The sequence below is a fragment of the Triticum urartu genome, chromosome 1 (assembly GCF_003073215.2).
Source record: "Triticum urartu cultivar G1812 chromosome 1, Tu2.1, whole genome shotgun sequence".
Lineage (NCBI taxonomy): Eukaryota > Viridiplantae > Streptophyta > Magnoliopsida > Poales > Poaceae > Triticum > Triticum urartu.
Window position 1 is genome coordinate 18,182,401 of NC_053022.1, and position 72,089 is coordinate 18,254,489.

Here is a 72,089-nt window from a genome sequence, read left to right on the forward strand (position 1 = left end):
CAATGGCTGCTCTCTCTGTTGCGATTCAACGCTGATGCGTGGCCCAGATTGATCCCCTAAACCTCGGCCACTTCCTATTTATGTGGACATTGACGACTAAAGTAGCTATCACAAACTCCTCATCGTCCGAATCACAATGAAATTGTTTAAAAAGAACTCATATCCGCTTTCCATTTGTACCTTTCGGCGAAAGTTGAACACCTTGTGCGCGTGGTGTTGGAGATATGCCCTAGAGGCAGTCATGTATGATGATATTTCCTATGTGTTTATGAATAAAGATAGTCCTTGGACATTATCAATGATGTGTATCAGCAAGCATGTGACTTGTTTGTGGGACTATGCATTGTATGATGACTGTCCTAAAAGGTCCCTAGTCGAAAGGGCTGTGTGGACGCGCAGCCAACTAGACTAGCATATAACACGGTCGATGACTTGGTCTCACTAGCCATGGAGCATTGGATACTAACCGGATAATATGGATTTGGAAGGATCTGGTCGGATTCGACGTAGTTGGATCCGAGTCGAGATAAGGTCCGAGTCGGACAGACCCAACTATGAGACGCGGCGATATGTCATCTGTGAGTCTCTAGTACAACATACGTTCTATGTACTAAGACCTGAGCTGGCGCATGTACTCGGGATGGTGACAGACTTGCTTTGGGCCAACCAAACGCTACTCCATGACTGGGTAGTTACAAAGGTATATTTCGGGCTTGTCCAGACCCATGTTGCGAGACATGGTCGAGCAAGATGGGATTTGCCCCTCGATCAGGAGAGATATACTCTGGGCCCCTCGTGTGATCCGACTAGGATAAGCATGGACATGCGACAAGGATTATGAGATAATCTGGTTTATGGTCGGCATCACTAGAACGAGAAAGAGGTCGGGCTAGCACAAGGATGACAGACTCGCCTTGAGCCCGACAACATATATGGTGTGGCAAAAGGAATGGAAGTATGATGTACAGGTTCGCCTAACCAGCTTCATAGTATGCTTGGTGTTCGGCATGCGTTGCTAGGGGCCGCTACCAACCATGCAGTTCAGAGGTGATCCGAACTGCGACCAAGCCGGCTTGAACCTAAGGGGTCGCGCTCTTAAGGGAAGGAACCTACGAGGTCGGATCCGAGGACACTGGTCGGATGTGATCCAAGCTGTATTCGGATTGTGACCGAGTATACTTATGAGCTTTAGGGTCCGTGCGAGGCCCAAGTTTTGAGCCCACGACGGACGCCTATATAAAGTGGCGGTGCCGCACACTCATGTGATTGATCGCTTCGGGGCTATCACTAGGGTTTGCATGTGTTGGGAATAGACATCTCCACTCACCGCCGGTTGTGTGATCGGACCTAGCAGTCCGCCGCACGACGTTCCTCCTTCACGCGCGGATATCGTTAGAGGCGGTGCACTTGCGCTGCTCCGACGAACCTGTACGTGAGAACTGACGACCGGCTGTTCGAGGGAGATAGGACGAGGAGGAGACGATCCACGCGGACGCGCTACCCCAACTCTTCTTCCGCTGCACGGCACTGCGCGTCTAGTGGTAATGATCCGTGATCCATCTCCCGTAGCATGTTCTGCGCGTAAAAATTTTAATTTGTAGTCGACACACCCTATCGTAGAACCCCACATGTGGTGGAAGTAGCTGGCCGGTGAAGTGCCCTGCGCCTCCCCCTAGCCTGGCAGCAGGCCTATCGATGTGAAGGCGACCATGGAGTGAGGCCGCGGGGCTAGGAGTGATGCCGACCGTGGTAGAGGCCAGGGGGTGGCATGGCAGGTCACCAACACCAGCAATAGCGGCCATTAGGTGCCGCGTGCAACAAGGAGAGGTGTGTGGGTGCGGGCATCGGCCTGGCAATGTTCAAACGACTGGAAGTGATCGACGGCGATAAGGGTGTGGTGGTCAGGGTGTGTCGTCTGTTGATGGCGAGAGAGAAAATGGTCGATGTGGCACTGTGTGACGGGAAGGACACGAGCTTAGGCCAACTCCACGGTGCGACCCCATCATGTCCGGGTGCGTCCGTTTGGGGTAGAACGGACAAATAGCACGGCCCACCGTGCGGCCCCAAACGGACAAATGTCCGGATTCCGTCCGTTTTCGACCCATCCCCGGCCCAAACTTGTGTCGAGTTTGGGGTGAAACAGACATCGCGCGGACGGGTTCGCCACACGCCCTTGTCCCCTCATGTCCCGCCTGTCGGGGACACTAGCGGTCCCTTCGCTTTCAACGCCACCACCCCCTCTCCCCGCCCCACCCCACCGCCGGCACCGCCACTATTCTCCGGCCGCCTCCGAGCTTCGCACCCCCGGGCCGTCCATACCAAACCACGTCTCGACATGGCCGCCACCACGCCCGCGCTTTTGCCGTAGTTTTGGCCGTCGTTTGGAGGAGATTTGGCCGTCGCCATCGTAGCCGGTGGCAGAGGGGATACGACCGCCGGCGACGTACCACGGCGGCCACATCAGCTTCCGACGAGTGCTTCAGAGCGGCCAGTAGCCGGCCACCAACCACCCCTGCTGCATCGAGGTGATCATCACGGCCTCTTTGCCACCATGACCGTAAGGTGTTCGACACTTTGCCCATAAAGGTATGGGCAGTGGAGATGGATTTTTCTTCCACTACTTCATTTATTCATCGGAGGATTCGTCGTCGGAGGATGACGATCTTGTGGTGGCTGCACTGGTCGTTCACGGCCACATTGAGTGGCAGCTTCCTCGGTACAGGGGGTCACTCCCTGGTCGTGCTCCAAACCTGAACCGCATCAGGGAGAGAGGCCATGCCCTGCTCTATGCCGATTACTTTGCGAACACCCCGCTCTTCAAGCCGGATAAATTCCGTCACCGTTTTTGTATGGCAAGGCATCTGTTCAATCGTATCCGAGAGGGAGTGGTTGCTCATGACCCATACTTCGAGTGCAAGACTGATGCCCTTGTCAAGCTTGGATTCTCCTCTTACCAGAAATGCACCGCGGCCATCCGCATGCTTGCATATGGAATTCCAGGTGATCTGGTGGATGAGTATGTGCGTATGAGTGAGACCACATGTCTGATGTCAATGTACAAGTTCTGCCAGCTCGTGGTGGAGTGTTTGGCCCTGAGTACTTGAGGCAGCCAACTGCCACTGATACAGAGAGATTGTTGGCGACCAACGTAGCTAGAGGCTTTTCAGGCATGCTTGGCAGTATAGATTGTATGCACTAGGAGTGGAAGAACTATCCATTTGCTTGGCAGGGCCAGTACAATGGGCATGTCAAAGCGTGCACTGTCATATTAGAAGTGGTGGCTTCGTAGGATCTTTGGATATGTCATTCTTTCTTAGGCATGGCAGGTTCTCACAATGATATCAATGTGCTGCAACGCTCTCCAGTCTTCACAAGGCTTGCAGAAGGCCACACCCCACCTGTCAACTTTGAGATCAACGGCCACCAGTACAACAAGGGATACTATCTAGCTGATGGTATATATCCTCAGTGGTCAACTTTTGTGAAGACAATCTCGAACCACCCAAAGTGAGAAGAGAAAGAGATTTGCCCAAATGCAAGAGAGTGCTAGACAGGATGTGGAACGTGCTTTTGGTGTGCTTCAATCCCGATGGGGTATCGTTCGAAACCATGCACTGTTATGGGTTGAAGGGAAGCTTTCGAAGGTGATGACTGCTTGTGTGATTATGCACAACATGATCGTCGATGACGAGCGTGATGACCGGATCTTCGACCAAGGATTTAATTATCAAGGTGAAAATGCTGAGCCCCTGCACCAAGAACCGGCCAAATTTGAACAGTTTGTCCAATTCCATCGTGAGCTGCATGATTGGCACACTCATTTGGATCTTCAAAATAACTTGGTTGAGCACGTGTGGGATCACATTGACAACCAATAGATGTATTGGTTCATTATGTTCATTCAAAACAATTTCGATTTGGTTGTAGAACTATTTTATTAGAGACAATTTCGATTGGGTTGTAAAATTATTTTTATTTTTAAATAATTAATATTTAGACGTGCAAACTTGATTTGATATGAAAATATGGGCATTTTTGGCCCTGACGGACAGGATGAGGCCAACGGATGGGACCGTGCGCTGGGCGCACGGCCACCACATCCAGATCAGGCTCGGGCACGACCTTATTGGCCTATACAAATAGATCAAATCCGGACAAAGTAGACGTTTGTTTAAAGTCGCGCGGTGAAGTTGGTCTTACGTTCGTGTTGTGTCCATGACGATGCAAACCCGGCCTGTCCACACGTTTGGCCGCGCTTTTGTCCGTTTTTAATTCGCCAGATGTTCTCATCCTGGAAATGGCTGAACGAATCCAATCTGATCTTGCAACTTTGAGTTGTCGCTTTCCGGATTTCGTGTCAATGACCATGTCGTGCACGTGGACTCGAGGAGCACGCGCGATTACTACGATGCCTGCCCGTATATAGCTCTCTCACTCCCGCCAAACGAAAGCGACGCACCACACCACGCCGAGCCATGGAGTCATCGCCTTGTGCGGTGCAGCTCCAGCTGCTGCTGGTTCTTCTCGGCGTCGCCGTCGTCTCGGCCTCGGCTGATGCGGCGTTTCCAAGAGAGGCGCTCCCGACCAGCTCCGGCTACCTCCCCGTCGACACCTCCACCAACGCCTCGCTCTTCTTCGCTTTCTACGAGGCCAGTGCCCCGCTCACCGCGCCGGCCGACACGCCGTTGCTCCTCTGGCTCGAGGGTGGCCCAGGCTGCTCCGGCCTGCTCAGCAACTTCCTCCAGCTCGGTCCCTATTCTCTCAGCCGTCGCTCCGGCAACGGCGCATCCCTCTCGCGCAACCCCTTCGCCTGGAACCGCCGCTTCGGGCTGCTCTTCCTGGACAGCCCGCTAGGCACCGGCTTCAGCGCCGCGCCGTCCACCGCAGACATCCCGCGCAGCCAGCCTGCCATCGCCGAGCACGTCCTCGCCGCGCTCCAGTCCTTCTTCGACGCCAGTCCGGCCCACTTCCGCGCGCGGCCCTTCTTCCTCGCCGGCGAGAGCTACGCCGGCAAGTACGTCCCCGCGGCGGCATCGCGCATCCTCGCCGCGAACACAGCGCTGCCGATGCACAAGAGGATCGGACTCCGTGGCGTCGCCATCGGCAACGGGCTGGTGCACCCGGTCGCGCAGGTCGCCACGTACGCCGACACGGCCTACTTCATGGGGCTCATCAACGGGCGGCAGCGGCAGGAGCTGGAGGTTATGCAGGCCGAGACGGCGGCGATAGCAAGGGCTGGGCGGTGGGGTGAGGCGACGGACGCGCGCGCGCGGTTGCTGGGGCGGCTGCAGGAGTCCACCGGCCTCGCCACGCTCTTCGACGTGGTCACCCAGGGGTGGCTGGACGCCGACGTGCTGGGCGAGTTCGTGAACCGGGCCGGCGTCAAGGTGGCGCTGGGCGCCAGGGGCGACGTCGCCTGGGAGGCCTGCGCGGCCGAGGTGGTGGCGGCGTTGCGGGAGGACGGGATGAAGAGCGCCAAGCCGGAGGTGGAGGCGCTGCTGCCGCGGGAGGGGATGCGGGTGCTGCTGTACGAGGGTGTCCGGGACCTGCGCGACGGCGTGGCGTCGGCGGAGGCGTGGCTGGAGGAGGTGGATTGGGATGGTATGGCGGAGTTCCGAGAAGCCAAGCGCGCCGTGTGGCGGACCACCGACGAGGGGGAGCTCGCCGGGTACGTGCAGAGGCACGGCGCGCTGGCACACGTGGTGGTGTACGGTGCCGGGCACTTCGTGCCGGCGGGTAACGGCCGCGCGGCGCAGGAGATGATTGAGGGTTGGGTGTTCCAGACGGGAGTGTTTGGTGGCGGCAACACCGGCCACCGTGTACTCGAGACCGGCGGCGGCGTCGGGCACGCCGTGATATGATTAAGCTGGTGAAGACCACGAGTCTGACAGTTTTGAACAGTCATCAACGATATAATATCTCTTCTATTTTACATATATATGCTCACGAAAATTAGCGGCGAAATTCAGTTACTCGTGAAATTTTTGTGCAAAATTCAGAACTTGCTCTAGTAACGCTAGTCTCAAACAGCGGGTTAGATGCTCACAGTTTTCTTACTTTTACGGCACCTAGCCGAAGTCCAAAAAACATTATCAGAGTAAAATTTTTACTCCATACTCCAAGCGAAGCGTGACCTTATGTTTACTCGACCTCGCGGCCGCGGAGTAAAATTCAACTCACCTCTCTGCCTCTCGTCCCCGCATCCCCGCCGCTCAATCTCCACCGACGAGCCCTCCACCTCACCCGCACCCACTCCCACGTCGGCCCGTTGTCAATAATGGCCAGATCCCACCGCCGTCCATCTACAGCACAGATCTGTGCCGCCACAAGCGGTCTCGGGCCCATGGCCGTGTCGAAACTTGTTCCTCCCGCGCTCGCCTGCCCGGCTTCCCCGAACTCCCGCCACCGTCGCCCCCACCACAGAGGCAATACATTTGTGTGCAGCAGCAGGATTGGGGAACGTGGGTGGCCAATATAACCGACCAAAACACCCACACGAAAATATGGATCGACTCATTCCTACCTACCAAGCAGGCGGCGAGCGGGTACGACATCATGTCGGTCCACCTGCACGGCGCTGACGGCCACAACTTTGCTTTTGGGCAACTACCATGGTTGGAGCCCTTCAACCAGCGGGTGGCCTCCGCAGTTGCTGGTCCCAATATCTTTGTTTGCCGATCGCAGCTCATTTGTGCGTCGATCGCAACACCGCACAACGCCTGATCTTGTTGGTCACATCATCGGGGTCGCTGGTTGCAGCTTCGTCTGTTGTCGGTTGCAGCTCTGGGCTCGCCCCCTCATGAACCGTCATAGCATGGGACATCGGGGCTTGTGGGTCGTAGCATCGGTCATCGCTGGTCCCAACCCCGTGATTTATCGTTCGCGCGGCCATGGCACCCTGCTCTGGTCATTGTGCTTGACCCCCCCTCTATCTGGATACCATGACGTAATGTTGCGGGGAAAGGAGAAATTGCCGCACGAATGAGCTCGCCCCGTGCGAACCGTGGCGGATTTCTACTTGTTGCCATGGAGGAAGAAGCCAAGGGGAAGGGGTTGGGTGTGCTGGAGGTAGGAAATGGAGATGTGTGTGAGAGAATCACTGGGAGGTGGGAAGAGACGATGCGGTCTGGGCACCGAGTGGCCCAGATCGTTTTAGGTGGAGATAATATAGAGGCCGTGGAGCGGTGGTGGGACCTGTAGGAGAAACGCGCGTCTGCGTGCGGTGACGGGTGGAACGGCAAATCGGTATGCCGATTTAAAAAAAATTCCCAAGTATAAAAAATTCCTAGCTAAATAGGTAACTTCATAGGTTCTACTAGAACCACGCATGGACAGCCTGGCCCGGACAGCCAGCTCGAAAGCCCGACATCCGAGCCGGGCTCGGGCTCGGGCTCAGCTTTTATGCCCAAAGCCTAGTTTGAAAGCCCAAAAAAAGCCCGAACATTGCATATATCATTATTTTATTAGAAATATAGGTATAATATATATTTTAAATATCCCAAAGAAACATTAGTTTAGTAAAAAGGGGCATTGCTCATGTGCTTCGGGCCAGACTTGGGCTTGAGATTTTGAGGTCGGGCTTTACAAAGCCCAGCCCAAACCTAGCCCGACCTAGAAAATGCCCAGATTTAGGTTATAGTCACTCATTTGAACCAAAATGTTACTTTCGTCTCTGTAAACATTGTGACATTTTAAATAAAGGCTTCGCAAGATTGTCTCAAAAGAAAATTTGAACCAAAATGCTTGATCTCTTTGAAATCAAAACCTCAGTGCTTAGACAATAGTTAACCATGCATTATTTTGACTTGTTAGATAAAAAATGCACTAACATTATATTCGCAATGAAAGATGGTTCCATATTGTAGTTTATGTAATTATTACTCACTACATATTACATATTTGCCAAAAAAATAATCAAATTAAATTATTCAGCCCCTTCATCTATTTTGGAAGACAGAGTTTAGACACTAAATAGTTAACATCTTTAGTATGGTGCAAGAAATCTCTAAGCACCGAGATACAAACTGCTCTTAGCAAGTGGTGGTACAAAGAGATTGTCCAACTGCTACATCATAAATCAAACTTTTATAATAAAAATTTAAACTGCAAAAATCTCTTATATTGGTGTACATGAAGGAAATATGCCCTAAAGGCAATAATAAAGTTATTATTTATTTCCTTATATCATGATAAATGTTTATTATTCATGCTAGAATTGTATTAACCGGAAACATAATACATGTGTGAATACATAGACAAACAGAGTGTCACTAGTATGCCTCTACTTGACTAGCTCGTTAATCAAAGATGGTTATATTTCCTAACCATGGACAAAAGAGTTGTTATTTGATTAACGAGGTCACATCATTAGTTGAATGATCTGATTGACATGACCAATTCCATTAGCTTAGCACACGATCGTTTAGTATGTTGCTATTGCTTTCTTCATGACTTATACATGTTCCTATGACTATGAGATTATGCAACTCCCGTTTGCCGGAGAAACACTTTGGGTGCTACCAAACGTCACAACGTAACTGGGTGATTATAAAAGAGCATTACAGGTGTCTCCAAAGGTAGATGTTGGGTTGGCGTATTTCGAGATTAGGATTTGTCACTCCGATTGTCGGAGAGGTATCTCTGGGCCCTCTCGGTAATGCACATCACATAAGCCTTGCAAGCACTGCAACTAATATGTTAGTTGTGAGATGATGTATTACGGAACGAGTAAAGAGACTTGCCAGTAACGAGATTGAACTAGGTATTGGATACCGACGATCGAATCTCGGGCAAGTAACATACCGATGACAAAGGGAACAACGTATGTTGTTATGCGGTCTGACCGATAAAGATCTTCGTAGAATATGTAGGAGCCAATATGGGCATCCAGGTCCCGCTATTGGTTATTGACCGGAGACGTGTCTCGGTCATGTTTACATTGTTCTCGAACCGTAGGGTCCGCACGCTTAAGGTTTCGATGACAGTTATATTATGAGTTTATGAGTTTTGATGTACCGAAGGAGTTCGAAGTCCCGGATGAGATCGGGGACATGACAAGGAGTCTCGAAATGGTCGAGACGTAAAGATCGATATATTGGACGACTATATTCGAACATCGGAAAGGTTCTGAGTGATTCGGGTATTTTTCGGAGTACCGGGTAGTTACGGGAGAAGTAATGGGCCTTGATGGGCTTTAGTGGGAAGAGGAAAAGGCTGCTGCGCCCCCCTCCCCTTTGGTCCGAATTGGACTAGGGAAAAGGGGGCCGGCCACCTCTCCTTCTCCTCCCATTCCTTCTCCCTTCCTCCCCTTTTGGTGGACTCCTACTAGGACTTGGAGTCCTAGTAGGACTCCCTATCCTGGCCGCACCTTTGCCTTGGCCGGCCTCCTCCTCCTCCATCCTTTATATACAGGGGCAGGGGGCACCCCATAGACACACAAGTTGATAATTGTTGATCGTTCCTTAGCCGTGTGCGGTGCCCCCTGCCACCAAATTCCACCTCGGTCATATCGTTGTAGAGCTTAGGCGAAGCCCTGCGTCGGTAGAACATCAAGATCGTCACCACGCCGTCGTGCTGACGGAACTCTTCCTCGACGCTTTGCTGGATCGAAGCCCGAGGATCGTCATCGAGCTGAACGTGTGCTAAGAACTCGGAGGTGCCGGAGTAACGGTGCTTGGATCGATCGGATCGGGAAGAAGACGTACGACTACTTCCTCTACGTTGTGTGATCGCTTCCGCAGTCGGTCTGCGTTGGTACGTAGACACCACTCTCCCCTCTCGTTGCTATGCATCACCATGATCTTGCGTGTGCGTTGGAAAATTTTGAAATTACTACGTTCCCCAACAGTGGCATCCGAGCCTAGGTTTTATGGTTTGATGTTATATGCACGAGTAGAACACAAGTGAGTTGTGGGCGATATAAGTCATACTGCCTACCAGCATGTCATACTTTGGTTCGGCGGTATTGTTGGATGAAGCGGCCCGGACCGACATTACGCGTACGCTTACGCGAGACCGGTTTCCCCGACGTGCTTTGCACATAGGTGACTTGCGGGTGACTGTTTCTCCAACTTTAGTTGAACCGAGTGTGGCTATGTCCGGTCCTTGCGAAGGTTAAAACGGAGTCTATTTGACAAACTATCGTTGTGGTTTTGATGCGTAGGTGAGATTGGTTCTTGCTTAAGCCCGTAGCAGCCACGTAAAACTTGCAACAACAAAGTAGAGGACGTCTAACTTGTTTTTGCAGGGCATGTTGTGATGTGATATGGTCAAAACGTGATGAGATATAAGTTGTTGTATGAGATGATCATGTTTTGTTGAAGTTATCGGCAACTGACAAAAGCCTTATGGTTGTCTCTCTATTGCATAAGATGCAAGCATCCAATAATTGCTTTACTTTATCGCTATGCGATAGCAATAGTTGCAAGAGCAATTGTTGGCGAGACGACCACGTGACGACACATTGATATAGATCAAGATGATGGAGATCATGGTGTCATGTCGGTGATGATATAGATCATGACAGTACTTTGGAGATGGAGATCAAAGAAGCAAGATGATGATGGTCATATCATGTCACATATATTGTTTGCATGTGATGTTTATCTTTTATACATCTTATCTTGCTTTGATTGACGGTAGCATTATAAGATGATCTCTCACTAAATTATCAAGAAGTGTTCTCCCTGAGTATGCACCGTTGCGAAAGTTCTTCGTGCTGAGACACCACGTGATGATCGGGTGTGATAGGTTCTACGTTCAAATACAACGGGTGCAAAACAGTTGCACACGCGGAATACTCAGGTTATACTTGATGAGCCAAGCATATACAGATATGGCCTCGGAACACGGAGACCGAAAGGTCGAGCGTGAATCATATAGTAGATATGATCAACATAACGATGTTCACCATTGAAAACTACTCCATCTCACGTGATGATCGGTTATGGTTTAGTTGATTTGGATCACGTGATCACTTAGAGGATTAGAGGGATGTCTATCTAAGTGGAAGTTCTTAAGTAATATGATTAATTGAACTTTAATTTATCATGAACTTAGTCCTGGTAGTATTAGCATATCTATGTTGTAGATCAATAGCTCGCGTTGTTACTTCCCTGTGTTTATTTTGATATGTTCCTAGAGAAAATTGTGTTGAAAGATGTTAGTAGCAATGATGCGGATTGGATCCGTGATCTGAGGTTTATCCTCATTGCTGCACAGAAGAATTATGTCCTTGATGCACCGCTAGGTGACAGACCTATTGCAGGAGCAGATGCAGACGTTATGAACGTTTGGCTAGCTCAATATGATGACTACTTGATAGTTTAGTGCACCATGCTTAATGGCTTAGAATCGGGACTTCAAAGACGTTTTGAACGTCATGGACCATATGAGATGTTCCAGGAGTTGAAGTTAATATTTCAAGCAAATACCCGAGTTGAGAGATATGAAGTCTCCAACAAGTTCTATAGCTAAAAGATGGAGGAGAATCGCTCAACAAGTGAGCATGTGCTCAGATTGTCTGGGTACTACAATTGCTTGAATCAAGTGGGAGTTAATCTTCCAGATAAGATAGTGATTGACAGAATTCTCTAGTCACCATCACCAAGTTAGTAGAACTTCGTGATGAACTATAATATGCAAGGGATGACAAAAGTAATTCCCAAGCTCTTCGTGATGCTGAAATCAACGAAGGTAGAAATCAAGAAAAACATCAAGTGTTGATGGTTGACAAGACCACTAGTTTCAAGAAAAGGGCAAAGGGAAGAAGGGAAACTTCAAGAAGAACGGCAAGCAAGTTGCTGCTCAAGTGAAGAAGCCCAAGTCTGATCCTAAGCCTGAGACTAAGTGCTTATACTGCAAAGGGACTGATCACTGGAAGCGGAACTACCCCAAGTGATTGGCGGATAAGAAGGATGGCAAAGTGAACATAAGTATATTTGATATACATGTTATTGATGTGTACTTTACTAGTGTTTATAGCAACCCCTTAGTATTTGATGCTAGTTCAGTTGCTAAGAGTAGTAACTCGAAACGGGAGTTGCAGAATAAACAGAGACTAGTTAAGGGTGAAGTGACGATGTGTGTTGGAAGTAGTTCCAAGATTGATATGATCATCATCACACACTCCCCTATACTTTCGGGATTAGTGTTGAACCTAAATAAGTGTTATTTGGTGTTTGTGTTGAGCATGAATATGATTTGATCATGTTTATTGTAATACGGTTATTCATTTAAGTAAAATAATAAATTGTTGTTCTGTTTACATGAATAAAACCTTATATGGTTACACACCCAATGAAAATAGTTCATTGGATCTCGATCTTAATAATACACATATTCATAATATTGAAACCAAAAGATGCAGAGTTGATAATGAAAGTGCGACTTATTTGTGGCACTGTCGTTTAGGTCATATCGGTGTAAAGCGCATGAAGAAACTCCATACTGATGGACTTTTGGAACCACTTGATTATGAATCACTTGGTACTTGCGAACCGTGCCTCATGGGCAAGATGACTAAAACACCGTTCTCCGATACTATGGAGAGAGCAACAGATTTATTGGAAATCATACACACCGATGTATGTGGTCCGATGAAAATTGAGGCTCGCGACGGATATCGTTATTTTCTCACCTTCACAGATGACTTAAGCAGATATGGGTATATCTACTTAATGAAACACAAGTCTGAAACATTTGAAAAGTTCAAAGAATTTCAGAGTGAAGTTGAAAATCATCGTAACAAGAAAATAAAGTTTCTACGATCTGATCGTGGAGAAGAATATTTGAGTTACGAGTTTGGTGTACATTTGAAAAATTATGGAATAGTTTCGCAACTCACGCCACCCGGAACACCACAACGTAATGGTGTGTCCGAACGTCGTAATCGTACTTTACTAGATATGGTGCGATCTATGATGTCTCTTACTGATTTACCGCTATCGTTTTGGGGATACGCTCTAGAGACGGCCGCATTCACGTTAAATAGGGCACCATCAAAATCCGTTAAGACGACGCCTTATGAACTATGGTTTGGCAAGAAACCAAAGTTGTCGTTTTTTAAAGTTTGGGGTTGCGATGCTTATATGAAAAAGTTTCATCCTGATAAGCTCAAAACTCAAATCGGAGAAGTGCGTCTTCATAGGATATCCAAAGGAAACTATTGGATACACCTTCTATCACAGATCCGAAGGCAAGGCTTTTGTTGCTAAATTCGGAAACTTTCTGGAGAAGGAGTTTCTCTTGAAAGAAGTGAGTGGGAGGAAAGTAGAACTTGACGAGGTAACTGTACCTGCTCCCTTATTGGAAAGTAGTACATCACAGAAAAATGTTTCTGTGACACCTACACCAGTTAGTGAGGAAGCTAATGATGATGATCATGGAACTTCAGAACAAGACACTACTGAACCTCGTAGATCAACCAGAGTAAGATCCGCGCCAGAGTGGTACGGTAATCCTGTTCTGGAAGTCATGCTACTAGATCATGATGAACCTACGAACTATGAAGAAGCGATGGTGAGCCCAGATTCCGTAAAGTGGCTTGAAGCCATGAAATCTGAGATATGATCCATGTATGAGAACAAAGTATGGACTTTGGTTGACTTGCCCGATGATCGGCAAGCCATAGAAAATAAATGGATCTTCAAGAGGAAGACGGACGCTGATAGTAGTGTTACTATCTACAAAGCTAGAATTGTCGCAAAAAGGTTTTCGACAAGTTCAAGGTGTTGACTACGATGAGATTTTCTCACTCGTATCTATGCTTAAGTCTGTCCGAATCATGTTAGCAATTGCCGCATTTTATGAAATCTGGCAAATGGATAAACAAAACTGCATTCTTTAATGAATTTGCTAAAGAAGAGTTGTATACGATGCAACTAGAAGGTTTTGTCGATCCTAAAGGTGTTAACTAAATATGCAAGCTCCAGCGATCTATCTGTGGACTGGTGCAAACATCTCGGAGTTGGAATATACGCTTTGATGAGTTGATCAAAGCATATAGTTTTATACAGATTTGCGGTGAAGCCTGTATTTACGAGAAAGTGAGTGGGAGCACTACAGCATTTCTGATAAGTATATGTGAATGACATATTGTTGATCGGAAATAATGTAGAATTATTCTGCAAAGCATAAAAGGAGTGTTTGAAAGGAGTTTTTCAAAGAAAGACTTCGGTAAAGCTGCTTACATATTGAGCTTCAAGATCTATAAAGATAGATCAAGACGCTTGATAAGTTTTTCAATAAGTACATACCTTGACAAGATTTTGAAGTAGTTCAAAATGGAACAGTCAAAGAAAAAGTTTCTTGCCTGTGTTACAAGGTGTGAAGTTGAGTAAGACTCAAAGCCCGACCACGGCAGAAGATAGAAAGAGAATGAAAGTCATTCCCTATGCCTCATTCATAGGTTCTATAAAGTATGCCATGCTGTGTACCAGATCTATTGTATACCCTGCACTGATTTGGCAAGGGAGTACAATAGTGATCTAGGAGTAGATCACTGGACAGCGGTCAGAATTATCCTTAGTGAAATAAGGATATGTTTCTCGATTATGAACGTGACAAAAAGGTTCGTCGTAAAGGGTTACGTCGATGCAAGTTTTTTGACACTGATCCAGATGAATCTAAAGTCTCAATCTGGATACATATTGAAAGTGGGAGCAATTAGCTAGAGTAGCTCCGTGCAGAGCATTATAGACATAGAATTTTGCAAAATACTTACGGATCTGAATGTGACAGACCCGTTGACTAAAATTATCTCACAAGCAAAACATGATCACACCTTAGTACTCTTTGGGTGTTAATCACACAGATATGTGAACTAGATTACTGACTCTAGTAAACCCTTTGAGTGTTGGTCACATGACGATGTGAACTATGGGTGTTAATCACATGGTGATGTGAACTATTGCTGCTAAATCACATGGCGATGTGAACTAGATTATTGACTCTAGTGCAAGTGGGAGACTGAAGGAAATATGCCCTAGAGGCAATAATAAAGTTATTATTTATTTCCTTATATCATGATAAATGTTTATTATTCATGCTAGAATTGTATTAACCGGAAACATAATACATGTGTGAATACATAGACAAACAGAGTGTCACTAGTATGCCTCTACTTGACTAGCTCGTTAATCAAAGATGGTTATGTTTCCTAACCATGGACAAAAGAGTTGTTATTTGATTAACGAGGTCACATCATTAGTTGAATGATCTGATTGACATGACCCATTCCATTAGCTTAGCACACAATCGTTTAGTATGTTGCTATTGCTTTCTTCATGACTTATACATGTTCCTATGACTATGAGATTATGCAACTCCCGTTTGTCGGAGGAACACTTTGGGTGCTACCAAACGTCACAATGTAACTGGGTGATTATAAAGGAGCATTACAGGTGTCTCCAAAGATAGATGTTGGGTTGGCGTATTTCGAGATTAGGATTTGTCACTCCGATTGTCGGAGAGGTATCTCTGGGCCCTCTCGGTAATGCACATCACATAAGCCTTGCAAGCACTGCAACTAATATGTTAGTTGTGAGATGATGTATTACGGAACGAGTAAAGAGACTTGCCAGTAACGAGATTGAACTAGTTATTGGATACCGACGATCGAATCTCGGGCAAGTAACATACCGATGACAAAGGGAACAATGTATGTTGTTATGCGGTCTGACCGATAAAGATCTTCGTAGAATATGTAGGAGCCAATATGGGCATCCAGGTCCCGCTATTGGTTATTGACCGGAGACGTGTCTCGGTCATGTTTACATTGTTCTCGAACCGTAGGGTCCGCACGCTTAAGGTTTCGATGACAGTTATATTATGAGTTTATGAGTTTTGATGTACCGAAGGAGTTCGGAGTCCCGGATGAGATCGGGGACATGACAGGAGTCTCGAAATGGTCGAGACGTAAAGATCGATATATTGGACGACTATATTCGGACTTCGGAAAGGTTCCGAGTGATTCGGGTATTTTTCGGAGTACCGGGTAGTTACGGGAGAAGTAATGGGCCTTGATGGGCTTTAGTGGGAAGAGGAAAAGGCTGATGCGCCCCCCCTCCCCTTTGGTCCGAATTGGACTAGGGAAAAGGGGGCCGGCCACCTCTCCTTCTCCTCCTATTCCTTCTCCCTTCCTCCCCTTTTGGTGGACTCCTACTAGGACTTGGAGTCCTAGTAGGACTCCCTATCCTGGCCGCACCTTTGCCTTGGCCGGCCTCCTCCTCCTCCATCCTTTATATACAGGGGCAGGGGGCACCCCATAGACACACAAGTTGATCATTGTTGATCATTCCTTAGCCGTGTGCGGTGCCCCCTGCCACCAAATTCCACCTCGGTCATATCGTTGTAGAGCTTAGGCGAAGCCCTGCGTCGGTAGAACATCAAGATCGTCACCACGCCGTCGTGCTGACGGAACTCTTCCTCGACGCTTTGCTGGATCGAAGCCCGAGGATCGTCATCGAGCTGAACGTGTGCTAAGAACTCGGAGGTGCCGGAGTAACGGTGCTTGGATCGGTCGGATCGGGAAGAAGACGTACGGCTACTTCCTCTACGTTGTGTGATCGCTTCCGCAGTCGGTCTGCGTTGGTACGTAGACAACACTCTCCCCTCTCATTGCTATGCATCACCATGATCTTGCGTGTGCGTAGGCAAAATTTTGAAATTACTACGTTCCCCAACAGTACAGAGGTAGTAGATGTTAAACATTCCTGGCTCAAGCATCTTAATTATTTTGTCCTACCTACATGGAAGAAAAAGGACTGTATTTTCTTCACTAAACACATGTATATCAAGCACAAGTCGCTGGATAGTAGTATATCCAACATGCCAATTAAACCCCCTCTAATTAGTTGACAAACATGGGGAGTTTCTACGACACGATTGTGTTTGTCCACTATTAGCGTGACATGAAAATTCCTACTAACGCAGGATCGCATCGCATTTTCTGGAAGGACTTCGAAGTGGAGTTCCGGTTTGCCTTTCCTGATGATCCTTTTAGCGTTATGTACCTTGAGACCAACAACTCTTGGCCACGAAAACCCATGATATTTGTACACATTTGAACTATTTGCTCTCCATAATGTTCGTTTTGCCTCGCCTGGAACCTGCATAGATTGAGTAGAACTTTGGCATTATGTTAAAAATTGGAGATCTTAAATGTTTTCTAATGTTGTTACCAACGTTCGCATGATAGAGCATATAAATTAGGTCCGTAGCTGTAAATGTATCTAAAATTCTAGACAAGCAAACACATCATTTTTTGTTTTTTCTGATGTTAAACCATGGCATTCCTTTTTATGATGGTGATATATGTACCTTGGGCATGTATTCCGCAACCTTGACAACCGGCGTCCACTCCCCTGGCGGAGGAGCTTGAACAAGATCCGAGAGGGGGCTAGAGAGGAGTCTACACCGGAGTTGAGCAGACCAATCTTGGGTGGCTTAATACCCTGGTATTTGCGGATATTTGAACTATTTAGTCGCCATAATGTTCTCTTGGGCTCGCCTGGAACCTGCGTAGATCAAGTACAATTTTGGTCTTAAGTTGTAGAAGTGAAGATGTTAAATATTTTCTAATGTTCTTCCCAAAGGAATGTGTAAATAAATCATATATATAGCTTGTTCGCACGATAGAGCGGACGACTTAGGTGCATAGTTGAAAATGTGCGTAAAATTCTATACAAGCATACACATCTTTTACGGTTTGTTATCGTGTTAAACCATAGCATTCCTTTTTATGATGATTGTGCATGTACCTTGGGTATCTATTCTGCAACCTTGACAACCGGCCTCCACTCTTCTGGGGGAGGAGCTTGAACAAGATCCGAGAGGGAGCCAAGGGAGTGTATACAAGAGTTAGAGCATACTAATCTAGAGAGTATCATGTCGAACATGTTGCGAAAATAGTGGTCCAAATCAAATGCCAACCTGTGGGAAGCTCGAAGGCTCTAGCCGGTGCCGACGAAGCTCCATCGCCGGGCTCTCGCATTACGAGTTTATGTATATTTACCTGCAATGCGATGCATAGGCAGCAGATAAAAAAGATGTAAACTGAATGGTGCCACTAGATTACAAGCCATTTTATCATGACAAATCATTTTGTTCGATTTGGACAGTGCAGGTTCTCCTTCATCTATAGGAGTACAATAGTCGGTAGAATATCAAATTAAGACACATGCATGCCACCATACTAGCAGCACTTAATTTGGACAATGCAGGAACGGAATTAGACGACACCTATATTGTGCTCAAGGACAAACACGGCGTTAATTGGTGGGTACAATGACAAATCTACGGTGCTAGCTAGGGCATCGCAAATTGTGTTTCCAGATTGCATCCTTTCGATCAAAGGAGCCGGCCGGCCGGCCGGCCCCAAATTCCATTTAGAAATTGGAAGTACTTGTTTGATCACGATCATGGGAAGGATTAAAATATACTTGAAGATAAAAGATAGGTACTCCCTTCATTTATATATACAAGGGCACTATGGAATATATATTTTGCATCTATACAAAGCCACCAACAGTAATCGAGGCAAAGTTAATGATATTTTCTCGTACTAACAACCTGATTAATACTTGCATGCATACAGTCATAATGACAGTCAGCTACTTCCTCCACTTAGTTTCTCTGCATGCATGCGGAGTATTAATGATCCCAGCAAACAAGAAAAAAATTGACTTGTAAAGCAGGCATTAAATTTTACATTGGTACCTGTAATCCGAGTTTATGGCCTTATACAAAAATGAAGGGAGTATATACCCTGGATGGCTTTTTTAGGGGAGCAATGCTAGACATATGGACATTTTACAGGCAGCAGCGGAGCCAGCACACAAGCGTTGGGCTCAAGTGAACCCAACAACTTTTTCTACGTACCTGCGTGTAGTGCATGTTTGGTTCACCTGAACCCAGTAAAAAATCATGCTTGACCCCAATAACGTGAGGTGGTCATGTGAACAGCGTAAGCAAAGGCTGGTTGTAATGGGGAGTATCATATACTAGTATCGATACTAGTATATGATACTACCTCCCTAATGCATAGTATCATATATTAGTATTATGTAGTACTTTATTTATTGCCATGCATGACACAAGGTAGCTTAGCATTTAATATGATACGGTATCATGATATGATACTACACCCTCTCTTTCTTCATTTAATGATATGACACCTCATCAAAATTGTCTAGTTGGTATGCATGATACTACCTATGATACTACCATTACGACCAGCCAAAGGGCCCAAAAGCTCACAGGTCGTCAATGTCTAGGCGTCCAGCTGGCCAGGCTTAAACCGTGATTAGTCACGTACTCTGTACTCACATTTTGTATACGTATACGCACGCACGCACGCAGCCACACGCCTCCTCGGGACTCGGGTCGTCATCTGTTCGTTTTCCAATTCGCATCTCTCCTCTAGTTTATTCGTGTTCCTCGGCAGCGTCTCGCCCGCCGCACACCAGCAGCAGGCAGGCTGCTACAGATCCACAGCGGCAACAGTCTTAGGGGTGTTTGTTTTCAGGGACTTTTTTGTGTAGGGACTAGAAAAAGTTTCTTTTAAAGACTTTTTTACCAAACGGGAGGGACTTTTTAGGGACTAAACTAGGCATTTGAGACTAAATGAAGAAGACTCTCAAGGAGAGTCTTTTTGGGACTTTTCCAACAATGCCCCTCCATACATCTATTGGCCCGCCACCCCATGATGTTGTTTGATTGTTATTTTTCTATATATTAGGGGCAACATGGTCATTTAATAACCTTTAAGAAGGGACTAGGGACTTTTTAGTTGGGACTAAAAAAAGTCCTAGGACTAGAGAACCAAACACCACCTTAACCCAAAATTTCAGGTAATTAGAATACATTGCCACATCTCCTCATCTTCTCTCTCTTATGTATGTTCTATCTAGCCTACTAATTAGGTAATAGTGATTTTTTTGCCCTAGTTTTTTATTTGTTTTTCTTCATGGACTTTGATTGATCAAGGCTATGAAGCGGTATTACTCAAAGAGAACTCGGACACAAATCCAGAATGATACATGCACATCAAGGTCACCCAGTAGACGGGCAAAGTGCATCAAATGTTACTACAGCTAGTCTTCCGAAGCCCACTATAGACAACGAAATTAATTTAGATGAGTTGCCTTATGAACCAGCTGATCGAAAGATAATTTCAGAGTATAGAAGAAATCCAAAGATGCAAGATGAGATTAGGCGTAGATATTTAACAAGGAAACCTTATAGGCCATCGTCTAATTTTGATTACTCGTAGAGGAAGGTTGGAGAGACTCAACGTAGAATTAATCCAGATTAGTTTGATGAATATGGTCGTTGGCTTGAGCATAGTGCCAAGTTGCATAAGGCCTTTTGTTTGTGCTGATACATTTTTAGAGATTACAATGAAGAACAAACTAGGAGTGATGCATTTGCAATTAATGGTTGGAAAAAAGAGAGTCAAATTCTCATAAAGAGAATGAGCGAACCTAATGGCCAATTTTTTTGGCTCCGCCCCTGTTTACAGGGGGTTTACAGGGCTGAGGGGTTGTGATTGGCAGAGATTTAATTAGGAGGGCGGCCCCACTAATGAAAATCTCGGGGGGGGGGGGGGGGGGGGGGGAGGGAGGGGGGGGGGGGGGGGGGGGGGGGGGGAGGCAATTAGATGAGGCCACATCGTCTTTCTGTAAAGCTTTGTATGAATGATCGTGTACGTGTAGTATTATTGTTTTTAGGGAACGTACGCCGGATGCAGAGAAAGAAGCGCGGCGGCCGCAGGCAGACCACCCGAGGTGAGAAGAGGAGAGGAGAGGAGATCCATGGCCGTGTTCGTTGGTGTATTTATACGGATGAGTCACGGGCCGTAACAGACCGAGCGATCCAGGCGTTTTATACGGGCCGGGCCATAGGGCCAGTAAGTACTTCTGCCAGATCGTCGGTTGGTTGCGGCCTGCCAACATGTAAACAACCATGCATCGTCACCTCAAAAAAAAAATGCATGCATGCATCGTGGCAGCTATATCTCGCCTACTGCGATGTATTCCTGCGAGAGCAGTTTTAGAAAGCTTCGATGATCGCTTCGGACTAGTTTTGAAGCTTTTGTGCTTTTTCTTCTGTGTGTTTACTCTGTTGGTTTTTACCAGTTTTTCTTTTGGTTTTCTGTGTTTCTTCATTGGTTCTCTTGGTTTTTTTTTCTTTCTTTTCAATACATGTCTACTTTTCGGAGCTTGAATTTTAGAAAATGTTAGCGAAGTTGGAAATAGTTTGTGATTTTAAAAACATTCATGAAACTTGAAAAAAAATCATGAATTTGAATTTGTTTTCATAAAATTTGAGAAATGTACACAAATTTGAAAATAGTTTGCATTTGAAAAATAAGAGGAAACAAACAAAAATACATGAAAAGGAAACCAAATAAATATTTGAACGAAACCTTGTTAAAAAAAGCAAGCTTCCGAAAACAGAACTGTGATACTTACACAAGTTTCCCAAAACCTAGGACAACCCTCCAGCTACGTGCCTTACATGGGCCGGCCCATTTCGATCGAATGGTATGCGCCATGTACGGTGAACACTTTAACTGACGCGTGAAGCGCCAAATTGAAATCACCTTTAAAAAAACTCATGCTGGCTAGAATTGTAGTATTTTTCAGACAGGCCGAAATTGTATATGATGCCTACTACACACTTTGGGCCTTTGACGCGTGCCTATCAAGCAGTACATGTGTGAGACAAATATAAAATGCACATTTAAACACAAGGCGATTGAGTTAAAAAAACACACACACTGTGATGAGCGGTTTGTTGTTGGAGATCACACGCTTTGATCCTTATAGAATGTTAGGTGACCATTAGGGTAGGTGAATGAGAGTTTGCATGAGGGACTTCGTGGAGGAATCAAGCATGGGAAATATATTTTTACTCTCGTTCTCGTGTTTTGACATATGATGATAATTACTTTGGGATGGAGCTCTACCCACGAATTAACAGGGTCCCCACGGGAAGGAATTGGTGGGAGCTGACCCCTCCCTATGAACTGATATTCTCACATCCCCTCTAATCAATCTTTGAACTTTTAATCTCCTCACCGTCAACTCACATTCTCCATATCTGATTGCCGCAATCAAACATGATGTTAGTCTCATGGTATGCGATGTATCAATATTTGAATTGAAATAAACCAAGCCGTGAAGGCATTCGCCAAAAAAGCAAGATCCAAAGCGCCATCAAAGAAAAAACATGTACATAGTTTTCGTGAGGAGGAATGGTTACACAGTTTGGGCACCTATGGTTACATATACGGATGCAGCCTTACCATTGCTGCTTCATTCACGAGATAGATGAGTTCTAGTGAAACACAACAGATCCGAGATAAAACATCGTCATGGCATGAGGGCTTTACCGACTTGCGACCATCAGACGAAAGCGGGGCTGCTTGTTAGTGTTGGTACCATAGAAACCGTTATATGGATTGTAGTCGTTGTGCTCTTCTTGGACATATGGCATGCCGTCGTCTGGATCGCGTGGTAGAAGGTTCATTATCAGCCTATATCCAAAAGGTAGTTAAACTTCATCGCTAGTATCAGTGGCATAGCTAACGTCTGTAATGTATTATGCAAAAATAGTACACACTTGTTTTCTAAGGCACAAGAAAATATAGGTGTTCAATTTCTGTTTGCAGTTATTTTCCCTTAGCCATGTTTGGCCGTAAAATTGTACACTTGCACCTCCTCTACAAAATGTTCTACTAAATATTTCTATAGGTGGGACCTATTTAACGATGTACATGTCAAGATAAATAGGGTAGTAAGATGAGTCTCTTAGATATATAGAATTTATAATTAGATCTTTTTCCAGAGGGGTGTGCTACACGTCCGCCGGTTGATCTTTTTAAAAGATCGACCGCGAGCCGTCGGATTACCGCATCACACGGACGAACGCGTCTCCATACTGCAACACAGGTCTTGTTGTGGAATTTATTTCTGCAACGCAGGTCTTGTTGCGGAATTATTTTTGCAACATAGGTCTTGTTGCAGATTTTTTTTGCAACATCAGTTTTTTTTTATATTTTTGCAACTGAGGTCTTGTTGCAGAAAAATTCGCAAGAGAAGTTTTGTTGTAAAACATAGACCCGTCGTAAAGTATTGCAACACCGCATATGTTTCGGAAGCATAGCTCCTGTTGCAAAAGCGAGTTTATTGAAGGATGGTCTGCGGGACGCGTGTCACGCATGGAAGGTGACCGATGCGGCCCTGTTATCGGCCGGTTGATGGTAAGTGTTTCCCTTTTCCAGAGCAACAATTCAAATTCATGAATATTTTCAAAATCATGAATACCCTGTAAGCTCAGAGCAATTTATTTTTTATGTTTATTTAACTCACGAACATTTTTTAGTTTCGGAACATTTTTCAAAAAGATGCCAGGACAACTACTTGTGGCGAAGGAGCTACCGAGATCTGGTGCAACGCTCAACCGCGCCGATCCACACATTCGGCTTCGGCACCGACCACGATCCGGCGGCCATGCACGCCATCGCCGAGCTAACCGGCGGCTCGTACTCCTTCATCGAGAACCAGGCCGTGGTGCAAGACGCGTTCGCCCAGTGCATGGGTGGGCTCCTTTTGGTCACCGCCCAGCAGGCATGGATAGCCATTACGTGCGTCCACCCCAAGGTGTGCGTCCGAGCCGTCAAATCCGGTCGCTACAAAAGCCGTGTCCTCGCGGACGGCCGTGCAGCCTCGGTGGACGTTGGCGAGCTCTACGCCGATGAGGAGAGACGCTTCCTGCTGTTCGTGGATGTGCCGAGGGACGAGGGTCGTCGGCGCTGCTGCAGATGAGGCCATGACCACATGCCTTATCAAGGTGAGCTGCACTTACAAAGACACGACGACGGGGAAGTCGATGGAGGTGGCCGCGGAGGATGCCGTGGTGCAAAGGCCGTTAGAGGTGACGGTCGAGGAGCCGTCCATGGAGGTCAAGGTGGAGCGTTTCCGGGTGGAGGCGATGGAAGACACTATGGCAGCGCAGGCAGCCGCGGAATGTGGTGACTACGCCGAGGCTGCGAGGATACTGGACATGCGCCAGAAGGCGGCGGTGGGCGATTTGGCCGGCGACCCCCGGTGCAGGGCGCTAGTGCACGAGCTGGCCGAGCTTAGCGCCCGTGTGGCGACCAGGAACGAGTACGAGCGGACTGGGCGCTCGACCCTGCTGTCCGGCATGAGCTCCCATGGGGGGCAGCGCGCCTCGTGTGCTAGTCTGTTTGGCACCATGGCGTCGGCGCCCATGTTTGCAGGATCGGCGGCGCCGTTTGGGGCGGCGGCAGGAGCATTAGCGGCACCAGCGATGAAGGATATGGTGGATTCGTCTCGGAAGACATGTGAACTAAGGGCATCTCCAGCCGCGTATCAGGAAGGCCTTCTCAGGCGATTTTTTCGCGCCGGCGCTAGAAAAACGGCCCAGTCGTGTCCACATGAGCCCGATTTTCACCGGCCTGGGTCGAAAACAACGTCGGCGGACCTAGGCCGAACCCGGCGCGCTGGGGGGCGCCCAGGGGCACCGGGGCGAACTGTTTTGGCGCGAAACAGCCACGGGCGCGCCGCGTCAGCGACACGGCGCCTCGTCTTCCCCCAACGGCCCCGGCTCCCGCAGGGAATCAATGGCAAGGCTGCCGCCGGTCAGGCAAGGCTGCCGCCGGTCAGCCTTGCCATTGATTCCTCACGGGCGGCGCGTCACGGGACGACGCGCCGACGCCTCCCCTCCCTCGCACGCGTACACACGGGTGCGGCGCGGCTATATAACCGGTGGCCTGCACTCGCCTGTGCCCACACCAGCCCCGCCCCTCGTCGCCGCCCAGCTCCTCCCTCTCCCTACCTCTCCCGAGCGCCGCCGCCCAGCCCCTCCCTCTATCTCTCTACCTCTTCCGAGCCCGTCGCCATGGCGGAACGCTACCCCGGAGACGAGGCGGCGGCCAAAGGCTTCGGCCGCCGTTCGCTCCGCGAACAGGAGTTCTGACTCCTGTTCCAGGCGAACATCCCGGCGCCGCCGGACATGCGCGCCGGGCCGACGGGGTGGAGGCTTAGCGCCGGGGAAGTGCCCATTCCCTCATTGCCCGACGTCGTGGCGAAGCCGAAGTACTTCGCCGAGGAAGTCGAGGTCGTGCGCGCCTCCCTCACCGACACCCAACTCTCCCTCCCTCAGTACGCCGCCGACAACCACGTGGCTTGGGCGGCGTATTTCGAGCGCCGCCAGCAGCAGCGCTTGGCGTCCACCAACGGCGCGCCGGTGGTCGGCGGCCGGCAGAACAGCGAGGGGCACCACCTGTGGTGGGGCGTCCCCGGCCGCACACTCGAGGGCGTGCTGACGTACCTCGAGGGCGGCAACGACCCGCCGTTGGCGTACCCGGCGAGAGCGGCCGCCCCGGCGCAGCACCGACGCGCCGGGCCATGGGCGCCAAGGAGGTTCGGGTCCTCCTCTTCTTCCTTCTCCCGATCTTCATCGCACTCCTCCGGCACTCCGGCCCTGCTCGGCGTCAAGGCCGAGCCCGCGGCGGAGACGCCGCTCGGCCGGCGCACTCGCAGCGCCGGCATCGTCATCAACGAGGGCGGCCGGCGCGCCTACTCGTCGGCTTCTCCTCCGCGCTTCGTCAAGCCAAAGACGGAGCCGGGGCTCGCGCCGGTGAAGAAGGAGCCGGCCGCGCCGGTGACGACGGAGCTCGACGATGACTACGCGGTCCTGGAATGGGCGCGCAGGGACTCCATAGCGATGGAGAAGGAGTGCCTGGAGAAGGCGAAGGAGCGCCAGCGCGCCGCCCTGCTTCGCTTCGCGGAGCGTCGACGCGGCCGCGACGAAGGCGGAGTCGTCGTCATCTGCGACAGCGACGACGACGACGACGATGCGCCGCCACCAGTCCGCCATGGCGACGCCGGGCAGGGGTCCAGCAGGGGCGCCCGCGTCAAGGAGGAGAAGGCCGCCGACGACGATGGCGGCGACGGCGGCGACTTCAGCCAGTTTTTCCTTTAGATTAGTTTATGTATATGTGCTATGTAATGAAAATCCGCGAACTTCGCCGAAATGTGCCGAAATTTATCGTTTTTGACCGAATTTTATCGTGTTTAAACCAAACTTCGCCGATCTTCTTTTATTTTAAAACGTGCTTGGGGGCGGCCCTGGGGCCGGCGGCTGGGGACCAACTCGCCCCAGGCCTAATTTTTGCGCCGGCTCACCCCAGGCGGCGATTTTATGCGCCCCCTGAAGGGCCAACGGCTGGAGATGCCCTAAGACAGCAGCAGCAACAACAACAGCAGCCACCGGTGACGACAACAAGGCCAAAAGAATTTGCTTGGAGCTTTTACCTTGTCATGTTTCTTGCCGTAGTTGTATCTTTGTATATCGACTATATCCTCGGCGTGTAGAACTTATATCTATCTGTGCTCTGCTAGCCTTAGCGTGGCAGATTGAACCTTAATCTCTTTGTTTTGGTTTTAACCTTTCGTTGTAGCATTGCTGTTCGTGGTGTCGTCTTTGCTGATGTGATGATATCGGAAGTTCAGAATCTAGCCATTGCTAAGATAAAATGTGGAATGGATACAAGTTAGTCGCCTGGTTCGCCGATCCCATGAGGCATTGATCAACTGAAATAAATTGGGGCGTAGATTTCATTCAAGAGAAGAAACTGCTAGCCAGATACTACGTAGTGGTACGTACTACGTAGTTAATTTGCGGGGTGTTCTCTTTGTTAGGATTTAATTAATATTGTAATTAATGAGATAATCCTCCCTTGTAGTGGAAAGTGGTAGCGGATAATCCGAAATATCCGATATTCGTATTCGAGAAAATGCCTATTCGTATCCGAAACATCCGCATCCGAACCAAAATGGAAATGAAAATTGTTCGTATCTGAATTTATTAAACAAATACAAAATAAAATATGGTAAGAGATTTTGACACAAATATGGATATGGAAGTGGATATATCCGTATCCGAATAAGATTATGGAAGGTATTTTTTAAAATTCTAGGTCCAGTATTCCAATTATCCAAAATAAAAGCCAAATAAGTGGTCAAATTTTACTCTTTATATGATTAAACTTATAAATTATTATGCATTACAATAGTATTTATTCATAAACCTATTTATCATTGACTTATTGTATGTCACAAATTGATTATTTTAGGTTACATAGCTATCGACTAATTTACTTAAGCAACATGTTGATATAATTCGTATCCGTTCCAAATTAAGAAAATATCCGATACGTATCAGTATTCGAATAATATCTGAGCCGCATCCGTATCCGAGAACATCCATATTCGGATTTGTATTCGTTTTGAAAATATGAAAATAAAAGTGGTAAGAGCACTATCCGATCCATTTCCACCCCTACTTGTATGTGCGTTGCCAATCCGGCAAGCGTCACGACGGTTTCCTCGCTCCCCATCGAGTGGACGCGTCCCTTCGCTCGCGCCCCCTCCCGTTGTATGTAAGGATTGATCATCAATGAAATTGATACTGATTGGATTCATTTTGCAATCTGTCTATTAACACGTTATCAGCACTTTGCCTAACGGAGAGCGATTAGGCCAGAGACAACAGCGATGCCTCGCGCGATCCCTGGCTGTGCCGGCGCTACGCTCAAGCAGCGGTATCCGGTGCGGTGGAGTGAAGCATCAAGCCCCGGTGCGGATGGCAACATCAGTCACGGCGGCGACCACGTCTGCGTCGTACGCGCGGCGTCATGGTGATGCAACGGCGTGGACTTCGCCCCTTTCTTGAGGACCGGCGGCGGCTCACGCGGCCCTGCACATGACGACAAGAGCGGAAGGACCCATGGCAGTATGGCACCTTCGACGTCGACAACAGCCATCCACGACATGAACATGGCCGATGGTACCTTCGGCATCAGCAGCGGTCGTGAGGCGACGCCCAAGATTATAGAGGGGAGGAGATGCCTCTTGTCGGCGCTCTCCACACAGAGGGCGGCGACGCACCAGCCCCTCCATCTCCATGGCAAAGAAGATCATGCAGCCCTACAAGATATGAATCAGTAGTTGTCTTTTGTGATTAAATCAAAGACCTACTATTACTAACTAATTGGCGTGTAGCCTGTGCGCAGGAGATATGATCGGCACTCCCAAGCAAGAAAACGAATTCGCTAGCCACATCACGCATATGCAGCCGTAAGGTAACTCACCTGCAGAAGGGACGGTGGCGGCACCGCGTGCATCGCGCGCGTAGGCGGCGCCCAGCCCGCGTTGTGGCCCTCGGCACAACCGTCGGGGCCCAGTGAGGCATTCCGGCACTGGCGCGCGGCTTCGGTAGCAGCAGTCGAACGGCGCACGGCGTCGGCGTGCCGCTCATCATCGAGGCAAGCGTCAGGTAGTTTGCTTGCGCGGCAGCGAGATAAATTATTCTTCAGAGGAGAAGTATGGCGCGCCGGGAGTCCGGGACCCTCTGTCCAGCGACGACGAAGGATGGCCGGGAGGCAGCCGAGGCCGCCGTTTGGACCAGGATTAGAGGCGGTTGGTCAATGGGGACGGAACCCGTAGCCTCTCCCTTATCCGATATCTGGGGCGGTGCGCGTCTGTGGGCCGGCCAAAGGCCCATCTCTGTCCAAAAACAAAAAAAGGAAGCGAGAATGAAAAAACATGTGGGTTATGCCCACTGGTTTGGGTTGTGCAGATTCGGCCCAGGACCATTTTTTTGTTTTCCTTTTCTGTTTTAGCATTTGGCTATGCAGTTTTTCGCATGTATGTGTATTTACAGTAATTTCATGTGTATTACTGTATCGTAAAGCAGACTAGTGTATCAACATATTTGATCAAGCAATTTGATGGTTGCTACATGTTGATGATTAATTTACTAGAGAGTAAATTAATGGGCATGAATATTTCATGCAAGATATGTTGGACATATCGAGAATGAGTTTGCCTGAATCCCAGTTCCACCATAACCGCACCTGCTCAGGGGCCCTTGCTATAGATGATATAGCGTAGTATGTTGCATTGCACTTCATCTCACATCACCTACACGCTGATCTGTTGGGATCAATAGAGAATGGTGATGATACCTATAGTGCATAGGGAATGGACGCTCGTCTGATTCCATGACTTCAAGTCAGTGGCAACATACAACTCTGATATGCATCAAAACAACTAAAAGTTGTGATTCTGCAATAGTGTAGTTTTAGATGCCGATCTCATTGCAGAAATGATCTCCACTTTCAATCCTTGTATGAGGATTTTGACTTAACAATTTCGTTGTTTGTGAAAGGAAGTGGATACATTGATGAGAAGCAGACTAATAATGGAGTTGAAAAGAGCAAAAGTTGTTTAAAAAAATGACAATGCTAGCAGCTCTGGTGGTTGCTATAGGAGTGGTTGTATAACTGATTGCAAGGACAAGTGATATTTCCAAGCATTTGGTGGATCTGTGTATGCAATCAATTGCCAAGGGCAAAAGTGAGCAAAAGTCTCATGGGAACCAATGTGAAGCTTACTTCACTGAACATAGGGATGATTTCCCGATGGTTGAAAGTTTCCTAAACATTCCTTAGAACGTTGGCAACCAGGAGTATTCTTGGCGAAAGGAAGGTCCACTACTAAATATCAATGACATGTTCGTGGACTTCACTTCTAGTGACATATATGGAGACCAAATTTATTCTCTTGGATTTGTCACTATTACATAGTGTAAAACAAATTATGTCCATCGACATAATATGATAACTATGTCATTAGACATGATGCTTGTGGTATGTCCTTTCACATATATAGTTTATAATGTATGTATTATTTCTATATGAGTTCAGTCAAATGTTAAAATTGGTTTCTTTATCTATAGAAACCTATTGAAATAATCCAATTGAGAAGAAAATGTGTTAGTAGAAACTGGGTCTACTAACATGATACTAAGGGAGATTAAGTATTTCCAGGCTCTTGATAAGAGTAGTCGAAACATCATGACAATTGTTGGTCGTGATGGGGTAATTGTTGGTTCTGGTCAAGCCATAATTACACTCCCTATGGGTACTATATGATAGTCGTGGATGTATTCATGCATCAAGATTCTACTCGTACCTTGCTGAGTTATAAGGATATCCGCAATGGTTTCTATGTTGAAACTCATATAATGAGTGAGGTTGGAAGCCTTCTCATGACTCAACAAAAAGGATTTGAATGAAATCCTAGAGTAAATGTTTCTCTATATTGTGGATTGTATTATACATACATTAAATTGGATACGCATTGGCGTATAAGATAATTTTCTAGAATCTTGAGAAGTTCAAGATATGGCATGATTGCCTTGGTCATCCTAGTATTGGGAGGATGAGAAAATTATTGATGGTTCAATTGAACACAATCTAACGGTGTGAATTTTCCAAATTCATTGAATTATGTATGCACGATGTGTGCAAACTGGGAAACTGACCGCAAGGCCATCTTATCTCATGGAAAAGGATGAGTCACTAGATTTCCTTGGATAGGAGATATATATGTGATCCAATTCAACCGTTATATGGAATATTTACATATTTCATAGTGCTTTTGGATGCATCAGTGAGATGGTCCAATGTGTGTCTTACTTCCATAAGGAACCATGCTTTTACAAAGCTTATTGCTCAAATCATTAATTTGAGAGCAAATCATCCTGAGCACGGGATAAAATCCATCAGAATGGATAATGCTACGAAATTTAGTTCGTGAGCATTTGATGATTACTGCCTAGACTGAGGCATAACTGTGGAGCATATTGGTACTTTGTGTACATACCCAGATTGGTCTTGCGGAATCACTTGTCAAGAGGATAAGTTGATAGCAAGATTGCTCCTACAGAATTGTAATCTCCCAACATCTAATTGGGGACATTGCAGTTTTACGTACTGCATATACAAATTCGACGAACTGCATATTATATGGTCTCCCCGTTGCAGTTACTACGTGGAAATGAGTAAGTATTTCCCATCTGCGATAATTCGGTTGTGTTGGATACATACCGGTTTCACCACCACAGCGTACATATATGGGCCCTCATAGAGAAATGGGGGATCTGTGTGAGGTACAATTCTCCGTCAATCATAAAGTACCTGAAGTCCTTAGAAGGGACTTGTTTATGGCCCGGTACACTGATTGTATTTTGATAAGGACATTTTTTCGGCATTAGGGGAAGATAAGAACCACATTGAATGCCGGGAAATTGAACCAGATGTTAATAGACATCTAGTCCTTTGGTCCACGTATGAATGAATCTGAACTAGAGGTTCAGAAGATTATAAATTTGCAAAGTATCGCAAATAATCTGCCAGTTGCATTTACTAAGTATAAAGGTGTCACAAAGTAAAATGTTCCCATAGTGAATGTGCCTGAGAGAGTGGATGTGACCCATAGGTCCACTCGGCCCCCGATGAGGGGGAGGAATCTGGACACAAGAGGACAAGGCTTCATGGAAGCGTTCAAGGGGAATGAGGAATCCTCAAACAGTAAATGCAGGTCAACATCATGTTGATATTCAACCAAGGGTTGAACGACACCTGAAGGATGTTGGACACATCCAGGACCCAGCACGAGTGTGCACACAAATTTTTGTGCTGGGACATCGGAAGACCTTGACTCAACTGTTCTGGGAAATCACAAAGAGTCAAAAGGTAATGATGAAATCTCCACTATGGATATGGATTCGGGAGAATCATATAATAAAGACTACATTATGTCGACATTTATTTATCCCCATGAATTGCAAAAGACCTTGGATTGGATCTAGAACCTAAGTCCATGCATGGCTGAGTGTCTAAAATACTCTGGTTGATCCAAATGAAGGTAGCAACTGAGGATGCGCTCGCTCTCAAGAAGAGGGGGGTATTGACCTGATCAGTAATACCCACTCCTCTGAATTTGTTCCCTAGGGGAGCAAATGGGTTTTTGTTCATGTGAGGAACGAAAACAATGAGGTGGTGAGACATGAAGCGAGCATTGTAGCACAGGGGTTCACGCAGAAACCCGTCATCGTTTATGATGAAATATGTTATCCTATTATGAGTGGAGTAAGGTTCCGATATTGATATCACTGGCAGTGAATAATGAATTTGTATATCCAATTGATGGATGTTGTGACTGCATAGTTGTATGAGTCACTTGATTCGGATATCTCTATGATAGTTCCTGAGAGAACGAAGATTCCGAGTTTAATCGCAACATGTGTTGCGTCAAGCTTCAGAAGTCATTATGACTTGAAGTAGTTGGCAATGATGTGGTATAACCTACTGAGTGAGTTCCTTTGTTATAAGGATTACTCAAACAATGATAGTTGCTCATGTATACTCATCAAGAAGTCCAAAGAAGGATTTGTACAACTTATGTGTATGTTGGTGATCTGAATATCATTGGAACTACACAAGAGATACATGATACAATCATATCATCTTAAGACAGAGTGTAAGATGTAAGATTTGGTTGAGACCAAACTTTGCTTGAGTTTGGAACTTGAGCGTATTCCTTCAGGAATAGTTATTCACCAGTCTACATGTATCCAAAAGATTGTTGAGAGTTCAACATGGATAAGTCATATCCATTAAAGAACTATGGTTTTGAGATCTCTGGATTACTAGAGATAAGGACCCATTAAGGCCTAATGGCAGTGATGAAGAGATATTTGGACTTGAGTTTCCATATCGCGGTGCAATGAGAGCACACGTGTATCTAGCAAACTACACCAGGCCTGGTATTTCATTAGCAGTAAATTTATTAGCTAGATACAATGCATCACTAATTAAAAGGCGTTGGGTTGGTGTGAAGAATATTTTTAGATATCTTCTGGACACTATAGATCTTGGTTTGTTCTATGAGAAAAAAAATCAAGATATGACCATGGTTGGATATTGTGATGCTGGTTATATATTAAATCCCCATAATCCTAGATCACAGACTGGTTTTTGTCTCCTCGAATTAAGGTGTGACCTTCTCTGGGAAGTCGAGATGACATATTTTAGTGGCTGCATCCACTAGTCATTCTGAAATCATTGATTTGTATGAAGCATCACATGAATGTATGTGACTTCATGGAATGATAAACTTTGTTGAAAGTTCAAGTGGGATTGGTTGGTAGGAACCACCCACTATTATCTACGAAGATAATGTTTTGTTTGTATTATGCAGATGCAAACAGGTTATAAAGAGAAACACTAGAATGTGTATGGCTCTGAAAGTATCTTCGTCCCCAAAAGTTAAAAAGAGGTGGAAGATAATTTGCAAACAAAGTCAAGTGATAATCCCGAATATCATATTAATGGAACTGGTATGGGATGACTTTGTGTTTTGCAAAATTCAGGGGGAGTGTACTCCCATATGATAACCTGTTGAAGATCTTTGGATCTTAGATATTGCACTCTTTTCCTTTATGAGGTTTTCCTGAATGGTTTCTCATGAAAGGTTTTTAATGAGGCAATAGTAATACAAGCATTGCGATATGCCGTTTTCTCCTTATTTTCCCACTGGGTTTTTGGAAGGAGTTTTTGATGGCATATTAGGCATATCTCCTCATATTTTTCCTACAGGGTTTTTGGAGAAGATTATTTCAAGGATGATTAGTCAGAAGGACAAGAGAGGATTAGGGGGAGTGTTAGGATTTAATTAATATTGTAATTAATGAGATAATCCTCCCTTGTATGTGCATTGCCAATCCGGCAAGCGTCACGATGGTTTCCTCGCTCCCCATCGAGTGGACGCGTCCCTTCGCTCGCGCCCCCTCCCGTTGTATATAAGGATTGATCATCAATGAAATTGATACTGATTGGATTCATTTTGCAATCTGTCTATTAACACTCTTAAAGCTACATCAAAAGCTTTTGCTAAATTGTGCATAGACGTCATATAGCTGAGTATCTCCACTACGCTTTCCGTGGAGCAATTCGTGTGCATTGGACATCACGGTGCCGTCGCACACGTACAACCGCGCGCGTGCTGCCGGCAGCGCGTAGCCATGCTCTGCGCCCCGATGTAGCTGCAAAGTTCCAGCAGTGCCCTGCTGAGGCACTTCGGTGTCATCATTTTGTGAAACTTGCATTCGTTCATAGTTGCTGGTTCTCCCCCTTGTCTACGTTGACCGTTTCGAGACAAACCACACTTGCACGCGCCCATGACATCATTACAATATTGTTTTTTAAAATGGGAATAAAACTTTCTCGGAATGTGATGACCCACAAGTATAAGGGGTCGCAATGGTTTTCGAGGGTGGAGTATTCAACCTAAATTTATCGATTCGACACAAGGGGGGCCAAAGAGTATTTGTAAGTATTAACAGTTGAGTTATCAATTCAACCATACATGGAGACTAAATATCTGCAACAGAGTGATCAATAGCACAATTGTCGTGGTTTTGTCACGATAGATGTCACCGTGAAAGGACTTAGGTGTGAGGCCACACAACTAGGTGGTAGCTGGAACAGGGTTGGTCGGAATCGAGAGACACAAGTTTTACCCAGGTTTGGCCCCTCGCGGTGGAGGTAAAAGCGTACATCCTGCTTGATTTATATTGATGGTGATGATCTCGATTACAAGGGTGCTGTCTCGCCACCTCTATCTCGAGAGTTGTTGATTTGTCTAACTTTAATGACTTGTAACCTGTTCCTCTTGGGGTGTCCTGCCCCTCATTATAAAGAGTTGAAGGGGTGGCTTATATGTAGGGTCCTCATAGGACTAGGACTAGACTCTTCCCTACTCCAAGTAGGATACTAGTCTCTGCCTTCCGAGTTAGATGGACTCCTTCTGGTATTGGGACTCCGGGCCTTGCCGGGTCAACTCTCCATCGGCCGAGTCAGGTTCCTCCGGACCGAGTCTACCCCAGGCCGGGTCTTCTCCTCTTGAGCCTCGCCATGAGTCGGCCCGCTGGGTCCTCCTGTAAGCCGGTTTTAGCAGCCCTAAGTCCAAGCCGTCTCTTGTCCTCTTGGGCTCATCAGCGGGTCTTGATCTTTGGGCTTACTTATCGGGTCATCCTCCACGGGGTATATCCCCGACATTAGCCCCCAGGTTGGCGCAAATTTATTTATGTGAAGCTTTTGAAATAAGTATAATTAGTACATTTAAATGACTGACTCACTCAAATAGCCGTCTTATTCAATAGACCGTTCCTCGAAAGTCCGAGTATTTTTGCCATATCAGCAGGCCAGCTTCAGAATCAACTTGCTGACGCTGGTTCCTTGTAGAAAAATGTTGGAAAAATATCCCGTCTGAAATTAAGTCTGCTTCCAGTACTTCGGCCTGATAAAAATATTAGAAACCAGAAATCTGTATGATATTGAGCCTCCTTTCAATGCTACTGCCCTTCCCTCGTCTGCGAACATCGAGCAGGTGATGCCTGTGGGTAGCATGACCACTGATCCAAGTGTGTTGGCACCTACGCCAAACCCAGATTCTCTCTTCGCGAAGGAACTTTGTGACTTGCTCGCCAGTGTGGAGACTGCTCGATCTGGTTTGGGCGGGTCGATTGCTTGCCTCTTGACGAGAACGCCAATAAGGGGCAACAAAAGAAGGTGGGCAAAGGAGAAAGTGGCGCCACAAGCAAGGCGTCTCTCGCTGCTTGATGGATGACCTTCGATCTCTCGTCCCGTCCTCTTGCATTGGGTTGTCGTTGTGGGTAGAGAGGTGTCAAATGTCTTGTGTCAAGGTGTTCTTGTCGGGGGTCTCTTGGCGTAGTAGCGATGTCAGGTTTTGTAAATGTTGTGTTTTCCAAGAGACTGGCGGGGTCGCTTGTGCGGTTATGGATTTCTTGTCATGCGAGTAGTTAGTATGTGTTCCATTTGTATTGGTTTTCGCCCGGATTTTCGTAAATTAACTGAGCAATTTTCTTTTTTTTAATTAATCGATGAGCCAAAATATTTGCCTCCGTTCGAGAAAAAGAGTATTTGAATGGTGGATGCTCCTAAAGCATTTGATCCTCGACCGCGCCGGGCTTGTTTGTTGCGTTCGACTCGAATCGAATATATGAAGTCATCACGCAGCTTTCGCCTACCAGCACGTACGCATGACCTGCGACAAAAAGGAAATCTCTTAAAAACAGTCGGATGATTTGCGGAAGAAATCATCCGCCTCGCCCGCTTGCCATGTCTTGGTGGGACCACGCGCCATCCCATCTAGTACTTTAGGCCAACTTCACTATACGACCTCAAACGAATGTCCGTTTTGTCTGGATTCTGTTCGTTTAGGGTGACAATGGGTGGCAAAATGGATATGCATGTCTGGGTTTACTTGGAGGCGCCCAACGCGCAGACCAACCCCAAAACGCCCGCCTCGACAGCGCGCCTGTAACGCCCTCGATGCGGCTATAGCTCCCACGTGTCGAGGCACGACTTAGAGGCATAACCGCATTGAAAGCAATGTCGCAAGTTAGGCAATCTTCACAACATCCCATGTAATATAGATAATAAAAGGGGAGATACATAGTTGGCTTACACTCGCCACGTCAATCAAAGTACATAAATAGCATTACAACATTCAAACACTCATGGCCCGACTACGGCGCCAAAATAAAAGACAACCCAACATGCGACACGGTCCCGATCAGCCCAACTGGGCACCACTACTGATCATCAGGGAAAGACACGTAGTATCGGCGTGAGTCCTCGTCGAACTCCCACTTGAGCTCAAGCGCGTCATCTGGAAGGGAATCATCAGGCCCCGCATCTGGTTTAATAGTAATCTGTGAGCCACAGGTACTCAGCAATCTCGCACCCTCGCGATCAAGACTTATTTAAGCTTAATAGGTAGGGTAAGGTAAATATATGTGGAGCTGCAGCAAGCGACTAGCATGTATGGTGGCTAACTTATTCGCAAAAGAGAGCGAGAAGAGGAGGCAAAGCGCGAGTGAGAAACTAGAGAACAACCTGCGCAAACATTACTCCAACACCGTGTCCACTTCCCGGACTCCGCCGAGAAGAGGCCATCACGGTAACTCACACAGTTGATTCATTTTAATTAAGTTCAGGTTTAAGTTATCTACAACCGGACATTAACAAATTCCCATCTGCCCATAACCGCGGGCACGGCTTTCGAAAGTTCAAATCCCTGCAGGGGAGTCCCAACTAAGCCCATGACAAGCTCTCACGGTCAACGAAGGAATAAACCTCCTCCCGAGACATTCTGATCAGACTCGGTATCCCGATTCTACAAGACACTTTGACAAGTAAAACAAATCCAGCAACACCGCCCGAATGTGCCGACAAATCCCGATAGGAGCTGCACATATCTCGTTCTCAGGGCACACTCAGATGAGCGCTCCATACAACTAAAACCAAACCTCGAGTTTCCCCGAGGGGGCGCTGCACAGGACTCTAGTTTGGACCAACACTCAGAGGAGCACTGGCGCGGGGGGGTTTAAATAAGATGACCCTCGGGCTCCGGAAACCCAAGGGGAAAAGAGGCTAGGTGGCAAATGGTAAAACCAAGGTTGGGCATTGCTGGAAAAGCTTTAATCAAGGCGAACTATCAAGGGGTTCCCATTATTACCCAACCACGTAAGGAACGCAAAATCCGGGAACATAACACCGATATGACGGAAACTAGGGCGGCAAGAGTGGAACAAAACACTAGGCGAGAGGCCGAGCCTTCCACCCTTTACCAAGTATATAGATGCATTAAGATAACATGGCAATATAATGATATCCCAACAAGTAAATAATGTTCCAACAAGGAATGGTCTCCAATCTTCACCTGCAACTAGCAACGCTATAAGAGGGGCTGAGCAAAGCGGTAACATAGCCAATAAACGGTTTGCTAGGACATGGGGGGTTAGAGGTTTGACATGGCAATTTGGGAGGCATGATAAGCAAGTGGTAGGCATCGTAGCATGGCATAGCAAAAGAGCGAGCATCTAGCAAAGCAAAGATAGTAGTGATTTCGAGGGTATGATCATCTTGCCTGTAAAGTTGTCAGAGTTGACTGGATCCTCGAAGGCAAACTCAACGGGCTCCTCGTTAGCGAACTCTTCTCCCGTCTCTATCCAAACAAGACAAACAAGCAACAAGGACACAATCAACCACGTGCAAACTCAAACAACATGATGCAAAGATGGTATGCTATGCGGGATGCAATATGTGATGCATATGCAAGATTTGACAAGGAATGCATGAACCTGGCCTCAACTTGGAAAACCAAGTGTGCCACTGGAAAGATGAGATGAAATCGCTTGAAAACGATATAAAGATCACCGGAATCGGAGTTACGGTTTGGAAATGGCAAGCGATTCAAATATGACACCGGTCTGCGATTTAGAGCAAGTAGTCATGTAAATGCAACAATATGAACATGCTACAACACCCAAACATGGCATCAAAATATATGGTAGGGATCCTCTCATGATGCTTAACAAAAGACTAGCACTGAGCTACGGCCAATTCATCCATTAACAGGTTCAAACAAGCATGGCAAAAATGCATTTGGCAAACAGATCTCAGACTTGGTGAAATTAACACTTGTCTGGAATTTCAGACCAGATAGCACTCTTTGGAGCATGAAAACTATATGCTACAGGACCTGAACATGGCAAAGTAAAGCATGGCATGGAGCTACTCAAAGAGCTTAACAAAAGTCTCTTAGTGACCTTGAGCCAAAAGGGATCAGAAAATACATTTGCAAGCATGTGAACATGGCAAAAACATAATCAGTTCTCAAACTTTGTGAAAACTGGAGCATGCTGAAACAGATATCAAGTAGGCATGTTTACGAGCTCGATGCACTCACTACAGAGCAAGTCATGGCAATCTAAGCATACACCCATTAAGAATACCCAAATTACAAGCTAGACTTACAAGCTAGACATGGCAAGAACAATAACATAGCATGCACGGATCAACTACAACATCCTTGGCAAAATTGCTAACAAGTAGACAATCTGCCCAGATTCACCAAATAGCAAAAGTAGAGCTCGGTTGACTCAAGCTAGGGTGCTCCATAGTTGCAAACAAAGACATGGATGGATAGAGCACTACAAGATTAACAAAACATCCTTACTGATCATCCTCAAAAGAGGCACGGATCATTAAAAAACAACATGAACATATGGCATATTGAGATAAACAGCTCAAGGACTTAGTGGAAATGCTAAGTCCCTGAAATCAGCATTAACGAATGCCCCACTTTGCAAGCTTGTGCTAGTCACCACACACATCACAAAAATACATGGGTTGCACCTATGGATAGATGGCAAAACATATACCAAAACTCATGTAGAGCTCATGGGCATATCATGCACACAATAATCACGGCAAAAATGACAAATATCTAATTGGAGCAGCAGATCTGACAATTATCTCAAATAGCATTTTTCTAACAGCATTTCGGGCATCAAGATGAACTCAAATGAAAATGATGCAATGAGATGAAATGATGTGCTCTTTGAGGCGAACATTTTGATATGCTATATGCCCAAAACGGAGCAACGGATGCAAAGTTATAACACGATGAACATGGGACATATGGATTTGAGAATCGGGGACTTAGAAGAAAATCACCACCTCGCGATTAGGGTTGACCCGGGCACGCAAAACGAGGCGATGGCGGGGAAGATGAAGACGGCGGCCGGCGAGGAGGGGGACGCCGGATCCGGCTCTCCCGCAGCCGGATCTGGCCGGAGACGAGGTCGGGGAGGCGGCGGCCGGTCGGAGGGCGTCGCGCGGCGTCGGGGTGCGGCGGTGGCCGCGGCGGCCCGGTGCGGCGCCGGCCGGAGGAAGCACCGGAACCCGCCGGCGATGGCGTCTGCGGCGGCCGGCCGGGAGGAGGGGCGCCGCGTGCGGGGAAGAAGAAGGGCGTGGGGCGGCGTGCAGGGATGGGCCGGAGAGGGCCCCGCACGGGCTCGCGGGCCCGCGGGGTCGGCGGCGATGTGGGCGCCCGGGCGGGCGAATCAGGCGGTGCCATGTGGCGGCGGCGGGAGGAAAACAGACATGTCCGTCAGCGGTAGTTTTGTCCGGCGGCGGCGTGGGGAATGGATCTAGGGTTTCGGAGAGGGGGAGAGATCCGAATTTCGAGGGGTCTATTTATAGGCATAAGTGGAGCTAGGAGTGTCCAAATGAGATGCGGTTTTCGGCCACGCGATCGTGATCGAACGCTCTAGATGATGGAGAAGGTTTTGGTGGGTTTTGGGCCAACTTGGCGGGGTGTTGGGCTGCAACACACACGAGGCCTTCTCGGTACCTTGGTTAACCGTTGGAGCATCAAACGAAGTCCAAATGGTACGAAACTTGACAGGCGGTCTACCGGTAGTAAACCAAGGCCGCTTGGCAAGTCTCGGTCCAATCCGGAAATGTTTAATCCCCACACATGAAAGAAAAATAGAAATGACCACCGGAGGAGAACGAAGCGCCGAAATGCAAAACGGACAACGGGGAAAATGCTCGAATGCATGAGATGAACACGTATGCAAATGCAATGCACATGATGACATGATATGAGATGCATGAAAACTATAACAACACACTGAGACAAAGACCCGAACCCGAGAAAATAAAATAACTTAACGCCGGAAGCGGCAAGAGTTGGAGTACAAATTGGGTAAATCATATCCGGGATCATATCCGGGGTGTTACAACACTCCACCACTACGAAAGGATCTCGTCCCGAGATCTAGGACTGGAAGAACGCCGGGTACTCAGAACGGAGGTGATCCTCGCGTTCCCAGGTAGCTTCACGGTCGGAATGGTGTGACCACTTGACTTTGAGGAATTTGATTGACTTGTTGCGAGTCTTGCGTTCAGTCTCTTCAAGAATAGCAACGGGGTGCTCACGATAAGAGAGATCTTCTTGGAGCTCAATGTCCTCGAAGTTGACGGTGCGATCAGGAGTCTTGAAGCACTTTCGAAGCTAAGAGACATGGAACACGTCATGAACATTTGCAAAGTTTGAAGGAAGCTCGAGTTGATAGGCGAGATCGCCTCTCTTGCTGACGATCTTGAAAGGTCCCACGTATCTGGGGGCAAGCTTCCCTTTGATACTGAAGCGGCGAGTACCTTTCATAGGAGAGACGCGGAGGTAAACATGATCTCCGATCTCGAAAGCCAGATCACGGTGCTTACTATCATAGTAGCTCTTCTGGCGGGATTGGGCTGCTTTGAGGTTATCTCGAATGACTTTGCACATTTCCTCTGCCTCTGTGATTAAGTCATTACCCAAAAGCTGACGTTCACCGGTTTCAGACCAGTTGAGAGGGGTACGACACTTCTTGCCATACAGAATTTCAAATGGGGCCTTGCCCGAACTTGCTTGAAAGCTGTTGTTGTAGGAGAATTCAGCATAAGGAAGACAATCCTCCCACTTCATGCCGAAGGAGATCACACAAGCCCTGAGCATATCTTCAAGAATCTGGTTGACATGCTCGACTTGACCGCTAGTTTGAGGATGGAAAGCTGTGCTGAAGCGGATGTTGGTGCCCATGGCCTTCTGAAAGGAATCCCAAAACTTGGAGGTAAAGATGCTGCCACGGTCTGAAGAGATCACTTGTGGAATACCGTGCAGCGAGACAATTCGAGAGGTATAGAGCTCCGCCAATTGAGCTGCAGTGATAGACTCTTTGATAGGCAGAAAGTGAGCCACTTTAGTGAGTTTGTCGATAACAACGAATATAGCATCATTGCCACGTTTGGACTTTGGAAACCCAGTCACGAAGTCCATCTCAATGTGGTCAAACTTCCATTCTGGAATGGCAAGAGGTTGGAGGAGACCCGCTGGCCTTTGATGTTCTGCCTTCACTCTTCTGCAGACATCACATTCATTCACGAACTGAGCAATCTCGCGCCTCATTCGAGTCCACCAATAAGCCTGCTTGAGGTCCTGATACATCTTCGTGCTCCCAGGGTGGATGGAGAGGAGAGAATTGTGAGCCTCGTTCATGATCACTTTACGAAGGTCACCTTTGGGCACAACAATACGATCCTCGAAGAAGAGAGTATCCTTGTCATCAAGGCGGTAGCACTTGTACTTGGGTTGACTCTTGCCAATCCCAATCTTCACCTTCTTTACCATAGCATCAAGAAGTTGAGCTTGGCGAATCTGGTCTTCCAAGGTAGGAGATACTTGAAGGTTGGCGAGGAAACCTTGAGGAACAACTTGCAGATTCAGTTTGCGGAAAGCTTCACAAAGCTCAGGTTGATAAGGCTTGAGAATCAGACTGTTGCAATAAGCCTTCCTGCTCAATGCGTCAGCAATCACATTGGCCTTGCCTGGAGTATACTTGATACTCGGATTATACTCTTGAATCATTTCGACCCATCGAGTCTGCCTGAGGTTGAGATTAGGCTGAGTGAAGATGTACTTGAGACTCTTGTGGTCAGTGAAAATGTCCACTTTTCTTCCCAATAAGAGATGTCTCCAAGTCAAAAGAGCATGCACAACTGCCGCCAACTCGAGGTCATGAGTGGGGTAGTTCTTCTCATTGGGCTTCAACTGGCGAGAGGTATAAGCCACAACTTTCTTCTCTTGCACCAACACTGCGCAAAGACCTTGGAGAGAGGCATCACAAAAGACCTCATACGGCTTGGATTCATCAGGCAGAGTCAGAACTGGAGCGGTGACCAATTTCTCTTTCAAAGTGTTGAAAGCAATGTCACACTCTGGAGACCAAACGTACTTGACGTGCTTCTGGAGAAGATTTGAGAGAGGCTTCGCGATCTTAGAAAAGTTTTCAACGAATCTTCGACAGTAGCTTGTGAGACCGAGGAAGCTACGAAGTTGCTTCACGTTCTGAGGAGGTTCCCAATTCACAATTGCAGACACCTTCTCAGGATTCACCGCAATGCCCTTGGCAGAGATGATATGACCAAGATAAAGAACCTCATCGAGCCAAAATTCGCACTTGGAGAACTTGGCGTAGAACTGGTGTTCCCTCAGCTTATCGAGCACCAAACGCAAGTGCTTGGCATGATCTTCCTTGTTCTTCGAGAAAACCAGAATGTCGTCGAGATAGACCAAAACAAAGTCATTGGTGTAGGCGTTGAAGATGAAGTTCATCATGCGAGAGAACATCGGAGGAGCATTGACGAGGTCAAAATACATGACAGTGTATTCATATGAACCATAGCTTGTCCTGAAAGCCGTCTTGGGAATATCTTGCTCACGGATTCGAATCTGATGATAACCCATACAGAGATCAAGCTTGGAGAATACTTGGGCGCCTTTGAGTTGTTCGAACAGCTCGTTGATGTTGGGAAGTGGGTATTTGTTCTTGATGGTCTTCTTGTTCAATGGACGGTAATCAACACAAAGTCGGTCCGTTCCATCCTTCTTCTTCACAAAAAGAACACCACAACCCCACGGAGAAGAACTAGGCCGGATGAGACCCATTCTCTCTTAAATATCGAGTTGCTTCTTCAGCTCCTTCAACTCTTCAGGTCCGAGCTTGTAAGGACGCTTGCACACTGGTTCCGTGCCAGGCTCAAGATCGATGACGAATTCAACTGGCCGGTGCGGAGGCATTCCTGGAAGCTCTTCTGGAAAGACGTCTTGATATTCGCAAACGACTAGAATTTGCGAGATAGCATCCAGTTCACCCTTCTCATTGAGAGAAAATAGACGGATGGTATCATCACGAGCGGCAAAGACAATTACATCCTTAGACGAATGAGTCAATTGAATCTGCCTGGCTGCACAATCAAGATGTGCCTTGTGCTTAGAAAGCCAATCCATTCCGAGAATAAGATCAATATCGGAGTCACCAAGAACAATAGGAGAAGCTAGAAACTTGTAGTCACCCAAAGTGATAGTAACATCCGGAACGCAGGTATTAGCTGTCATCTGCTTGCCCGGTGACACAATTTGCAGGGAACTTTGCAGATACTGATAATCGCACTCATACTTAGATGCAAAAGGTTTGGAAATGAAGCAATGCGATGCACCAGTGTCAAAAAGAACTCTTGCAGGAATATCGTTAACAGGAAGGTTACCCATGATGACATCTGACGAGTCCTCTGCCTGAGCTGCATTCACCATGTTAACCTTGGCGTACTTGGGGTTATGCTTGACCACAACTGTACTTGCCGATCTGACAGGAGGAGGAGGAGGAAGACGCCTCTGGTTGAAGCACTTGTTGGCATAGTGACCCTTCTGTTGGCACTTGTTGCATGTGACCTCTGAAAGCGGACGGTGATACGGAGCACTCGATCTTGGAGCTTAAGACGAAGTCTTGTTCTGAAAGCCAGGGTTGGGTGGGTGGGAAGATCCACTGCCACCTTTGCTCTTCTGATACGGCTGACGGAACGGAGGAGGAGGAAGCCAATACTTCTGCTGCTTGGCCACTTGAGTAGAGGAAGAAGGAGTAGCATCTCTGACTCGCTTCTTGGAAGCATCACACCTCAGTTGAGCGGCCTCTTGCTTCAGTGCCATGTTGTAGAACTCATCATACCTCAAGGGCTCAAAGAGAACAAGAGCTAGCTGGATTTCTTCTCGGAGACCACCCCTGAACTGGTATATCATGCTCTTCTCATCAAGGACGTCCTACTTAGCAAAGCGGGCGAGCTTCTGGAACAACTTGTTGTAGTCATAGTCAGACAAAGAGCCTTGCTTCAGGTTGCGGAATTCCTCACGCTTGCTTTCAACCATGCTCTGAGGGATATGATGAGCTTTAAAATCTTGACGGAATTCATCCCAGGTAATCAAACGTCCTCCTCTGGAATCCTTGTACTGCTGGAACCACTCTGCAGCTTGGTCTTTGAGTTGGAAGGAAGCGAACTTGACAAAGTCCTCAGGCCTGACGTTACTACACTCGAAATGCTTGCACAGATCCACGAGCCAATCGTCAGCATCAGTTGCCTCAACACAATTGCTGAAAGTCTTTAGCCCGTTTACAAGGAACTGGTTGAGTGTAGCAAAGTGATTCTGATTGTTGCCTTGGTTGCCTTGGTTCGCTTGATTGCGCTCTTGAAGAATTTGCATGATCAACTGTGTGTTTGCATTGGTTGCGGCCATCACAGCTTGCCATGCCTCCGGAGGAGGTGGAGGTGGTGGCGGATCAGGATTTGGAGTCGTGCGCGTTGGAGGAGCCATCCTGAAAAGGTTGACATCCATTAGCACATTGATAGGCAAATATTGAAGCTGAATCCAACTGAATGAAAATTGCAACATATAGTCTTCACATCCGAACATAAGAACGAATGCATTCCTCTTGAAATGGTCACATATCTATAAATTGAGAAGCCACTTAGAATTTAGGTAGAGAAATAAATCAACAAGGTACGGATGAAGAACGAATACTTGGTAAGAAATCCCAATCACAAACCAAATATCCGTGGAAGAAGAGCTAGAGCTACAAGAATTCCCACCTATGAAACTCCCGAACCTTTCCGGTTATGCAATTAGGTGTTGGGGATACAGGGGAAGCATAATATCTCACCCAAATCTAGCAAATCCTACATCCAGCTGTATCCATCCTTCAACACATAACCGAGAAAACTTCGGAAACCATCTACCTCAACCTTTGAAAAGCATCCGTTATACAAGTTATGGCGATACTCCCGAACTCCCGCCCCAGTACTGGGTGGCGTCGAGGTTATCTCACCAACGAACTGCATAAAAGAGATTTTCGATGTCGGCGTACTAAACTCAGGTATTCCAGAACTGCAACGATAAAATTGTGACGACAACACCTCGGAGCTCAACTCCCCGGGACACTGCCACAACCCCTAAAGACAGGAGGCACCAAGAACAATGTTCTCGTCACAAAACCATCGGAACGATTCCAAGATACCCGCATGATCCTAAATTTTTTAGTGAAATTCGAGAAGAGAAGAGTCAAAACTCTACGTCAGGATGCCTTACCAGAGCGATGAGGAGACTGGGGAGTAAAAAGAATTCCTAAATTCTCCGATATATAATTCCTAAATGACTCAAAACATTTTTCTAGACTCAACAACGGCTGCTAAAAACGATTAAGCAATGGGGCTCCTAAGGTCGGGGAAGGCTCTGATACCAACTTGTAACGCCCTCGATGCGGCTATAGCTCCCACGTGTCGAGGCACGACTTAGAGGCATAACCGCATTGAAAGCAATGTCGCAAGTTAGGCAATCTTCACAACATCCCATGTAATATAGATAATAAAAGGGGAGATACATAGTTGGCTTACACTCGCCACGTCAATCAAAGTACATAAATAGCATTACAACATTCAAACACTCATGGCCCGACTACGGCGCCAAAATAAAAGACAACCCAACATGCGACACGGTCCCGATCAGCCCAACTGGGCACCACTACTGATCATCAGGGAAAGACACGTAGTATCGGCGTGAGTCCTCGTCGAACTCTCACTTGAGCTCAAGCGCGTCATCTGGAACGGAATCATCAGGCCCCGCATCTGGTTTAATAGTAATCTGTGAGCCACAGGGACTCAGCAATCTCGCACCCTCGCGATCAAGACTATTTAAGCTTAATAGGTAAGGCAAGGAAAATATGTGGAGCTGCGGCAAGCGACTAGCATATATGGTGGCTATCCTGTTCGCAAAAGAGAGCGAGAAGAGGAGGCAAAGCGCGGGCGAGTAACTAAAGGGCAATCCTGCGGCAAGCATTACTCCAACACCGTGTCCACTTCCCGGACTCCGCCGAGAAGAGGCCATCACGGTAACTCACACAGTTGATTCATTTTAATTAAGTTCAGGTTTAAGTTATCTACAACCGGACATTAACAAATTCCCATCTGCCCATAACCGCGGGCACGGCTTTCGAAAGTTCAAATCCCTGCAGGGGAGTCCCAACTAAGCCCATGACAAGCTCTCACGGTCAACGAAGGAATAAACCTCCTCCCGAGACATTCTGATCAGACTCGGTATCCCGATTCTACAAGACACTTTGACAAGTAAAACAAATCCAGCAACACCGCCCGAATGTGCCGACAAATCCCGATAGGAGCTGCACATATCTCGTTCTCAGGGCACACTCAGATTTGTCTAGGTACGGTAGGCCAGCCCAGAGTTGCCCCTGGTGGCCACCGGGCAGGTGGACCAACACTCAGAGGAGACTGGCCCGGGGGGGTTAAAATAAGATGACCCTCGGGCTCCGGAAACCCAAGGGAAAGAGGCTAGGTGGCAAATGGTAAAACCAAGGTTGGGCATTGCTGGAAAAGCTTTAATCAAGGCGAACTATCAAGGGGTTCCCATTATAACCCAACCGCGTAAGGAACGCAAAATCCGGGAACATAACACCGATATGACGGAAACTAGGGCGGCAAGAGTGGAACAAAACACTAGGCGAGAGGCCGAGCCTTCCACCCTTTACCAAGTATATAGATGCATTAAGATAACATGGCAATATAAATGATATCCCAACAAGTAAATAAATGTTCCAACAAGGAACGGCCTCCAATCTTCACCTGCAACTAGCAACGCTATAAGAGGGGCTGAGCAAAGCGGTAACATAGCCAATCAACGGTTTGCTAGGACATGGTGGGTTAGAGGTTTGACATGGCAATTTGGGAGGCTTGAAAGCAAAGTGGTAGGCATCGTAGCATTGGCATAGCAAAAGAGCGAGCAAACTAGCATAGCAAAGATAGTAGTGATTTCGAGGGTATGATCATCTTGCCTGCACAGTTGTCAGAGTTGACTGGATCCTCGAAAGCAAACTCAACGGGCTCCTCGTTAGCGAACTCGTCTCCCGGCTCTACCCAAACAAGACAAACAAGCAACAAGGATACAATCAACCACGTGCAAGATCAAATATGATGCAAAGATGGATATGCTATGCGGGATGCGATGCGGGATGCAAAATGCAAGATATGACAGGAATGCATGAACCTGGCCTAAACTTGGAAAACCAAGTGTGCCACTGGAAATGAGATGAAATCGCTTGAAAACGATATAAAGAACGCCGGAATCGGAGTTACGGTTTGGAAATGGCAAGCGATTCAAATATGACACTCGGTCTGCGATTTACAGCAAGTAGCCATCTAAATGCAATGAGATGAACATGCTACAGCACCTCAAACATGACAACAAAATACATGGCAGGGATGCATTCAAGATGCTTAACAAAAGTCTAGCACTGAGCTACGGCCAATTCATCCATTAACAGGTTCAAACAAGCATGGCAAAAATGCATATGGACAGATCTCAGACTTAGTGAAATTAACACTTGTCTGGAATTTCAGATCAGGTAGCACTCTTCGGAGCAACAAAACTACATGCTACAGGACCTGAACATGGCAAAGTAAAGCATGGCATGGAGCTACTCAAAGCTTAACAAAAGTCCCTTAGTGACCTTGAGCCAAAAGGGATCAGAAAATATACTAACAAGCATGTGAACATAGCAAAAACATAATCAGTTTTCAGACTTAGTGAAAACTGGCACATGCTGAAACATATCAAGTAGGCATGTTTACGAGCTCGATGCACTCACTACGGTGCAAGTCATGAATAAGCATACATCTATCAAGAACACACAAAATGCAAGCTAGACATGGCAAGAACAATAGCATAGCATGCACGGATCAACTACAACATCATCGGCAAAATTGCAAACAAGTTGACAATCTGCCCAGATTCACAAAGTAGCAAAAGTAGAGCTCGATTGACTCAAGCTAGGGTGCTCCATAAATTGCAAACAAAGACATGGATGGATAGAGCACTACAAGATTAATAACATCCTTACTGATCATCCTCAAAAGAGGCACGGATCTCTCGGAAACAACATGAACATATGGCAACATGAGATAAACAGCTCAAGGACTTAGTGGAAATGCTAAGTCCCTGAAAACAGAATTACCAAGTGCCTCACTTTGCAAGCTTGCTAGTCACCACACACATCACAAAAATACATGGGTTGCACCTCTGGAAAGATGACAAAACCCTTAACAAAACATATGTAGAGCATCAGGGCATATCATGCACACAATAATCATGGCAAAAATGACAAATGTCTAAATGGAGCAGCGATCTGACAATTAACTCAAGTAGCCCTCTCTAACAGCATTTCGGGCATCAAGATGAACTCAAATGAAAATGATGCAGAATGAAATGATGTACTCTCTGAGATGAACATTTTGATATGCTATATGCATGAATCGGAGCTACGGATGCAAAGTTACGAGGCCATGAACAAGAGAATTGGGCTCAGGAAAAACCGGACTTAGTGAAAAAAAACCACCTCCGGATCTAGGGTTTCACGGCACGCGAACCGAGGCGCGCGGATCTTCGCCGGAATCGCTGCGCGAGGTCGCGAGAGGTCGGAGAAGCAAGGGCCGGCCGGATCTCGCCGGATCCGGGCTCGGGCGGCGGCGGCGGCGGTGGCGCGGCGGGCGGGCGGCAGCGGCGCGCGGCGAGCGGCGGCGGCGGGGCGGCGCGCGGCGAGGCGGCGGCGGGGCGAGCTCGGCGCGGCGGCGGCCAGCGGCGTGCGGCGAAGGTGAGCGGGACGCGGGGTCGGGCGAGGAGGCGCACGGGGCTCGGCCCGGCTGGCGGCGGGGAGGCGGCGCTGGGCCTCGCGGGCCCGCGCGGTCGGCGGTGAAGTGGGGCGCCCGCGGGACACGTGGCGCTCCCTGGTTGGCGGCGGCGGATCGGCGGTACACGTCGTCGCGGACGGACGTGTCCGGCCGGCGTGGAGACGATTTTTTAGGGTTTCGGGAGGGGGTCCGAGATTTGAGGAGGTTTTATAGGCATAGAGGGAGCTAGGAGAGTCCAAATGAGGTGCGGTTTTCGGCCACGCGATCGTGATCGAACGCTCTAGATGATGGAGCGGTTAGGTGGGTTTTGGGCCAAATTGGAGGGGTGTTGGGCTGCAACACACACGAGGCCTTTTCGGTCCCTCGGTTAACCGTTGGAGTATCAAACGAAGTCCAAATGATACGAAACTTGACAGGCGGTCTACCGGTAGTAAACCAAGGCCGCTTGGCACAGTCTCGGTCCAATCCGGAAATGTTTAATCCCCACACACGAAAGAAAGGTAGAAATGACCACCGGAGGAGAACGAAGCGCCGGAATGCAAAACGGACAACGGGGAAAATGCTCGAATGCATGAGATGAACACGTATGCAAATGCAATGCACATGATGACATGATATGAGATGCATGACAACGATAACAACACACGGAGACAAAGACCCGAACCCGAGAAAATAAAATAACTTAACGGCCGGAAACGGCAAGAGTTGGAGTACAAATTGGGAGTTACATCCGGGGTGTTACAATTTACTACTTGTCTCTTATTCTGTCTAATAGATTCATATGAAAGTAACATTTATGAAATAATATAAATTAGTTCCTTGTCTTTCATAAAAGGTATTGTGCATCGAACCAAAATATTATAAATTTCGGAACTGTTACGAAATAACATAATACTTGAGCAGCTAATAACATAGTACTTGAGCAGCTGAGCATAATTGGCTCCTATGCTATTTTCTTGTAGCTTTACTGATTACACTAACTGTGTAGGCATAGCTGAAAACATTGGATTGTTTGAATTTTATTTATCAGTGTGTATTGTGAAGAATAAATTCAAATGATTGCTTTGATATTTCACTCAACATCTTACTCGCTCCTTTTATGCTGTAACAGGGTTTTGAAATGGATAGAAATGGATGTTTCAGTGATTTGCTATGGGTGCCTCACAGCCAGCACAAAATATCCAAAACTTGGAAAATGTGAGTGATCTTTTTCGCATGTCATTTGTTAGACTTAGTGGTTAAATAAAGACTAATTGTTGTGTGATTGATGCAGCCTAACATTTGCTTGAATGTACGGTGTCATCGTGTTGGCATCCCATTTGACCCCCTATGTACATCAGCTTTAGAGAACCTTGGTTTTTATCAGACTGCTAAGATGAGGAAAATCAATGTACTCCCTCCTTCCATCTATATAGGGCCTAATGCATTTTTTAAGACCACCTTGGTCCCGGCTGGCTGGCAGCGGGCAGCCCAAAGGGCGGGAAGCGGCGGCCTTTGGTCCCGGTTGGTGGCACCAACCGGGACTAAAGGGGGGCAATGGTCACGGTTGGTGCCACGAACCGTGACCAATGCCCCCTTTAGTCCCGGTTGGTGCCACCAACCGGGACCAATGCCCTTGTGCTGCCGCGCCCAAAAGTTTAGTCCCACATCGCTAGCTGAAGGGCGCCGGCACTGGTTTATAAGCGCTGCTGTGCCTCCCCATTCGAGCTCCTCTCTAATGCAGGCTTTCGGGCCTAAACTTGCTACTGCCTGTGGGCCTATTGGGCCTCTGCGGGCCTGAATCCTGGCCCATGTAGGGTTTCTAGTCGTATTCAGGCCGTGGAGGCCCAGTAGGTGGCATTTTTTTTGTTTTTTTTTTTATTTCTATTTTTGGTTTTTTATTTTTTTATTTCTACTTAAAACTAAATACTTACAGTTTTTTAGTGATTTCTTTTTGCTTTTTAGGTCACAAAAATTATAAACTTTCTGTTAGTGCCATTAGTTTTAAATTTTGAATAGTTTAAATTTGAATTTTTAAAAATTTGTGTGAATCACTAGTTTATGAATAACTTTACTATAAAAATAGAATTTTTTTTCTATTTATTTTTTATTTATACTTACAACTAAATACTTATAGTTTTTTAGTGATTTCTTTTTGATTTTAGGTCACAAAAATTATAAACTTTCTGTTAGTGCCATTAGTTTTAAATTTTGAATAGTTTAATTGAATTTTTAAAAATTTGTGTGAATCACTAGTTTATGAATAACTTTACTATAAAAATAGAATTTTTTCTATTTTTTTTATTTATACTTACAACTAAATACTTATAGTTTTTTAGTGATTTCTTTTTGATTTTAGGTCACAAAAATTATAAACTTTCTGTTAGTGCCATTAGTTTTAAAATTTTGAATAGTTTATTGTTTTATAAATTTGTGTGAATCACTAGTTTATGAATAACTTTACTATAAAAATAGATTTTTTTTCTTTTTTGCTATTTATTTTTTATTTATACTTACAATTAAATACTTATAGTTTGATTTTAGGTCACAAAAATTATATTCTTTTTGCTATTGAAGAATATTATAGTTTTATTTTAGTTGATCATAACATAATATTTTAATTGATTGTTTTTATTTTCATAAAAGTTTTGTAGTTCATTCTGTTTGCTATTAATTCATTCTTTGAGCTAAATGACTCTGAAATTGGAAAGCATTTCAAAATGAACTCTGAAAAGTTGGCATGGTATCATCATTTCACCCACATAGCATGTTCCAAAAAGTAGAGAGGGTTACGACAAAAACTTGATGCACTTCGTGTACAAAATGGACAATCACTTTCGAAGTATCAAAGTTTCGAACCATAAGACATGAAAGCATTTCAAATGAACTCTGAAAAAGTTGAAAGTTGGGATGGTATCATAATTTCACCACATAGCATTTGCTTATTGCGGGAGAAAGTCTTCACTTTTTCTTTGCTTGTGTCATTTGCTTATTGCGCCGTAACCATGGATAATCTTCATTGTTTATCAGGATGCTTGGGTCAGCCTTGACATTGAAGGGAGGAATTTCATGAAACTTTTCATAATCTTCAGACATGTCTGTCTTGCCGTCCACTCCCAGGATGTCCCTTTTTCCTGAAAGAACTATGTGGCGCTTTGGCTCATCGTATGATGTATTCGCTTCCTTATCTTTTCTTTTTCTCGGTTTGGTAGACATGTCCTTCACATAGATAACCTGTGCCACATCATTGGCTAGGACGAACGGTTCGTCAGTGTACCCAAGATTTTTCAGATCCACTGTTGTCATTCCGTACTGTGGGTCTACCTGTACCCCGCCGCCTGACAGATTGACCCATTTGCACTTAAACAAAGGGACCTTAAAATCATGTCCGTAGTCAAGTTCCCATATGTCCACTATGTAACCATAATATGTGTCCTTTCCGTCTCGGTTGCTGCATCAAAGTGGACACCGCTGTTTTGGTTGGTGCTTCTTTTGATCTTGGGCGATCGTGTAAAATGTATTCCCATTTATCTCGTATCCTTTGTAAGTCAATACAGTCAAAGATGGTCCCCTGGACAACAAGTACAACTCATCACAAACAGTGTTGTCACCTCTGAGACGTGTTTCCAACCAACTGCTGAAAGTCCTGATGTGTTCACATGTAATCCAGTCGTCGCACTGCTCCGGGTGTTTGGAGCGCAGACTGTTCTTGTGTTCATCGACATACGGGGTCACCAAGGTAGAGTTCTGTAGAACTGTGTAGTGTGCTTGAGACCAAGAATCCGTCCCTGCATATTATTGAGTCTCTTCCAAGCGTGCCTTTTCAAGTCAGTCTCCCCTCATACCGCGATTTAGGGAGACCTATCTTCTTAAGGCCAGGAATGAAGTCAACACAAAACCCAATGACATCCTCTGTTTGATGGCCCATGGAGATGCTTCCTTCTGGCCTAGCGCGGTTACGGACATATTTTTTAGGACTCCCATGAACCTCTCAAAGGGGAACATATTGTGTAGAAATACGGGGCCCAGAATGACAATCTCGTCGACTAGATGAACTAGGACGTGCGTCATGATATTGAAGAAGGATGGTGGGAACACCAGCTCGAAACTGACAAGACATTGCGCCACATCACTCCTTAGCCTTGGTACGATTTCTGGATCGATCACCTTCTGAGAGATTGCATTGAGGAATGCACATAGCTTCACAATGGCTAATCGACGTTTTCCGGTAGAAGCCCCCTCAATGCAACCGGAAGCAGTTGCGTCATAATCACGTGGCAGTCATGAGACTTTAGGTTCTGGAACTTTTTCTCTGGCATATTTATTATTCCCTTTATATTCGACGAGAAGCCAGTCGGTGACCTTCATACTGAGCAGGCATTCAAAGAAGATTTCTTTCTCTTCTTTCGTAAGAGCGTAGCTGGCAGGACCTTTATACTGCTTCGGAGGCATGCCGTCTTTTTCGTGCAAACGTTGCAGGTCCTCCCGTGCCTCAGGTGTATCTTTTGTCTTCCCATACACGCCAAGAGCCTAGCAGGTTCACGCAAAGGTTCTTCGTCACGTGCATCACGTCGATTGAAGAGCGGACCTCTAGGTCTTTCCAGTAGGGTAGGTCCCAAAATATAGATTTCTTCTTCCACATGGGTGTGTGTCCCTCAGCGTCATTCGGAACAGCTAGTCCACCGGGACCCTTTCCAAAGATTACGTGTAAATCATTGACCATAGCAAGTACGTGATCACCGGTGCATGGCGGGCTTCTTCCGGTGATCTGCCTCGCCTTTGAAATGCTTGCCTTTCTTTCGACATTGATGGTTGGTCGAGAAGAAATCGACGATGGCCCAGGTACACATTCTTCCTGCATTTGTCCAGGTATATACTTTCAGTGTCATCTAAACAGTGCGTGCATGCGTGGTATCCTTTGTTTGTCTGTCCTGAAAGGTTACTGAGAGCGGGCCAATCGTTGATGGTCACGAACAGCAACGCCTTAAGGTTAAATTCCTCCTGTCTGTGCTCATCCCACGTACGTACACCGTTTCATTCCACAGCTGTAAAAGTTCTTCAACTAATGGCCTTAGGTACACATCAATTTCGTTGCCGGGTTGCTTAGGGCCTTGGATGAGAACTGGCATCATAATGAACTTCCGCTTCATGCACATCCAAGGAGGAAGGTTATACATACATAGAGTCACGGGCCAGGTGCTGTGATTGCTGCTCTGCTCCCCGAAAGGATTAATGCCATCCGCGCTTAAAGCAAACCATACATTCCTTGGGTCCTTTGCAAACTCATCCCAGTACTTTCTCTCGATTTTTCTCCACTGCGACCCGTCAGCGGGTGCTCTCAACTTCCCATCTTTCTTTCGGTTCTCACTGTGCCATCGCATCAACTTGGCATGCTCTTCGTTTCTGAACAGACGTTTCAACCGTGGTATTATAGGAGCATACCACATCACCTTCGCAGGAACCCTCTTCCTGAGGGGGCTCGCCGTCAACATCACCAGGGTCATCTCGTCTGATCTTATACCGCAATGCACCGCATACCGGGCATGCGTTCAGATCCTTGTATGCACCGCGGTAGAGGATGCAGTCATTAGGGCATGCATGTATCTTCTCCACCTCCAATCCTAGAGGGCATACGACCTTCTTTGCTGCGTATGTACTATCGGGCAATTCGTTATCCTTTGGAAGCTTCTTCTTCAATATTTTCAGTAGCTTCTCAAATCCTTTGTCAGCCACAGCATTCTCTGCCTTCCACTGCAGCAATTCCAGTACGGTACCGAGCTTTGTGTTGCCATCTTCGCAATTGGGGTATAACCCTTTTTTGTGATCCTCTAACATGCGATCGAACTTCAGCTTCTCCTTTTGACTAATGCATTGCGTCCTTGCATCGACAATGACCCGGAGATCATCATCATCGGGCACATCGTCTGGTTCCTCTTGATCTTCAGCAGCTTCACCCGTTGCAGCATCATTGGGCACATCGTCTGGTTCCTCTTGATCTTCACCAGCTCCCCCCGTTGCAGCATCACCGTATTCAGGGGGCACATAGTTGTCATCGTACTCTTCTTCTTCGCCGTCTTCCATCATAACCCCTATTTCTCCGTGCCTCGTCCAAACATTATAGTGTGGCATGAAACCCTTGTAAAGCAGGTGGGAGTGAAGGATTTTCCGGTTAGAGTAAGACCTCGTATTCCCACATTCAGTGCATGGACAACACATAAAACCATTCTGCTTGTTTGCCTCAGCCGCATCGAGAAACTCATGCACGCCCTTAATGTACTCGCGGGTGTGTCTGTCACCGTACATCCATTGCCGGTTCATCTGCGTGCATTATATATAATTAAGTGTCCAAATTAATAGAAGTGTACAAATCTCGAGGAAAATGGAGCTTGGAGGTCGAGCTTCGAGAGGAGAAAGCTTAAGTAGTGTGGCTCGGGCATTCCATCGAACACCTCATGTGCATAGGAGGTGAGCTAGAGCACCACAAAGCCCTCTCCCCCTCGGCCAGAAAAAACAGAGCACTGTGCTCTGCTCTTGCGCGAGGGGGTATATATAGGCACCTCATTGGTCCCGGTTGGTGGCATGAACCGGGACTAAAGGGGAGCCTTTGGTCCCGGTTCAAGCCACCAACCGGGACCAATGGTGGTGGGCCAGGAGCGAGGCCCATTGGTCCCGGTTCGTCCCACCAACCGGGACCAAAAGGTCCAGACGAACCGGGACCAATGGCCCACGTGGCCCGGCCGGCCCCCTGGGCTCACGAACCGGGACCAATGCCCACATTGGTCCCGGTTCTACACTGACGGGACTAATGGGCTGAGCCGGCCTGGACCATAGCCCTGTTTTCTACTAGTGAGAATGGCCATCTCTAGAGCGACCTGGAGGTGTAGCTGACCAAATCCTTCTGTATTTGGCCCAAAAAAACAGTTCAGGAATTTTGTTTCTGCTATGGCAGATATGGATTGTAATAGTTCCCAAAAAAAGTTTGTTACTCCTTATTTGATAAGTTCATCTCGAGTATAATTTTGTTTACATATAAAGGAATGTGGGTACCACAAATGCCAATCATCCATCATGTCCATCCTTGATTGTATTATATGCCTTTCTAGTTACTCCACCTCTTCTCTCTCGATGATGTGCTCTTCCCCTAACATGTCCTCTTTCCATTGGATGATGTGCTATTTGGTTGCCTCAGCCTCTTCTACCTGGGAGATCACTAACTGTCCTTATGGGTGCAAACCTGTAGGATGTAAGTGGGTGTTCAAGAAGAAGCTTAGACCTGATGGTACGATTGAAAAGTACAAGGCACGGCTTGTGGCCAAGGGTTATACACAGAAAGAAGGTGAAGACTTCTTTGATACTTACTCACCCGTGGCTAGACTGACCACAATTCGGGTGCTACTATCACTGGCTGCCTCACATGGTCTTCTCGTTCATCAAATGGATGTTAAGACGACTTTCCTCAATGGAGAGTTGAAGGAAGAAATTTACATGGATCAGCCAGATGGTTTTGTAGTACCTGGTCAGGAAGGAAAGGTGTGCAAGTTATTAAAGTCTTTATATGGCCTTAAACAAGCTCCTAAGGAGTGGCATGAGAAGTTCGAAAGTGTTGGGGAACGTAGTAATTTCAAAAAATTTCCAACGCACACGCAAGATCATGGTGATGCATAGCAACGAGATGGGAGAGTGTTGTCTACGTACCCTCGTAGACCGAAGCGGAAGCGTTGATGCAACGTAGAGGAAGTAGTCGTACGTCTTCCCGGTCCAACCGATCCAAGCACCGTTACTCTGGTACCTCCGAGTTCTTGGCACACGTTCAGCTCGATGATGCTCCCCGGGCTCCGATCCAGCAAAGCTTCGGGGAGGAGTTCCGTCAGCACGACGGCGTGGCGGCGATCTTGATGTTCAACCGTCGCAGGGCTTCGCCTAAGCACCGCTACAATATGACTGAGGTCTAATATCGTGGAGGGGGGCACCGCACACGGCTAAGGAATGATCACGAAGATCAACTTGTGTGTCTATGGGGTGCCCCCTGCCCCCGTATATAATGGAGTGGAGGAGGGGAGGGCCGGCCCTCTCTATGGCGCGCCCTAGGGAGTCCTATACTCCCACCGGGAGTAGGATTCCCCCTTTCCTAGTCCAACTAGGATTCCTTCCATGTAGTAGGAGTAGGAGACAAGGAAGGGGAAAGGAGAAGGGAAGGAAGGAGGGGGCGCAGCCCCTCCCCCTAGTCCAATTCAGACTAGGCCTTGGGGGGGCACGCGGCCTGCCCTAGGCAGCCCCTCTCTCTTTCCCGTATGGCCCAATAAGGCCCAATACTTCTCCCCCCGTATTCCCGTGACTCCCCGGTACTCGAAAAATACCCGAACCACTCAGAACCTTTCCGATGTCCGAATATAGTCGTCCAATATATCGATCTTTACGTCTCGACCATTTCGAGACTCCTCGTCATGTCTCCGATCTCATCCGGGACTCCGAACTCATTCGGTACATCAAAACTCATAAACTCATAATATAACTGTCATCGTAACGTTAAGCGTGCGGACCCTACGGTTCGAGAACAATGTAGACATGACTGAGACACGTCTCCGGTCAATAACCAATAGCGGGACCTAGATGCCCATATTGGTTCCTACATATTCTACGAAGATCTTTATCGGTCAGACCGCATAACAACATACGTTGTTCCCTTTGTCATCGGTACGTTACTTGCCCGAGATTCGATCGTCGGTATCCAATACCTAGTTCAATCTCGTTACCGGCAAGTCTCTTTACTCGTTCCGTAATACATCATCCCGCAACTAACTCATTAGTTCCAATGCTTGCAAGGCTTAAGTGATGTGCATTACCGAGAGGGCCCAGAGATACCTCTCCGACGATCGGAGTGACAAATCCCAATCTCGAAATACGCCAACCCAACATGTACCTTTGGACGCACCTATAGAGCACCTTTATAATACCCAGTTACGTTGTGACGTTTGGTAGCACACAAAGTGTTCCTCCGGCACACGGGAGTTGCATAATCTCATAGTCATAGGAACATGTATAAATCATGAAGAAAGCAATAGCAACATACTAAACGATCGGGTGCTAAGCTAATGAAATGGGTCATGTCAATCAGATCATTCAACTAATGATGTGATCCCGTTAATCAAATGACAACTCTTTGTCCATGGTTAGGAAACATAACCATCTTTGATTAACGAGCTAGTCAAGTAGAGGCATACTAGTGACACTCTGATTGTCTATGTATTCACACATGTATTATGTTTCCGGTTAATACAATTGTAGCATGAATAATAAACATTTATCATGAAATAAGGAAATAAATAATAGCTTTATTATTGCCTCTAGGGCATATTTCCTTCAGAAAGAACATTAACTGCTGTCGGCTTTGTAGTAAACGATGGTGACAAGTGCGTGTACTATCGCTATGGTGGGGGCGAAGGAGTCATTCTTTGTCTGTATGTCGACGACATATTGATCTTTGGAACCAAACTTGATTTAATCAAGGGGGTTAAGGATTTCTTATCTCGCTGTTTTGAGATGAAGGATCTAGGCATGAACCGGGACTAAAGGGGAGCCTTTGGTCCCGGTTCAAGCCACCAACCGGGACCAATGGTGGTGGGCCAGGAGCGAGGCCCATTGGTCCCGGTTCGTCCCACCAACCGGGACCAAAAGGTCCAGACGAACCGGGACCAATGGCCCACGTGGCCCGGCCGGCCCCCTGGGCTCACGAACCGGGACCAATGCCCACATTGGTCCCGGTTCTACACTGAACCGGGACTAATGGGCTGAGCCGGCCTGGACCATAGCCCTGTTTTCTACTAGTGAGAATGGCCATCTCTAGAGCGACCTGGAGGTGTAGCTGACCAAATCCTTCTGTATTTGGCCCAAAAAAACAGTTCAGGAATTTTGTTTCTGCTATGGCAGATATGGATTGTAATAGTTCCCAAAAAAAGTTTGTTACTCCTTATTTGATAAGTTCATCTCGAGTATAATTTTGTTTACATATAAAGGAAAATGTGGTACCACAAATGCAAATCATCAATCATGTCCATCCTTGATTGTATTATATGCCTTTCTAGTTACTCCACCTCTTCTCTCTCGATGATGTGCTCTTCCCCTAACATGTCCTCTTTCCATTGGATGATGTGCTATTTGGTTGCCTCAGCCTCTTTCCTTTGGAAGATAAGCTCTTCGCTTGACTCGGCCTCTCTCCTCTACTCGACGATGTGGTCTATCCTCGACTCGATGGAATGGTCTGTCTCTGGCTAGACGATGTACCTACAGTGAATGCAACAAAGTAAAATTACATGAAAATAAGTTCACATATACACCAGTACCACAAAACTAGTTTAGATACCTGCTAGATTATTGTCTGTTGTCGAACGCCGGGCTTGGTGTCCCATTCGCCTTCCTTGCATTTCATCCATGTACATCGGAATTCTTTTGTGTTGACGCCGCCCAAGATTTATCAAATTGTCATCAGGAACAATAATCGGGCCACTATATGTTGGTCACTCATTTTGGTTCCCGTAAGGATAAAATTGTCCAGCCCATGTGCTTGCAAGTACTTCAGAAGAGTAATATGGATGAACTATTTGATTTTAATTTAGATTCCTATACTTGCAAACCGCAAGCAAATGGGAACATGGCACACCGGTTAGGTTTGGCTTTAGGCAGTCACAAGATGGAGTAGTATTTGGTTGAAGAGTGACCTTGTACTTGAAGTCCTTATGAATAAAAAGAACATGATCTCCATTGCGTAATGGAACCCTCTCATTGTCAACCTTGACCTCAAATATTCCAACTTCATCACCATACGAAATAACATGCATATGTCCTGCCTTGTCGCCCCTTTTCACCAATAGTTTATCCACCCGTTCGGACCATTGCTTGCCTTCGTCAACCAAGTTATGAGCACTTCGCCTTCTTTCTACAAACCACTCCACGCACTTTGAAAATGTCTCCTCCACAATTGCTGCCACTGGTAGCCTTCGAGAAAGCCTAAACACATTGTTTAAGGACTCGGACCCATTGCTTGTCATGATCCCCCAACGGTAACCCCCATCCTTGAATTGAAATACCTTCTCAGGCTTATCTTCCTCATTTTTATCTTGCTGCAAATACTTACCGACCTTTCTAAGATATGCTATTGCATCGGGACAGGTATGTTCAATATATGACATGCCCTCCTCAAATATACGAGGTTTATTTTTCTTTACTGCCCACTTAAATATTTTCAAAACATCATCATCACGAAAAGCTTTGTACAGATTCTCTGCGACATGTTGAGAGCAAAAATGATGCACACACTCACCAGCACTTCCGTTCCAACCAAGGTGCGGCTGCTTAAACACCCATTTGATTGCTTTGTGGCGATCTGAAATCACACACATGAATTTTCCGACACCAATTACCTCCCTTCGCAACCATCTCATGAACCAGCCCCAGTTAGTTGCGTCCTCTTTCTCCACAATGGCAAATGCAAGAGGTATTAACTTGTTGTTAGCATCATATCTGCAAGACATTATCAATCTGCCCTTGTATCTTCCTGATAGAAATGATGCATCCACACTTATTACTGGCCGAAGGTGGGGAACTGCTGCAATGCAAGGTCCAAATGCCCAAGCAACACATCGAAATTCTCTATGCCCTTCTTGTGCCATGGGTTTTGATAGAAGAACATACTTTGTACCTAGATTTTTAAGTCTAATAGCCTCGAGGAATGGGATGAGAAGATTGTATGGTCCTTCCCAGCTACCAAACAGTTGTGCTATAGCCTTCTCCCTTCCACGCCACAACTTATTATATGATGGTTTCACATTTCTGTAACGTTGTCTCACCAATGCCCGCACATTTTTGATACTCAACTCCAGGTCATCCTTCAGTGCTTCACGGATCACATCTGCCACTATAGAGGTCGATAACTGAGAATGGTCAGTTCTATTAGCCGGTGCACGACAAGTGTGAGAATAAGGACACTTCCTTATTTGCCAATATGAACCAATTTTCGTTGGTGTTGCATACAGCCTCCACATGCAGCTATCATCAATACATTCTGCTACAAGTTTAGATTGACTGCTTGTGTTGTACTTCACTTCCAAGTTTGCGTTTATGTGAAATTCACCAATCGCAATTTTGAGGTGCTCTTTTGAATCAAAAATCTGATGCTCTGACAATGGGCTCTGAAAGCGTTTCTTACATCCAAAAAAACCTTCATCTGTTGTCGTCTCCGTTAGTATAGATATGTCACTAAAGGCTCCCACACCATTCTGGCCACATCTATACATGAACGGAAATGCATTAACATGATGCGCAACCCTTGGTTTTGAATCTTCGTCTGAACTCTGGCTCGATGCGGCATCAGAATCATGCTCATCGTCATCATCATGTCCCATCAAGTCCTCCTTTGGATTTGTATCCTCCTGGTCAAATGATTCATTAACAGTACTTGTTGGCAAATCATTTGTCATATTACCCTGAGTGGAAGATGGAGCATTTTCCCTATAAAAATCAGGACCACATGTATTACTATTTGAGAAGGCACTAACAGATGTTTGATGCAATGGTGATTGTATTGCACTTCCATACCTTTTTGATTGCCTTTCAATTATTGGTATGCTGCTTCCACCGCTGACTTGGCTCAACATGTCTTGATTTGGCGCGAAATTAACATATAACTCTATCACTTGCCACGTTGTCCGGGACTTGGTCTTCTCAAAAATCATGTTCCACCCTCTTTCCTCATATAATGGAATTAATTGAAAATAATGTGGTCCGGGAGATCCAATATCATAACGATCTTGGATATTCAGGTTGTTTTGAGCACCGACATTAACATGCCCAAGCCCTCGACATGTCTCACTCTTGACGTCTTCAAAAGTGGTTTTCTCGCATGCTGGAAATGTTAATTTCGGAGGAACACTATACTCCACACCCATGGATCCATGTTGCACTTCACCATCTACGTAAATCAGAACGATTAACATGTTCTTATACTCACCTACAAACATGAACATGTAGGAAGTGAATAACCCAATTTTAAATTGATCTACTATAAACTGATGATTGAAAATTTGGCTTCTCATGGACTAGACAATTAAGAACCATAACCAAGGAACAACAATCCAATAATGTATAAAGTATCCATTTGTAAATCATTGAATCAGTTGTATAGACGATTCAAACAAGAAAGATGCAGTAGGATCGTAGAATAACTAACATGAATCAACAACAAGATTGATTGGAGGATCCTAATGGAGAGTGGGTGGTGGGACGATGCAGCCCCTCAGTGTTGTCGACTGCGGGAGGGTGCTTACCGTACGTCGTGGTCAAGGATCGACGACTGCATGCGTACTAGGGTTTATAGCCCATGGAAGTTCCATAAGTCAGTACGAAACGACCCGGTTTAGTCCAATCTAAGGGGCAGGCCAACCTCTTAAATGGACGTCGTTTGCCATAGCGTCCAGGCCTGGACGCTGTCTACAATAGCATCCGGGGCTGGACGCTGTCCTCAATGGCGTCCTTCCTATTTTTTAAATTTTCGCCCACCCTTAACTAGTTTCAGAATTACTGGATTATTAATTACTATTAATAAAAAATTTGACACTGAATGCGCGTCGCCGGAAATCCTGAAATAAATCCAGAAATAAATACGAGCACTAGAATTTGAACCCTGGTGGGCTGGGATACCACAGTCTCTCTAACTATGGTTGGTTCGCGCCACGGTGTATCATTTGACCAGCGCCAAATCAGCAAATACATATCCAAAATCATATAAGGGACCGTAGGTGAACCCCTTTGACAAGTTTAAGGACCGTATTTTGGATATTTTGAACTACAGAGATTAAAGTGGGTTCCAGCGCAAGTTTAGGGACCGTGGATGAATTTCACTTTTGGAAACTGGGTGGCGCAAGTCTGGCTGGAGCCGCACCTCCTATCAACCGGACGGTTTGTGGGTTTCTGGGCCCGGGCCTGGACTCGAGTGAAACTGAAAGCGGAAGGTGGAGGCGGCGATGGCTAACGCCGGAGCCCTGCCATCACTAGGCGGCGGCCGCCACGCATCTACGGTGTGTGTGGCTCTTCCCCTACGCCAGCGACGCGCACGGCGGGCCAGCCGCCGCCGATAAAGCTGTAGCCTGTAGGAGTAGGACGTGTCGCCGCTGCCCCTACCGCCAAGGAGGAACCCCCATCCCCGCGGCAATATGTAGCAGGCAGGTACAACACGATGTCATCATCCTGTCCAGGGCCTCACTGTTTGGCCCACGACCCATGCTCGCGGCGCCCCCGAATTCTAGGTTTTTAGAGCATCTCGAACCGGCGCCCTATCTAAGCTGCGCGCTGAAAAAAAAACTGCTTTTTTACGCGCACTGGGTTGTAATGGGCGCTCCAACAGCCGCGCAATAATCGCGCGAGCGGTATAATGGGTTCAGCACGCGGAGGAAAAAGTCATCGCCCGCTGCTTATTTCGTGCGCCCGCTCCCGAGCAATGGACATTCGAGCGTGAGCGACCAACTACCACCAACCTCTCCAGCTGCCCCGCCTTCGCCCAGTCCCGTGCCGCCGTCGGTGAAATTCGACCAATGGAAGGCCGCGCCGACATCTCCCCAACCCCTCACTACATCCGCGACCCATCCGCCGCCACAGCAAACCCTAGCGCGGGGTTGAGCTTCGGCTTCGCCGCCGGCGGCCCTCCTCCAAGCACCAGTCTCGCACATGGCCTCTTCATGGTGCCATGGACGACCTCGCAGGGTGGCGTCGCGGCGCCACCCACCATGAAGCCACGAGGCCCCTCTCCAAGCGACTGAATGTGGCGGCGGCAGGAGGGAAGGTGTCCGGGAAGAAGAACAAGGCGGATGGCTCTTCTAGGAGGCCGAAGAAGAAGCTTGCAGGGCATTCGGCTGCGCCCCCCACCGAAGCGTCGGAGAGCTCGCAATTTGTTGCGCCGACGGCCGATGCTCACAAGGTGTTTGATGAAATGCCCACAAGGTATGATTTCGCCCCCCCCCCCTCCCGCCCCTTTTTTGTTGGTGTTTTTTACATAAATGTATACATATGGATAGCCTAGTTTCTTCTACATATTTTGTAGTTTTAATGATGACACATATATGTCAACTATGAGTGTTGGCTCCAACAATTCTCATTGGTCTCAAACCAATGAAGTGCATGAAGATGATCATGAGTTTGAGGTGGACAAAGATGGTGAGGGTATTATCGATGCACCGAAAGGAAGAGCGGGCAACTAAACCATGAACGAAGACGTCTTGCTATGTAGTACATGATTGCATGTGTCTACGGATGCCAACGTTGGAGGGGACCAAAGTAAAGATACATATTGTGTCCGGTGTGCCTCACATACCTTCGCATGTTGCAGTTGGAGATCTTGCGAACACCATCTGAGCTTCTGATGACAATGCGGCGCTTGAAAATGAAGAGGAGGATGAAGAATTGTCTTCGGATGAGGAAGAAGAAGAGGAGGAGGATGATGTGGCATGATTGTTGATGTGCCATTTGTTTGTGTGAGCTTTTATTTGTCATGAACTTGGTTGGGTCATTTTGAACTATGCCATGCAATTGAACTATACTATGTTGCTCCAACTCTTATTTTGCACATTTGTTTAATGGTTGAAACATCGTCATATTGTCAAATGGACATGTAAAATTCATATTTACAAGCGACGGCTGCTCGCATGTGCTGGAAATTTAGCGTGCCTGCTGGAGCTGCCTCGCGCGCGCCATATTTTGCAGCGGCCACTGGAGTCAGAGCCCTCTTGGATGGACATGTAAAATTCATATTTACAAGCGACGGCTGCTCGCATGTGCTGGAAATTTAGCGTGCCTGCTGGAGCTGCTCGCGCGCGCCATATTTTGCAGCGGCCACTGGAGTCAGAGCCCTCTTGCGTGCAAAAAAAAAGCTATTTCGACGCTGTAAACAAATTTAGCACGCCGCGCGGCGTGTGTTGGAGATGCTCTTAGGGGAGGTGCCATCGCTAGGCCGTATGCGATTTATTTAGTCCAATAGGCGGGGTGTTGCCGTGTCCATATCCTTCTGATTCGGTTTTTGTTACCCACAGTGACAGACATTCTTAGCTGCACAGTGGCGTCCATTTTGTTTGGGATTGGCTGAATGTCTAGTGCCAGTCTCAGATGCAACCCTTTTTGCACAGCATATTTCGCTACATAAGCTACCAAGCATGAGGTCTCAAATTCTTACTATGCTGACAACTCATTCTCTTAGAGAACCTGTCAGTTCTGTAGCCTTGTTTTGCATTGTGAAATGGGGCTGGTTTAAGTGGAAGGACAGCAAGGACAGAGATGACCTGCCGGATGACCAGTCACCAGATGGGTCATGCTAGGTTTTTCTCTTGCAAGTACTGGTCTCTGCTTCCAGTCTGAATAGTTACTAACAAAGAACATGGACATCCATGAACTTCTTTCACAGATAGCGGCAATGATGAGCTATGACGTTGCATCATCGCTCTATCCATGTCATGAGTGGTTTTCTTGCCATTGTTGTTGTTGTGTAACTGGATAATGTGTGTCTGCGACTGTGCGCATGACTTTTTAACAAGCGACTTGCTTCCGATCTTACTGTTAATAAACATCATCGCTCTATCCATGTCACTCAGTTTTTCTTGCTGTTAATGACATCATCTTTGCTCAGACACATCTCCTTACACGGAAAAGGTACTTAGCTTCTTATTTGATTGATACTCCCTCTGTAAACCAATATAAGAGCGTTTAGATCACTACTTTTAGTATTCTAATCGCTCTTATAATAGTTTACGGAGGGAGTACCTTTTTCTTCCCCCCGCCTTTCCTTCTTGAGACGAAAGAGGATTACACTTTGACCAGAAGAAAGAGGAGAGCATAATGGTAGTACAAATGTTGGATTACATCTTATCTCCTGGTTTGGTTTGCGCAGTTCAGTCCTAGTGTAACATTTATAGTATTTCTGTATTATGATTAGGTAAAAGACGTCAAGAGCAGCTGCCTTTTTTAAACCTCTGCAATAACAGATATTTCTCTATTGTGACGCTGGTTATCGCAACATATAATTGTTATAGTAGGGAACTAGATAAAGGGAAGGAGAAAGATCGAAATTCAAGTGACCTTTTGATATTTGGTAGTGGTTCATGTTGATTTCACAGTTTTGGTACGGATAAATATTCGCATATCTTGGCCTAGTCCCTCTATGAAACTAAAGGCTTATTTTCCCCTGTTTTTGATCACATTTTTGGTTTGGACTAGTAGTTTCCCATTATGATATGATTAAAAAAAATAAGTATGCCTGGAAAATTTGTTGAACTACCTGGAGTCTTGTACATACTGTATTTATTAGTTTCCAATTTCTGAAGATACCTCTAATGAGCAAAATGATGCTGCATCCCTTGGTCAAATTGCTTTTAAGCTTCTCAATCTAATCAAACTGATGTAGGGACCTAGTGACTCTGCAATAGATGATTTTCATGTAGGTTATGCAACTTCAAACTATACCTGATCGGAGTCCCGCTTTGGTACTACCACCACAAAACGTATAAAGGATAGTATCAACTTTTGACAACCCGTACCCACTTTTGTATGTATGACGGGAAAGTATACGTTGTACGGAGACCTTCTGAGGCTCTCTGGGTCAAATTGCGCTCAGTTCTCGCGCCTGGTCCGGCCCATTAAACCACCCCGTCCATTTTATATAGAAAAAGTAAAACACGTCCGTTTTAAATAGAAAAAGTAAAACAAAAAGAGAGATTTTTGTGAGGATAAAAGAGTTTTATTCAATAAGCATAGGGTTACACTCAAGAGGCACAAGTTCCTCCACACACGGCGGACCTGTGCCTAGCCATACAACAATAATACTCTCAGTATGACTATACTTGGGCTGGACGTACCGAGCGGGCTTTTCGGCCCGCTCGTGGCTCGCTCGGTCTTGGCCCGCTCGGTCCTGACCTGCTAGAGAAAATGGCCGGGCCGGTCTGTCAAATACGGCCCGATAAATTGTCGGTCAGGTCCGGTCTTTAACCGGTCCGACCGAGAGGACCGAGGAAACAATGTCAGCGCTCGTGCGTTTTGTTCCGATAACACTTCAAAAGAGGAAGAAATACCCTATTTTTTACGAGAGGTTGCCGGACTTTTGTTACTACTGTGGCTTGATGGGGCATACAGTGGAGGAGTGCGGGGATGGAATTCATGATCCGCGCGCTTGTGAATGGGGAGAATGGCTCCTGTGGAGCTCGGATATGCCGACTTACACTACAGGAGGGAGGGGTGGTATGGATGGAAGGGGTAGAGGAGGTAGGTCTGGAGGTTTAGGGGGAAGTGGAGGTAGAGGAGGTAGACAGGGTAGAGGAGACATGGAGGGGGATAGGAGGAATTTTGAAGGGGAGGATGGAGGATCATAGACCATGGACTACACACATCAAGCCAGCTCAGAGGAGAAACAGAATGCCCGCAAAAGACTTGTGCGCGCAGACGGGTCAGTCAATGTGAGAGGAAAAAACCTCCCAAACCTCTCAGGAAAGGTGGCTGAAACGGTCTTGTATCTGGAGAGCGGAGGAGAGGATACACACCAGGTGACACATACAACTCCAGGGAGAAATCCTATTGTGAAGAGGAGGAAGCAGGATGGTAGGCGTCAGGATGAAGATGAGGTACTTGATGATAAGGCGGCCTCCCTCGAGGAGGACCGCCGAGCCCAATGAAGCTCTTATGCTGGAACTGCGCGGGATTGGCGACCTCGCGACGGTTAGAGAGCTCCGCGATCTCGTGGAGGTGTGTGCACCGGCGGTGCTTTGTATTGTGGAGACGCAGTTGGCAAAGTACCGTGTGGAAGGATTGGCGGGTACTTTAGGTTTTTCTGGTCGTTTTGGAGTAGATAGTAGTGGTAGGAGTGGAGGTTTATGCTTGTTCTGGGAAAATAATGTTGATCTTGAAATAAAGACTTATTCTCGCTATCATATTGATTCAGTGGTGAAAATGCCGGGGGTGGAGCCTTGGCGTTTGTCTTGTTTTTATGGTGCAGCAGATAGGAGTATGAGGTACAAGACATGGGGTACTATGAAGATACTACGTGGAGAGAATGCATTACCATGGGTATGCATGGGAGATTTTAATGAAATTTTAAGGCCAGAAGAGCAAATGGGGCCAAACGAGCGTGATAGTGCTCAGATGGAAGGCTTTGGAGAAGCAGTTGATGTATGTGAGTTACCGGACCTGGGCTATAAAGGTTTGGACTGGACTTTTGAGAAGAAAATAGTTGGAGGGGAATACTGCAGGGTAAGACTTGGCCGAGTGTTGGCTACGGCAAGCTGGTCAGCTCTATTCCCGTATGCTACGGTTGAACATCTAACTGCAGCAAAATCAGATCACAACCCAATATTATTGATCAATGAGATGGACGCAAACAATCAGAGAATTGCCCTGAAGAGGCCGTTTCGGTATGAATGCATGTGGGAGAGTGACGACAGGTTCGGAGATACATTTCAGGAGGCTTGGGGTCAGGATAAGCTAGCGGAAACTATGGCGCAGCTCTCGGCCAAGTTGTCCTCGGTTGGGACTGCTCTGAAACAATGGGGTAAGATGTCGTTTGGCTCAGTTAGACAGGAGTTGCGTAGGCTGCGGCAGCAACTGACTGTGCTTAGAGAGGACCCGACTCGTGTTGGGCCGGGAGTGGAAGAGAAAAGGGTTTTGGACCAGATAGTTGAGATGTCTTATCGAGAGGAGATTATGATGAGACAGAGATCACGCATGGACTGGTTAGCCGTGGGCGACAGCAATACACAATACTTTTAGAGGAAGGCGAGTGCTAGAAGGGCAAAGAACACCATAACGCAGCTCCGGAAGATGAATGGGACGATCACTTCTGATCTGGAGGAGATGGCGGAGATGACTAATGAGTTCTATGAAAACTTGTACAAATCAGAAGGATGTATTGGCATAGAAGAAGTTATGTCACATATCCCTACTAGAGTTGATGGTAATATGAATGCAAGGCTCAACGCACAATACACCAAAGAGCAGGTAAAAGAGGCACTTTTTCAGATGTTCCCAACAAAAGCACCGGGACCTGACGGTTTTCCGGCGCATTTTTTTCAGAGACACTGAGAGCTTTGTGGTGATGAGGTAACTGGCGTGATTATAAGATTGCTCAATGGAGAGGACTCATCGGAGGATATCAACCGCACTTTCATCGTTCTTATTCCCAAGATAGCTAGTCCAAAACTGTTAGCACAATTTCGGCCTATAAGTCTTTGTAACGTGATCTATAAGATTGCTTCAAAGGTCTTAGCCAACAGGCTGAAGATTATTCTCCCCGAGGTAATTTCTGAGGAGAGTCCGCTTTTGTGCCTGGGCGTCTTATCACGGATAACTTCATAACGGCTTATGAGTGCCTACATTATATGAAAACCAGGAGAGTGAAAGCAAACCGTTTTGTGGTTTTGAAGATGGATATGATGAAAGCATATGATAGACTTGAGTGGCATTATTTGAAAGCAGTGATGCTAAAGATGGGCATTAGTCCACGTTTTACAGAGATGGTTATGAGGTGCGTGTCATCAGTCACTTTCTCACTTCTGTTTAATGGTGGTAGTCTGCATGATTTCAGGCCAACAAGGGGAATGAGGCAAGGGGATCCCATATCCCCGTACCTATTCTTGTTAGCCGCGGAAGACCTCTTGTGTCTGTTAAAGGCCCAAGGGGTGGGGGTCCGAGGACTGTCAGTGGCAAATAATGCTCCAGCAATCAACCATTTACTTTTTGCAGATGACAGTCTCTTGTTCTTTAAAGCTGACAGTGGGAGTGTTGCACAAGTCCGAGATGTGTTGAGAATGTATTGTGAAGCTTCGGGTCAGCGTATCAACACTGACAAATCCTCAATTTTCTTCAGTAAGGGTGTGCCAGAGGCCACACGAGAGGAGATAAAAGACGTTCTAGATGTCCACACTGAATCACTGCCTGAGAAATATCTCGGACTGCCGACGTATGTAGGTAAAAACAAGGAGGGAAGCTTTAAATATTTGAAGGACAGAATTTGGAAGCATATCCAAGGGTGGATGGAGAAGTGTTTATCTGCAGGGGGAAAAGAAGTGCTTATCAAATCCGTAGCGCAATCTATCCCGACCTACTCAATGTCATGCTTTAAGTTGCCACGAGGTCTGATTGAACACTTAAACGGCCTTCTTCGTAAGTTTTGGTGGGGCAGTAAACGGGGTCAGCGGAAGCCAGCGTGGGTTTCTTGGAAGACCATGTGCAAACCAAAAAATATGGGTGGAATTGGATTCCGGGACATCGAGTTGTTTAATTTGGCTTTATTAGCTTGGCAGGTTTGGCGGCTATTGCAAGACCCTGAATCGTTGAGTGCTCGAGTTCTACGAGCTCGCTACTACCCGGAAGGCAACATACTTTATGCTACACTGGGCACACACCCCTCCCAAGTCTGGCGATCATTGATGGAAGGGAAAGAATTGCTTGCCCTAGGGTTAATCAGGAGGATCGGGTCGGGCACATACACTCGCATATGGGAGGACAACTAGCTGCCGCGTGACTATAAGCTGAAGCCCATATGCACCATATCACCTGATCCACCGCTGATAGTAGCAGAGTTAATTGATGCTACAACGCGCACATGGAACAAGCAGGTTTTGAGCGAGCATTTCGTCAGTCCGGATGTGGATATAATAATGAACATACCACTAAGTTTCCGAGTGCAACGTGATTTTTGGGCATGGCATTATGATCGGAAAGGGGTATTTACCGTGCGTTCAACATATAAGATGATTAGTGGCATTAAACATCAAAGAGAGGATTGGCTGGAACACAGGACGAGCCACTCAAATGTGGAAGCCGAAAGCAAAGCTTGGTCTCAACTATGGAAGGTCAAAGTCCCGTCTAAGGTAAGGGTATTTGTATGGAGACTAGCTCACATGTCGCTACCGACCAGCACAGTGCGTAATGAGCGAAACATGGCCACTTCTCCAGCTTGTGGACTCTGTGATGAGGAGGTGGACTCATGGCGTCATTCCTTGTTTGAATGTCGGATGGCACGGTGTGTTTGGGCGCTGGGAGATGAGGAGACCCTCGAGCATGTTATATCAAACAGGAGTGAAGATGCAAGGCTTTGGTTATTTTGGCTGTTTGACACTTTGAACCAACAGGACCTTGCAAGAGTGCTCATCACCATGTGGGCGATCTGGTGGGCTAGAAGGAAAGCAATTCACGACGACGAATTCCAAAGCCCACTTTCGACGATGTGTTTTGTGAACAGGTACTTGGAGGACCTGGAGATCGCTACCAAACGTGCACCAACGCGACGGTCACAGCCGGTGATTCATAGGCCGCGCAGGTGGATTCCGCCGGGAGAAGAGTCGATGAAGATCAATGTAGATGGGGCCATCTCTCGCCAAGGAGGAACTGGTGCATCAGTTGCTGTGTGTCGGGACAAAGAAGGCAACTACCTGGGATCTTCAGCGGTGGTTTTCAAAGGACTAGTCGATGCCCCAAGCTTGGAAGCTCAAGCGTGCAAAAAGGCACTTGGTTTGGCTCAAGATCTAATGTTGACACATGTGATAATAGCCTCGGATTGCATGCAAGTTGTTTCGGATATTAATGGGGTGGCGTCTTCTTCCTCTTATGCTTTTGTAATTCAAGAGATTAAAGCTAGAGTTACAGACTTTTTAGGAGTTAAGTTTCGTTTTGAAGGTAGGGAGGCAAACTTTGAGGCTCATGCCTT

General features: G+C 46.7%; 1 protein-coding gene, 1 long non-coding RNA gene and 1 pseudogene across 2 annotated transcripts; 2 read left to right on the forward strand and 1 right to left on the reverse strand.

Annotated features, from left to right (window-relative positions):
- The first annotated feature begins 4,419 nt into the window (after positions 1 to 4,419).
- On the forward strand, positions 4,420 to 5,934 carry LOC125543339 (serine carboxypeptidase-like 50). Its single transcript, XM_048706656.1, has one exon. The coding sequence runs from the start codon at positions 4,476 to 4,478 to the stop codon at positions 5,859 to 5,861; it is 1,386 nt and encodes a 461-aa protein (XP_048562613.1). The 5' UTR covers positions 4,420 to 4,475; the 3' UTR covers positions 5,862 to 5,934.
- A 17,290-nt stretch (positions 5,935 to 23,224) lies between these two features.
- LOC125532569 lies at positions 23,225 to 26,588 on the forward strand (annotated as a pseudogene).
- An 887-nt stretch (positions 26,589 to 27,475) lies between these two features.
- LOC125541130 lies at positions 27,476 to 28,811 on the reverse strand. Its single transcript, XR_007297452.1, has 2 exons — positions 28,184 to 28,811; positions 27,476 to 28,019 (listed from the first exon to the last, which is right to left on the reverse strand). It is a non-coding gene; the product is annotated as an uncharacterized LOC125541130 (long non-coding RNA).
- Positions 28,812 to 72,089: the final 43,278 nt, after the last annotated feature.

Coding starts and splice junctions, on each gene's coding strand:
- LOC125543339 (XM_048706656.1), top strand. CDS start 4,476: ATGGAGTCATCGCCTTGTGCGGTGCAGCTCCAGCTGCTGCTGGTTCTT.